Source organism: Argopecten irradians, chromosome 5, assembly GCF_041381155.1.
Source record: "Argopecten irradians isolate NY chromosome 5, Ai_NY, whole genome shotgun sequence".
NCBI lineage: Eukaryota > Metazoa > Mollusca > Bivalvia > Pectinida > Pectinidae > Argopecten > Argopecten irradians.
Window position 1 is genome coordinate 22,164,472 of NC_091138.1, and position 54,582 is coordinate 22,219,053.

Here is a 54,582-nt window from a genome sequence, read left to right on the forward strand (position 1 = left end):
TCATCAAACAATACATCAGTTTTACATTAATCACATAATCATGAAATATTGATATGGTTATCTTCCATACACATCTTTCACTCTGCCAATCTTTCTTTCATCATTATAATTACATTGTTTGATTTCTTTTATAGAGAGAGAGGAGGGAGAGAAAAAAAATTAAAAAAGAACAAAGAATTGGGAAGGAAAGAAGGGATAATGGGATGAACTAGAAAGGAGAGATCGTGAAGAATAAGAGTTAATTAAATGTAGATATATTCTTATATGAAGAATAATGAATCAACTAATGAAAACATGAGTAAAAAAAAAGTAAAGAAAGAAAGAAGGGGAAAAAAGAGGCAAGAAGTTAGATAGTCATTCTATATTTGATAGTTACAATTGAATTAAAAATTACTGCTCAACAATCTGATCAAAAGCAAGCATGACACATGTATGTATGACAACAAATAAATATATATTCTATTTTAATAAAAGATATGTGCAACTGTCAGGGGTTTGTGAGTTCTATTAGCTTTATCCATTTTTTCCAATCTTTGGTAAATTTTTTAAAAGTTTTTTCTCCTTTTCTATAAGCTATATATCTTAGAACATGATAATAATCTTTAATACAGTTTAAAAAAGCCATCACATTTAAAGAACCATGTAAACATCTTGTTTGCCCACCATCAACAGATGGTGGGCTATTCAAATCGCTTTTTGTCCGTCGTCCGTCGTCCGTCCGTCCTTCCGTCAATCCGTCCGTTAACAATTCTTGTTACCGCTATTTTTCAGAAGGTACTGAAGGGATGTTTCTCAAATTTCATATGTAGGTTCCCCTAGGGCCCTAGTTGTGCATATTGTATTTTGGGACCAATCGGTCAACAAAATGGCCGACAGGCAGCCATCTTGGATTTTGACAATTGAAGTTTGTTACCGCTATTTCTCAGAAAGTACTGAAGGGATCTGTCTCAAATTGCATGTGCAGGTTCCCCTAGGGGCCTAGATGTGCATATTGCATTTTGGGACCAATCGATGAACAAGATGGCCGACAGGCCGCCATCTTGGATTTTGACAATTGAACTTTGTTACAGCTATTTCTCAGAAAGTACCGAAGGGATCTGTCTCAAATTTCATGTGCAGATTCCCCTAGGGGTCTAGTTGTGCATATTGCATTTTGGGACCGATTGATTAACAAGATGGCCGACAGGCCGCCATCTTAGATTTTGATAGTTAAAGCTTGTTACCACTATTTGTCAGAAAGCACTCAAGGGATCTGTATCAAATTGCATGTGCAGATTCCCCTAGGGGTCTAGTTGTGCATATTGCATTTTCAGACCCATCGGTGAACAAGATGGCCGACAGGACGCCATCTTGGATTTTGATAATTGAAGCTTGTTACCACTATTTCTTAGAAAGTACTGAAGGGATCTGTCTCAAATTTCATGTGCAGGTTCCCCTAGGTCCCTGGTTATGCATATTGCATTTTGGTACCGATCAGTGAACAAGATGGCCGACAGAACGCCATTTTGGATTTTGACAATTGAAGTTTTTTTCCGCTATGTCTAAGAGTGTACTGAAGGGATCCGTCTCAAATTGTATGTGCAGGTTCTTCTAGGGGTCTAGTTGTGCATATTGCATTTTAGGACCGATCGGTGAACAAGATGGCCGACAGGTAGCCATCAAGGATTTTGATAATTAAAGTTTGTTACCGTTATATATCTCAGAAAGCAGTCAAAGGATCTTTCTGAAATTTCATGTGTAGTAATATGTAGTAAAAGTTTGAAAAGCAGAGAAAAGATCCCTCTTTCCTTTGTCAGACAAAGATCGTTCTTAGGTGGGCGCCAAGATCCCTCTGGGATCTCTTGTGATAATTGAAGTTTGTTAGTGTTATCTTTCTCAAATTTCATATGTAGTAATATGTAGTAAAAATTTGAAAAGCAGCGAAAAGATCCCTCTTTCTATTGTCAGACTTAGATCATTCTTTGGTGGGCGCCAAGATCCCTCTGGGATCTCTTGTTTTATAAATATAGTGTTTGATAAAAAGAACAATTTCATTATCTATTCTTTGACATATGCCGTTATAATTAAGTTTTCCGAAAAGCATAGTTTCTTTATATATTGCAAATGTTATAAACAGAATATCTAAGACTTTCAAAATTAGCTAAAAAGTTCTGAACTTCAGAGCATTCCCAAAATAAATGAGTGATTGTCTCCCTTTCTAAAGCACATAACAAACAGTGAGGATTATTAGAGAGACCAATTTTACAAAGATAAGTGTTAGTTGTTAGTATATAATGGGAAATTCGGAACTGAAGCCACTGAAGTTTAGTATTATTGGTAGAGATGAAGGGTATATTGTATATATCTTTCCATGTTTCTTGATCGTAGTCAAAAGAGGTTCCCCATTTAGCTTGACCAGTTATTAAAGTATTGTTTTTGACAAGTGCTCTATAAAAATCTTGGACTCCACAAATGTTTTTCAGTATAATTTCAAGACTAAAAGGAATAATTGGATAAAGTAGTATTTCATTTGGTAAATTTATATTCTTCAGATACTTTTTAATGCTGGATATCAGTCCATTATATTGAAGATAATTACTTATTGCACCATAACTATTACAAAATTCATCATATGTAAGGAATGAACATGGAGAAACACTTTTTAACAGGTCTTGTATAATTGAAATTCCCTTTCTAAACCATGATTGGTAGAAAATCGTTTTATTTCCAACAATAATGCTTTTATTGTACCAAATTGGTGTCTTAAAGGCCCACTACCTTTCCGGAGCAAAAATTTAAGGTTTCTTAAAAACATTAATAACAAAAGAAAAAAATATATCGATGGCTTAAGATGAGGTTACAACACGAAACATATGCAAGATTTCCTGTCTAACGAACGATAACAGTGGAGATTTATTTCGCTGTTTTGCCGTCTAGCGCAGTGATAGTCAACTATCGCGCGGCATTTAGGACGACGGCGGGAAACATAAAACGACCCGCGTTATGAAAATTAACATTTTATTTATTCTAATTAAACAGTTCTGAAGGTGATGATACGTGTGCTAGTAAACGTATAGTTAATAACTTCTGCGACTCTACAAAATTATTGATCTCGTTTTACATTCCTTTTTCAAAAATTAAAAGCCGTTTCGGAAAGGTAGTGGCCCTTTAAAGGCCCATTACCTTTCCGGAGCAAAATATAAAAGTTTCTTAAAAACATTAATAACATCAGAAAAATGCGTACCGATGACCTAAAATAAGGTTACGACACCAAACATATGCAAGATTTCCTGCGTAATATATGAAAACAGTGGATAGTCAATTCGCTGTTTTGCCGTCTGGCGCAGTGATAGTCAACTACCGCCCGGTATTTAGGACGACGGCGGGAAACATAATACGACCCGCGTTATGAAAATAAACATTTTATTTATTTTAATAAAATCGTTCAGAAGGTGATGATAAATGTAGTATTAACGGAAAGTTAATAATTTTTGTGACTCTACAACATTATCGATCTTGTTTTACATTCCCATTTTAAAAATTTAAAGCCGTTTCGGAAAGGTAGTGGGCATTTAAGAACGAGTGTTTTTCCGCTTCTAATTGATTATCCTTTAATCTTAGTTTGAACCATGCTGTAAATACATCCTTCCAAAAATCTGGATTTGGAAGTGAAATAAAAAGATAATTTAACTGAGAAATTAAGAGAGATTTTATGATACACACTCTACCAATAGGAGATATTTTCCTTTTGTTCCATGTTTGTATCAAATTTTTTAGTTTACATAATTTTTTATCAAAGTTCAATTTTAGTATTTTATGATGATCAACATGAAAGTCAATACCAAGAAGTGTAAATTTAGTAACTCCTCATTGCTAGTTCAAGCTCGGAATAAGTGTATCACTACTGTACTTTTTACTGCCTATCCAAATAACCTGGGATTTTCCTGTATTTATTTTAAGTCCTGAAATTTTTGCATAAATATTTAATTCTGTAACAGCTGCCTTCAAAGAGTGTTCAGATCCATCAAGTATAAGAGAAGTATCATCAGCATATTGAGAATTTAAAATACTACAATTTTCTATATTGAAATCTTTGGCAATGACCGGATCATTAAGGACGGCTTCCTATGTGTGCAAACTCTCTCTGGTTTTGGAGGCTGTGGTGTACTGGTGTGGTGTCACCTTGTAGTAGTTGAACTCTTGCCCCTTTTATTGGGCAAACCAGTTGTCCTACTCCCGTTATGCGGAGCGGTAGTAGGAATTACACAGTAGTGTGTCCCGATCAGGGAATTACTCAGAGCCTTCCTAACACGGGCGAGCAGTCAACTGAAGACCAAAAGTGAAGTGGTGTCAAGGGAGATGCTAGGAATAAGAGTAAATAAAGATCCTAAATAATTACCTTTTACGATCATGCAATATGGGCAGCAGGTATAATTCCAAAGCTATACCTGATTCAAATTATCGAGGAAAAACCCCCACTTAAGGCTATGTTGCTGTCCGTCTGTTTGTCGTAAAATTTTATTTGAAGAACTTGCTTTCAATGTATTGTAACATCTTGCCGCAAGAAGTGGTCTTTCATTTAAGTTATTTATATGTATTAGTGGAGCGGCTAAGTATGAAAATCGTTCAAAGTTTGAAGGAAGCATGAAACTTTGCAAAATGACCGCCATTTTGAAATCCAGATGGCCGTCAATATTAAAGTTGTTTCAGTATTTCTATCTGTAAGTGATCGATCAAAAATTTAACACCTTCATCCATATTATTGATGCCTACTATTAATTATTGGTCATTCTGGTTGTGTTAAACCTCATGTAGAAAGACCGCCATTTTGTATTTCAAGATGGCCACCAAATTTACTATATGTATATACCTAATATCAAAGAAACACAATTTAACAAAGCATGACAATTTATTGACTCGTGCCCTATCAGGGCCTCGAACTCACGATCTATGGCACCCAATCGCCTAGCCAAACATAGCTGCCTTCTACCACTGTAGAGACTTAGAAATATCATCAGGAAGAAAGATAGGATATCTGATAAACTGTTGAGAACAGAGGAGGTGTTTTCGAAAGATACCAATTGTAGACAACAAAAACTAATTGAGGATCATCTCCTTTTTAAATGTGAAATGTAAGATATTATTTGCCAGCAGAATGGAAATATTCATGACGGCTAACGGATATATTTTGGCTGAAGCAAGAAGGCATTCAAGGCTTCAAATGGTTTATTATCTAATGCATATGGATGATATCTACTATTCCTATTCCTAACCACTGCAATGGAATTATCAGGAAATATCTAAACGAAATCACTTCGGCAGTCCTCGCATATCATTTGGAATTCCTCTTCCAAAGGAGGCTTCGTGGATTAGATGGCCGCACTTTTATTGAATACCACGTTCATGCCCGGCCGTCAACTGTTTATCAATAAGTTTGATGTGGATTCAGGGTAAGATATTCTCTCTATTGTTAATAATCAGATAAATAATCAGGGAAATTGGTTCGATGAAATCCTGAACGACACCAATAACATCGGGAGACACCACTTAAGGAAGGACTTCGAGTAAGTGAATAGCAAGGTTTTTGCCACCAAAGCTTGAATGTCTCGTTTGACAGTAGTGACACTAGAATTAACCGCAAACAAGTCCTTGCGAAAATAGCCATGAGCATCTCTATATCAAAACTTTACAAATGTTAGCTGAGCCTCCGTAGCAATTCCAATGTCATTACTGGCTTAGGAGATGAAGATGGCGACGGCAAGACAGACGATGTGTTGAATTAAGAACAGATATGAAGCACTATGCTAGTAGTGCTGTATATGTAAACTAAATCCACTTAGAACACATAGCCACCATCAGTAAAACATGCATACAGTACAAAGGACAGGGTGACTTAACTAACATAGTCAGATATTGGTGATCTGAAACCTTGCCGAATTTATTTCTGGTTGACGTCGATATACATTTTTTTATGACGAAAAGTGAGACCGATAGTGCAGGCTGCTGATTTTGCCACCAGAAATTCTTGCGCGTTCTACAGCCCCAACTCCTTTAAAAAAGTATAGCAGTTGCCCTTAGAAGATGCTAAATAAATTGGCAGACATCTTGAAAAGATTGTCATTGTACTCTGCGGGTGTCACAGCCTGGACAATATCTGGGGCAGCTTCCTCATAGTAGGACTCGCAGGTTCCCAACCGCATATTTGGATACAAGGTCACAGGTACACTCCCAAAGTTAACAATAGTTACAGACTTCTCTTCCATACGAGTATTGACAATGCCTGGAAGCAAGAGTACATCTTGATCGGCAAAAGTATCCGTCGTCATCTCAATAAGTCCAGCATCAGCTAAATGAGTTGAACCCGATATAGAAATAGGTACACCAACACGTGAAAAAGGTGGAACTACGATAGTCTCAGTTGCAGAAACTTTACATACCATCTGTGTTTCTCCGCCAAGCCAACAAGGAATGTCGCCGGTGTTTGTACAAAGTGCCAATTTCCTATAATCTATCCTGGTTATGTGTTTCAGAAGAAAATCTTGTCCCAGTATTGCATCCCCAATGATGTCACAAACAGTAACGGGTGTGTGATATATGGTATCACCAATTAGGAACCCAAGTTCCGTACGGCCTTGAACTTTTACTTCATTACCATTTACATCTAACAACATGCGTGAATTTGAGGTAAGATGGTAGTCACTGCTTAAAGAATGGAAAACAGATGTCGGGATTAAAGTAGCTGTTGAGCCGGTGTCAATCAAAAAGTTTACAGGTATAAGCCATTGTCCCACTTCTTGTATGGTTCTCCAACATTTCCTAGCCACATCACACTTTCGTTTCCGCTGGGCCTTTCCTACGTCATTCTTAGGCCCTCTGAGCTGACGGATTGGAGTTTCCCTGAATCTGTTGATTATTACTTGGATTCGTCTTATCAGGACAATCCCTCATGAAATGATTTGGAGATTGACAGATATAACAAGTCCTCTAGTAGGAGATAGCTCTAAATCATTGTAATTGACATACGACGAATATACGGGCGCGCTGACTGGTCAGATACCACTATAGTTTTAAATATAGAAACGTGGAATGACCGGATGTACCACCTCGGTATATAGTATTAGTAAATGGGAGATAACTCCACGAATTATGAGGAAATATTCATCTTAATTAGAATTTAGTTACTTTCTCATTGACTCATTTATGTATAGGTATATAAAAACCTATTGAAGTACCTTGCCTTATCAGTATATGCTGCTGTTGCTGGCTGAGCAAATCTGACAAGACAGTTGAAATCGCGCGCTTATATAAACTTTCCAGCGATCACGTGACCGAATCTGACCAATCACCGCTTGTCCGGCTCCGTACAATAATCTCTTCGCCGGACAATAAAATCAATGACATGACGATATATCTAAATAATTAACTATCGCATGTCCGTTTGATCTACGATTAATTTACACATAATAAAGTACTAGAATATGACGTGTCAGTCAGAATTTACACAAAAACAATGTTTCTACTAACTTGTCAGGCACTTTGGTATAGATACTATTATAGTACCGGAAGTACACTGATGCTCTCTGACACGAAATATAGTCCGCAGACTTTACTCTAAATGTATGCGTTACACAACGCATCGTTCTCACACTTTGATACAACATTCTTTCAAATCACTCTTACGATATTACTATATAATATAATAAGTTATTTAGCAAGGCTTTCCTTATCCCTATTCTGCTACTTAGTCACTACGTAAATAAAGATGGCGCCCGCGAATCGGACAACTCTGGTAATCGCGCATAGACTGACGATAATGCATCAGTTACACTTCACAGGTTGTAGTATCAGGATGAGAATCCTTCCAACTGACGAAAGTCTATTTTGATATGAAATAAGAAGATTAACAGACTTTGTTACTCCGACTCCCATCAGTTCACAAATCCATGTCGTCCACGAAAATCCACTTAGATGCATCACAGCTGTGATTATCGGTAAACTTTTACTACTATGTGAATATATATAGGTAAAATCTATGTCCTGACTTCCCAACATTTCCCATGTACATTAATTTGGTATCCTAAGCTCTAAATAACGATCAGAATCTCTCATGACACACACGCACATTGCAAATGGCCAGAGTATAAACATTACTGGTAAATACAAGTCTTATGTTTATTACAAAACACATGAGAAATAAGGTGGATTGTGTTCTCAGACACCATAAGGTGAAATGTGTGTCTAGATGTTCTCAAATGGTTATGGATGACTTGAAAGTTCCATAGGAGGTACACTGTAATGAAGGATTTGAAAGGACGAAGACGAAGTATTAAGGTTTAATAGAAGATATAAATATCCTAGAATGTAGAAATAGTGTTCCTGTTTCACGAACGTTCATCTTAAAAGCTATTTCCAACATTGGAGTAACTTAAACGGGAAGTGATAAAAAATCAACGGTGGATTTACTCTTAAAATTAGGAAAGAAGGCACCCGATCGATCGCAGAAGTGACAAGTTATGAGTTGGGTGTTACATCGCTGTTGACTTGTGACATTGAAGAAGTTCCAGTTGAGGAGTCGATAAAAATAATGATGATCCTCTAATGACGCTTGTAGAGTTGCAATTCAGGATTTTATTCCAATATAATTCAAGGCATGTCATATGTATCAACATTTTAAGAGTGTTAATTTGATTTTTAGCTCGATCACTGACAGGGTGAAATACGGAAACAACTTTAAATTAAACGGCCATCTTGGATTTCAAAATGGCGGTCATGTTGACATTAAAATAAGAATCAAATTATTTATGTATTAAACACCACACAAGTATAAGTACTCTCACTATATTTGCTTACAGTTAGTTTTGCTAATTCGATGCATTATATATCCAGATATTGCTCTCAAAGTTGGCGACCATCTTGAAATACAAGTGGCGGTCCTTCTACATTAAGTTTAACACTGCCAGAATGCTCCTAAGTATCAATAATATGGGTGTAGACGTTTAAAGTTTGGGTCTAGCTGGTTGGAACGTGAGTTATGGGTCGCAGAAGGTGGGTTTTGGCGGCCATTTTGAAAACCAACTTTGCGGCTGCCAGAGGCCGTGATTTTTTGGGGTTCATATTTCCCTGTAACCTTTTGTCCCAAGGAAGCCATATGCAAAGTTTCATTCTTTCTTCAAATTTTGAACAATTTTGTCGACCGAAAAAATCGACCTTAGCCGCTCCACCATATCACTTCTTTCAGTAAGCACAGGAGTTTGACGTTCTGTCATTAATATATACTATAAAACTCCTGTGCAGTAAGTGTACTTGAACATAAACCAAGATGAATTTATGTATCATGTCTAACCTTAAGTAATAATGTTGAGTTATAAATCGCTGTGTATAGCTTGTAAATTTTGGCAAATTATGCGAAAAAAAGAATGTGCATTCGACTTATGATGGTTTACATTCCTACCATTTAGACGGTCATCCCTGTATGCAGTGTGTTGCGTTTGTGAATGTTAATGTTTTGGGAGGGTGCAGTATATTCGTGTAAACTCTTGTCCATTTTACAGTGATGGTAGAATGATAGCTTCTTTTAGTTACCAAGAGTCACTACCACGTTGGTATTTACTGTTCTTGACAGTTTTTATATCATCTGACCCGAAGCGTCAACTTGACCTATTGTCATCAAGCATCGTCCATCGCCGTCCGCCGTGCGTAAACTTTTCATTCTAACGAATTCGTCTCATTAACCGGAAGGCCCACGGTACTGATATTTGGCTTGTAGCATGCTGGGATGAAGGTATACCATGTTTATTCAAATGGATGACCTTGACCTTCATTCAAGATCACAGGGGCCAAATAGGCTAAAATCTTTAAACGGCTTCTTGTGAATAACTAAGAGGCCTAGATACCTTATATTGGACATGTAGTATGTTGGCGTCAAGGGACACCATGCTTATCAAAATGAATGACCTTGACCTTCATTCAAAGTCTAATTCATCAAATATATCAGACCCTGAAATTCTATTAAAAGAGTTCTTTTGTATAGTCTTAATTGTTTGCCACTACTATTTTCTTTGAGTTGTTGTATGATGCCAATAATCAGTTGACCGTTAAGGCCCATGGACCTCTTGTCTAAATAGAAGTAGTGTGTCGAAGGCAGTGATAGTGTATCCTTGGCTGATCTTCTTTCGATTCTTTCAATTTCGGGTTATAATAAATGTACATGACATTTATCTTGGCTGAATCCCTCCCCAGATTATACTAGATCTAGCAGTCTTTGTGGATGGCCCTGTTAATCATCTGTATCACTGGAATAGCGAGGAGACAGTTGACAGACTGTTTGTGCAGAGAGACAGAAATGGCTTCATTGTGGCTGTGGGAAAACTAGATGAGTTGTGGAAATTGCAACACAAGTAAGACCTATTGTGTATGAACACTTATTGGGAACATATCAAATGTGTTGCAACGATTCTGGATTGGCGGACAGCTGAGTGGTTCTTGATCACCTCAGTCGACAGACCTCTGGATATTGAAGTGGACAGCGCCGAAAGAACCGAGGAAGGATGATACACCTGATGACGGGAATACGACGCGTCAACAACATCAAGTTGTATTTTGGTAAAAGTTATATTTCATTAAGGATTAACTTGAATAGATTTTTTATGTTATGGAGATATAACACAAAAATCTGAGTGTACTCTAAATAAACCGCGAAGCGGTTTATGACGAGAGTACACTCAGATTTTTGTGTTATATCTCCATAACATAAAAAATCTATTCAAATTAATCCTTATAATTCAATTTACTAAAGATAATCTCTTCAACATTTAAAATTCATTTTTGGACTTTTTTGTCCATGAAATTAGTACGCCGTCATCTCAGCCAATCAGAAGCGACGTTACAAACGGCGACGCCATTTTTTCCTTTATGGACTGATAAAGTAAATTTTTAAGCCAATGAAAATGCTCGTAACAAGCAAAAATGAATTATTTCATTTTAACATGAAAAAATGCAAAACCTCAAGATAGGAAGCAAATGCTTCTGCATGACAAGAATGTGATTGCCCATGCGTTGTCAAATTGGGAACCAATGGTATTTAATCAAATCTATTTCAACCATAGCAAATCTAATCTAGACGATGGCAACATATAACCCTTGGCCGTATAACGATGATTTGGAGCCGAACTAGTGTACACAAAGTGGAGTATTACATAGCTACAGGAAACATTGGATCCGGAGTTAATACTGTAGATATGTGTTAAGCTAAAAAAGGAAGCAAAACCCTTTGACGTACTTTCAGAAAGTAATGGAAGATTAAATTATGTTCATATTCATTGTGGAGATTTTTCGTATTTTGGATAAAAAGAACGTAATTTTCACTCTGTCTAACAATGCAACATTTTTGCCATTTTTTTTAAAATTATATAATAAAAAAATCGATATACTTTCTTTTTATACAAAACAATTCTAAAATATTTGAATATATTTTAGTTATGAACAAATATTGGTCTTTTAGTTCATCTGACCTATAATATAGTCTTCATGTTTCGACCGTCGTCGTCCGCCGTCCGTAAACTTTTCACATTTTTAACTTCTACTCGAGTTCTACCAGTAACATTTGGCTGAAACTTGCTTGAAATGATCTTGACATGGTCATGACCACGTTTTGTTATATTCTGGGTCGAACCGAAATCCAAGATGGCCGATACAGCCACCACCTTGAAAACACATTTTGAACTTCTTCTCATGTTCTACTGGTACGATTTGGCTGAAACTTTCCTGAAATGATCCTGACATGGTCCCGACAAAGTACTGGTTTTTCTTCGGGTCGATCCGAAATCCAAGATGGCCGCCACAGCCGCCACGTTGAAAACACATTTTGAACTTCTTCTCAATTTCTGCTATTACGATTTGGCTGAAACCTGCCTGAAATGATCCTGACATGGTCCCGACCAAGTGTTGTTATTTTTCGGGTCGATCCGAAATCCAAGGTGGTCGTCACAGCCGCCATCTTGAAAACACATTTAAACTTCTTCTCAAGTTCAACCGTTGCGATTTGGCTGGAACGTCCCTTAAATGATCCTGATATTATTTCGACATAGTGTTGTTACATTTCTGGTTGATCCCAAATCGAAGATGGCTACCATGACACCATACCTAATTAAATACCTGTACGACTATTGCCTAGGTAGTAAGATGACCGTTAAGGCCCTTGGGCCTTTTGTTGACCGTGTACTTATTTTTCTAAATTAATATGTTATAATTTGAAAAAAATAGAATACAAAATAATATTTTTGAAGAAACAAAGCTTGATTAATGAAAACATATTTTCATATTTTTAAGAATAAATACTATATTTCATGAATTATGTAACGTTTTACTTACCATATTAGTATACGTGTACCTTAAATTCTTAAAAACAAGCACATTTTAGATGTCTTCATTCCTGTATACAAAATTACACTACATGTATTATACATTTTAGATGTCTTCATTCCTGTATACAAAATTATACTACATGTATTATACATTTTAGATGTCTTCATTCCTGTATACAAAATTATACTACATGTATTATACATTTTAGATGTCTTCATTCCTGTATACAAAATTATACTACATGTATTATACATTTTAGATGTCTTCATTCCTGTATACAAAATTATACTACATGTATTATACATTTTAGATATCTTTATTCCTGTAATTAAGGATAAGCTTGAATAGATTTTTTTATGTTATGGAGATATAACACAAAAATCTGAGAGTACACTCAGATTTTTGTGTTATATCTGCATAACATAAAAATCTATTCAAATTAATTCTTATAATTCAATGTACTAAAGATAATCTCTTCAATACTCAAAATTCATTTTGGGACTCTTTTGTCTATGAAATCATTACGTCGTCATCTCAACCAATCAGAAGCAACGTCACAAACGGCGACGCCATTTTTTCCTTTATGGGCAGATAAAGTAAATTTTTAAGCCAATGAAAATGCTCGTAACAAGCCAAATTGAATTATACAAAATTATACTACATGTATTATACATTCAACTTTTTGAAAATAAAAGAGTTTTGAAAAAGGGAAAAGAAAAACCAGAGAGTCCAGGAAAACTTCAACATTAGAACCAGTTGTATTTACTAGCAAGCGTTCTCTGATTCAAAGAGGACAATGACAAACATACCCGATTCGTAACAAATTATAAAATATATACAAATACTTATATTAAAAGTGTTTGGTAATTTATCTTGATATCTACACAGTAAGAGTCATCTAAACTTTCTCCCGGTGGACTATCTATCTTTCTATCTTGGACTCATTGACCTTGTCTATATAGGATGTCAACACACAATAAAATCAAAAGTAATACCTGACGTGAAGGTATTATCATATTATTCGCACAAACCTGAACTCTGAGTCGACCGGAGTGGCCCATGTACGTCGAGTTCGTTTATGATTCATATAATCTAATCATGGTTTAACTACATAATATCTAATAAAAAACTTACTTTCGTCAACATATTGGCAAACATTGTGGCTCCAGACCAATTATCTGTGGCGTATCTCTGACTTCACTCTTCTATACTTCACGAGAAGTTGATATATTAAACATATACATGTATTTTCTATTTATTTCAATTCCCGTAATGTAGTTACTCCTAATACATGTATTTAAATATGTAGACTATTAAGCATTTATTAGAATTTTTTATTTTATTTTATTGAAAAAAATGGATGTGCTCAAAAAACCTCGTAGCGCGTAGCGGTTTATTATGAGTGTACACTCAGATTTTTATATCTCCTTATTCAAGTTAATGTTTAAACCTATATACCACTTTTACTGCTGAACTTTTTTTTCGACCTTTGAAATCATTAAGCTGCCGTATCAACCAATCAGTTGCGACTTTATAAACTTCGACGTCAGTTTTTACGTTATGGGATAATAACATTTTTTAAGCTAATGAAAATGCTTGTTACAAGAAAGATTTAATTATATGTTGATACAATAGGGTAGGTGAACTCAATTAACATTTTTATGGTGAAATAATTGATTATAAAAGTGACCTTTTCAGATATGTTTTCATCTACACATACATGAACCATAAAAATAAGAACCTGTACAGTGCGTTTGAACGATTTTCACAACTTAATTCAATAAATCGTACGGGTTTCGAAAGATTACAGAGGAAAAAATAAGATGTTGAAATCTTCGCCCAGTTATGGCACATAGCTTTAAAGCGGGATAGGATAGTAATCGTTTCATCTAATGTAGAATCCGGTTTATTTTAAGTTTTCAATATTTTGAAATCTAAAACATATTTCGTAAGGAAAACTAGAACATTTTTCAAAGCCTATTGAATTCGATTTCAGTCCGAAAACACTATTTGATTATACAGTAAAAGACAAGAAATGTTTTACTTCATAAATTACCTGACTTTACCTGAGCTATTCTATTAAGTACGGTGGCTGATTTATGCCATTTCGTATTTTCGCCCCGAAAAGACGAAAAGACGAAAAGTGACAAACCTTAATTTTCGTCTTTTCGCCCCGAAAAGACGAAAATTAACAAAACATAAATTTCGTCTTTTCGCCCGGAAAAATTACAAATGACAGATATACTTTGTCATCTTTCATATACGACGGAGATTATAATGTAATTTCTGATGTACAATTATGATGAAGACCATGTCATGTATGTAGTCAAAATGTCTTTTCACATAATACACAGTACCTTGTACCTACTGATTGACTGTCATAATTAACTGTATTTGAGCAATTTCTTTGTACAAGTCCTTCCTTTAAACTCAAAGTCTTCACGAGTTGTATTTCATAAATTATCTTGTTAACAAGTTGATCCGTGGTTCAAACGCTTTCAAACATTACCCGCCGACAATTTTTTTTCCAAGTTGTGTAGGGGAGGCAACTCCTGTAAGTGCTATGTTTAGCATCTTAAGTTCATTATGTGCCTTACATATACACGGCAATTGCTAAATAGAGCGATTAGAACACAAAAAGTAAGATATTAATGAATTTTAAAAAATGTATCAATCAAGCTAAAATATTTGCGGAATGATGAATCTGTTAGTGGCACGTGGCACATGCCACGTGTGAGAAATTTACGTAACTGCTGTAAACATCCATGTTAACTTCTGTTTTAAAACTTCTAATCTTAGTTATTTAATAAGATTTAATAAGATATTTTATGGACGCAGGCAAGTAAATTGCCTCTATGTCTATATCTCATATAATGAAATACAATGAACTAATATCCATGATGTACAATTAGTAATTAAGTGATATCAATTATTAAATGAAGTTAGTTAATTGGCACGTCCGTGTTCCATTTTATAACTTCCCAAGTGTATTTAAGTTCCAAATTAGCTCAGTGCTTGTCTAGACTAATCTCGAAGTCTCTTATTGTTGTTGAGTTTATGATATTTTCTGGCAAACTGTTCCATATATCGACAGTCCTAAATCCAAAGGAATATTTCCGTATATCTAACTTGCAATATTTTTTCTTTAATTTTTGCGAATGACCTCTCGTCCGGGATGCGGTATCATGCTCAAATGTTCCAATGGTAACCATTTTGTCATGGAAATTGTTCATTATCTTGTATACATTTATGATGTCTCCCCTCAATCTCCGGTAGGATAGTGAAGGTAAACCTAGTCGCTTTAATCTCTCACTGTAGGGTAGATCTCTAAGCCCTGGAATTAGTTTGGTTGCCCTCCGCTGTACTTTTTCTATGGATTCGATGTCCTTTGTTCTGTATGGATTCCAGACGCCTGCAGCGTATTCTAAATGTGGTCTTACTAATGCTTTGAAAAGTTGTTTAAATGATATTTCATCTATGTATACAAATGATCTTCTTATTAGTCCAGGAATACTATTGGCTTTATTGACTGCTTGTTGAATGTGTATAGAGAAATTTAGATCCTTGTAAACATGCACTCCTATGTCTTTTTCCGATGATATGTTCTCAAAATTAATTTTATTACCTCCTGCATCTGTCATGTTGTACTTCCGACTTTCATTGCTTTTTCCTTTTATAGTTAGAACCTTACATTTCAGCGGGTGGAATTTCAGTAGCCATGTGTTTGACCATTCTTGCAGTTTTTCCAAATCCGATTGTAAACCCTTTTTATCATCTTCAATTCTAATTTCCCTGTAGATTTTGGTGTCATCGGCGAATAGGAAAGTATTTGATTTGGTATGTTCCGGTAAATCATTTAAATAAATCACAAATAAGATCGGATCCAAGACACCGCCTTGGGGAATTCCGCTCAATACTGGATAGTCCTTTGATGATTTTCCATTTCCTATTACGCGTTGCTTTCGTTGACTAAGAAAGTTTTCCACCAATTAACTATTTTATTTTCGCGTTTATTCTATAACTTCGGAGTTAATCTCTTATGAGGCACTTTGTCAAAAGCTTTCATAAAGTCCATGTAGACAACGTCTATTTCTCCTCCATGGTCCAGAATATCGGTCCAATCTTTTAGTACCATCAGTAATTGTAGAACCGTTTACCTTTTTGCTATGAATCCAAACTGTTTATCACTGAATAGATTATTTAGGTCCATGTAGTTGACTATTGCATCTCTGATTATCTTTTCCATTGTCTTTCCAACTACACTTGTTATGCTCACCGGTCTGTAATTTCCTGCATCTGCTTTTGAACCCTTCTTGAATATAGCCGTTATGCTGGCTTCCTTCCACGCCTTAGGTACTATACCTCCATGTATTGATTTGTTGAAAATTATACGAAGTGGTTTACATAGAATTAATTTTAGTTCCTTTAGTAATCTTGGGTGTATCTAGTCTGGACCCTTCGATTAGTTGCTGTCCTAGATCCCCATCAATTTCATTATTAATTCCTCGGTACATAAAAGTTCATTAGAGTCATGTATGATTGGTTTATTATCCAAAGTTGGCATATCTCCTCTAGGTTCCTCTGTAAAAACACCACTAAAATTGTGCAAGTACTTTTGCTTTGTCCCCATCCAACACAGCAATTATTTAATCATCTCCGTCTAGACCCTTAAGTTCTGAAATCCCTGTTTTTCCCTTTCTTTTTAGTTGATGTATTTCCAGAAACGTTTCGGGTTTCTTTTGACATTTTCTGCAATGCCTTTCTCCATATCTCGTCTCGCCTTCCTCAATGCACCCTTTACCTGATTTCTGATTTTAGTATATTCTCTGTATTTCGACTCTGTTCTCACTTCTAAATATCGCTGCCATGCCCTATGTTTTTTGTTGATTTTCTTTCTAATGTTCTCGTTCAGTGGAAGGTATGGCTTATTATTTGTATTGTGCTTTCTGCCTTTTATCATAGGGATATGTTTATCTATACATCTATTCAATATTTCGATGAATTGTTCGTACATACTGTCCGCATCTCCTTTTAATATTTCTTCCCATGATATGTCTAGATCCGTGCTCATGCCAGCATAATTCCCCTTATTATAGTTTCGGCGGCTAAGAGTTACATTGGACTGTTGACGGTAGCATGTAAAGGACCTCTTTCACGAACAATGGAAATTTGCCCACGAACCAATTTTATTAAAACTAAATGTTACGGACAGACAGACAGACAGACAGACAATCTTTATTTCCTCTTAAAGAGATTTACATGGTCATTTCATGTCAGAAGTTATTTACAAATCAATTAAACAGTTCATATCTTGAATCATTCTATGTATAAAATCTGAGACAGTTATCATTACAACTGGCCATCGTTCATCGTCAAGTAAAATGTCTTGTTTACTGCCGAGTAGAAAGAAACATTTCTCATGATCTTCTAAATTGTCAAATTTGACGTATTCATAAACATCCAAGTAGTTTACCAGAAATTCTAGCATTTTATCTCGTGTTTCGAATAGACAGTAGCACTGTATAAGGAAGTGAACAGTTATATTATCGGTTAATTTGTTACATAATTTACAGAGCACTGGTTCTTTTTCATGACGATAGCTGAGCTTGATCATTTCACCTAGTTGCCATGTGTAGTTCGGATACTTTAATGCTAGAGTCCAAAGAGGATTTGGGCCATAGTTTTGGTGAACCAAGGCGTAGATTTGAAATGATTCCAAATGGACAATTTCACCAAGCCATTTGGTTTGATAAAAGCTTTGCACAACATTTTTGCAGAATGATTTCCAGGAAAAGCGAGATGGTTGGAAGCCTTCAAAAATGTAGTCAAATAGGCTGTCTGTAATGTCAAACTTGGAAGCAATAGCGAATACATCAAATACAAAGCTTTTTTCGTTTAATGACTTCTTGCCGAAAGCAAACGCGCATAAGCGTACTATAAATAGTAGTTTCCAGACAAATAAACTACTTGCGGAGCACAATTTGTTCCATAAAATCAGTTTTTTCTGCTCAACTTCTCCACATATGTCGAGCGTTCCAAGCGCTCGGGTTGTAGCTAGAGTCGGCGATGTTTTTTCGAATCCTTGACACCGTCGTGCAGCATATCGTTGTGTCTTGCGTAGATCCTCTTGTGATTTCAGAGTAGGTGCTCCCCAGAGTTCTGAGCCGTATAAAATCACCGGCTGAACGATGGTTTCAACCAATTTTGAGCTGGTGATTGGATTCATACCACCATCATGTATTCCTACGCTGATTAAAGAGTTCAGGGATCGCCGTCCTTTTGCACACGACCGCTTAATATCTTCATCACATTGAAGGGTTGGAGTAAGGATGATCCCGGCATACTCTTTTTGTGTTACCCAGGCTATTTTTTTGATCACCCAATTTACACTGTATTTCTGGGGTGAACTTTTTACGACTGTTACAAAATCGAAGAAGCGAACTTTTAGTAGAGTTGTAGTTTAATCTCCATTTACATGAGAATTCAAACACAATGTCAAGTAGACGTTGAATATTGCCGACTGAACAGGATAGCAGTAGCGTATCATCAGCTTAAAAAAACTGACGGTATGTGGATATCATGGATGTGTAGACCTAGCAATGAGGAATCAAGATTTGAGATTAGTTCATCAATCATTATCAGAAACATCCAAGATGACAGAGTCCTACCTTGACCGACGCCTTGCATGACCTTGTACGGCTCTCCTCTTTTACCCTCGTATAGGACACAGGCCGAAACGTCTTCGAACGAATTCTGAAGCAACCGCCAGATTTTTCCGTTGAAACCTAGATGGTAAAGTTTATAGAGCAGACCGTTGACCCATACGCTGTTGAACGCTTTAGCGTTGTCTAGGAATGCCGCAAAAACAGTTGTGCTGATTTCAAAGTGATGGAAAACGGCTTCTCTCACGGTAAACGCTGCAGTGATACTACCACAGTTCGAACGGAATCCTTGTTGCAGTCTATGCGGGAAATTTATTCTGTCACAAACCACAGAAATTCTTTTGAAGAGAACTTTTTCGAGAAGCTTCTGAAGAACAGGAGTCAGGGTAATATCCCTATAATTATTCATATCAACCCTGGATTTTTTTCCACCCTTGAATAGAGTGATAACAATTCCATGCTTGAAAGACGGCGGATAACTTTCAAACTGCACTATTAAGTTGAATAACTCCGTTATGCGTTGTAATAGTAACGTTCCACCATAGCGTAAATGTTCTACTATCAGGTGATCATGGCCGCCGGCTTTACCATTTTTCATTTTCTTTAAGGGCTGACGAAACCTCCTTTGTAACGATGTACTCCCGACATACTGTATTTGCATTCGTATAGGAATCTGTACGCATGCGGGTTACTTCCGACTCTATGTAAAGTTTGTGAGTTTCATCGAAAATAGGTTTAGTCGAGAATTGCGCGAGCTCACTGTAATGTGCTGTCCATGCAGCTCGATTAATGTCCGGATCACGAGAAATGAAAAGAATAAAAGAAAATGCTCAAAAAATTAATATTTCAACTCTGAGTGGAAAAAAAAAAAAAAAAAAAAAAAAAAAATGTCCGGATCACGAGAAATTTCACCATTTACTTTAATTTCTGAAGTCTCTCGTCTCGTTATTTTTCGCGCACGAACAGCACGGTAAAATGTACCCGAGTCAATTTCTGCAGCTTGTTGTAAGCTCTGAAATTCGGACTGTTCATATTCATGGCGTGCTTGATCAAGTTCCCGCCTAAAGTCTCGTTTACAACGCTTGTAGTCACGATAAGACTGAAATTGGGATCCACGTGGACGACCATCTTGTATCCACACTACTCGTCTTTCCCGCATTGTTTTGTGAAATGCTTTTACTTGGCCAGCGTTCCAGTAAGGTTTTAAGTAGGGCCGATATTTCTTAGAAGGTAGTGTGTCCTTTGAAGCAGTGCGTGTGGCTTCTACGATATTATTAACTAAGCATTGAAGATGATCAACATTAGCAGTGTCTGTATTTCGCGGAAAGGGTTCACGTAATAAGGCAGAGACTTGTGACGAATATCTTGTTAGTTGAGCAGCTGAACATTTTTTCCAGTTTACGGCGTATGGGTTACCTGCGTGTTCACGCACGAGAAGAGGTGTACGATAGCGAATGCGTATAGGCAAATGGTCGGATACATTAAGGTAATTATCGTCAAGAGTTGAGCATTCTTCAACACAGTCCACTCTTCGTGATTCAATGAATATGTGATCTATGAGTGACCCATTACCAGTTTTTGACACAAATGTTGACGTTCCACCGTTGGCCCAAGCTTGAGAGTTTATCGATACAAGGTCCTTGTCAACGATGAAAGGTTCTAAAATCTCACCTCTATCGTTTGGTCTCAGATGATTTTTACTTCCAAACTGTTTACTTATCTGTGCGTTGAAATCTCCAGCAATTATTACGTGTCCGTATTGTGAGTATTTATCGAATAAGTCCGAGATGTGTTCAAGTGTTTCTTTATATACACCAATTGACACATTGGTGGACGGCATTAGGGTTCCGATAACAAAGACATGTGATCTGTTTTCCAATTGCAATGAACAGCAAATGACTCTATCATTACACTCGCTCTCGATAGGGCATACGTTTATCTCTTTACGCCATAGTATAGCCAGTCCGCCGAATCCTCTGTTACAGACTCTGCGTTCTGGCTCTAATGAGATCCTAGTATCACTTAAACCGTAAGATTTAAAATTTGAGTCAATACTTTGCAAAAAGTTCATTTGTTCCGGCAAGAGCCAATGCTCCGTCACAACAGCAATGTCAGTCTCTTTGAGAAGTTCAGAGAGCAGCGGGGTGCCGTACATGATTCCACGGATGTTCCAGCATACCAACGTGAATATGCAATAAAGGAGCGTCGGGTATTTACACACATATGGAGGCTTCATTGTCATGACGATCGGTGGGAACGCGACGTACCATCAAAACGGTTTCGATATTCCCATTCCCGAACGAGAACATCTTCAGGCCAGAATGTGGGGTCAGTAGCCGTTACAAAGTCACATTCGCGGACGTTTAATCTGGCTGTGTAGGTTGGTTCATCTCCACCCCAGTACTTGATTATTTGCATGAATGTCACCTTCACATCCCCTCTAGCAGCGAAGTCAACGATTGAGCTTATGACGTCCTCCTCGGGAGCGTTAGCGGTAATTCTTGACATCACAAGTTTCCTTGTACGTTGTTTGCGTCTTACACCACGAAACTCATATGTAGACACTCGCTGTTCAGTATTACGATTCTCTGTGCCAAGCTGTTGTTGCGTGTTGTAGCCGTGAAATGTCACGTTACGTGCAAGTTGATTTCCAGTGCTCGCGGTGACACCATTCAATGTCACAGATAAAACATTCGAACTGTTTGTGCGACGAGCAACGTTTGCATATGTATCACGGACAGTTTCAGTATGATTCAAGCTGCTTTTGTTAGTGATGGGAGGTGTGCTGTCACTTGCGTTTACCACTGTATCACTACATATGTCAATAATGCCACTCGAATTGCACACACCGATTCCTTCATCTCTCAGTACTTCCGGCACTTTGATATGAATTTTGGAGTTGGGGTTAAACGACTCATTACCTACTAACGAGTTCACTTGTTTTGGTATGGTCTCGGATTCTTTACGCTCTATTTCCATGCGAGTGTTTTTCAAGGCATTTCTGAGTGTATTTATTTCATCATCCTTTTGTTTATTCACAGAATGCATTTTACGTAATTCTGCTTTGAGTTCATTGATGTCTGAGCGCAAGTCATTACTTATGTGATTTATTCCGTCAATCATCTCGTTTCGCATGTTTACAATCAATATAAACAAATCAGCCACGGTTTGTTTAGCGATGGGTGTGTCTGGATCATAGGAACTGCACGACTGCTCACCTGTACCGTTATCGTCTCGGTTGGGAGATTCGGCACTGAACACTAGTTTTGGTATTGTCCCACTGTGTGGTATCGACGTGTTGGGATCATCTTTTTGTCTGATCATGTGTTTAATTTCAGAAAAATCCGTTCCTCCATCAATGTAATGGAACAACGCGTATATATCATCTAGATATTTCTCGATTGCGGACGAATGACGAATCACGAACCAATTTTATTAAAACTAAATGTTACATGTAGCAACATTAAAGCAAACCCTTGAAATACGCTTAAAAAATTCAAAAGGTCCCAGGGGCCTGTGCTGTGGCCAAATTAATGTTGTCCAGTATAGGTGTATGACAGGGTTCCCTTTTTGATCCAAAAAGTTATCAAAATAATGTTTTATGTCATAAAACTGTATTATTTTCTGAAGAGTATAAATACTTACATATTATGATCACAAATATGTAGGCAAAATGGGACAAATAAAATTTTGGCTAAATTTTAAAGATCGAAAATATCGAAATTTTGGGTATTATTTTCGGCCATGTCAATTATTAACAATGGTGATTCACCAACTTCCAGTTTGAGTGCACCAAAAATATTTTCTAAAAAGTTGGCTCATTACCTGAAGTAAATATTGTGCAAATTTCAGAAAAATTGTGGACCGGTAAATTTGTCGTATAAAGGTCTTAATGAGGCAAGGTCTATTTTTAGCAGTATTACACCGTGGTTGCACCACGGCCCTTTTCAATCATAAAATTGAGAAAACAAAGAAACTAATTTCTTAATCTTATTTAATACTCATTAGTTACATTAAATTTAAATTAATATATGATTTTATAACCTATATATTGTAGAATAATCAAAATATTGAATCACAATAACAAAGTATTTCGGAATATTTAGGGCATTATCATTCACTTTTCAAGCTAGATGATGATTGCAACTGCATTCTCAGAAATATTATTTTTATTTACAGCTGAAAGGCATATAAAGTAAAATAATAACAAAATCTAGAAAAAAAATGGGTGGGAGTAGATTATTATGTAAGAGAATCAAGTTTTTACCAATTTTCACACATCCCGTATATTAGTGCATATATGTATAATGTTGTTGTTTTTCAAAATATTGTGCTTTCAAAGTGTTGGCAATGGCATCAAATCACACCATTACAAGTTTTTGTTTAAAAAAACATAGACAAATTGATATATGATTTTTTTTTCGTTCAAAAATGTATTAATTTTACTATATAAGTATTTCTTAGCAGTTTAATATTTAGATTGTTCAGAACATTTTGTGATCAATCAACTGAAGTTTGATTTCGAGTTTTTTTTTTAATTTTCTTTAGAATTTTCATGAATTCCATAAAAGTTAACTAAGAATTTTTTTTTTCAGTTAAAAAAATAACAGCATCTTTTATGGTTAATGAAACAGTCAAAAGTTTTTGAGGTCCACAGTTTAATTTTTCATAATTAGCTTTGTGTATCGTAAACACATCATACTATCAATCAAAATGGCATAAGGTTTATCATTTCAGGTAAAAAAATGATTTTATAAGAAATTTGGTTATCACAACATGAATTATACATGTCATGGGGATCCAAATAAATAAATTTATACGTGACACAAAGCTAAGTAACATAAAGTATATGCAATACACTGCATTTAAATGATTTCCAGTTTGATCAGACACTCTCAATTCCTGTTTGACGGTTTCTCCATTATCTCTGTACGATTAATACCATATCCGCCAATTAAGATTTTTAGAGATGTTTTTGTCCATACGGATTACTTTACAATTACTTATAAAACTCATATAATTCTAAACTCAAAGTCAGTTTATATAGTATTGAATAAAACGGTTTCATCGCCACACACTCTTTACCACGGGGATATACACCATGTTCATGTACTGTGATCGAAGCCTTTCTTTTGTGTCTATTACTCAGTAAAGCTGTTTAATTTTCTAATTATATAATAATACTAACATGGAATTCAAATATGATTATTGACAATAAAGATAAATCAAGTTTTGATGATCTACTTACAGGTAATGTCTATTTTCATTATTAAAACTGCTACATTCAGTTAGTTATTTTGCAAGATTAAAGAAGTTTTTGCCATTAATGATCTAAATCTGAAATGATACATCAATGAGTTTCCCAAAAAAAAACAAACTTAAAATCTAAAACGGTACGTTAAAGTGATGAGATTTACATTTTTAGCATGAATCAACATAAATGTTAATCAGAAGTGTTAGCCCTGCAAATAATTGAACTACAGTAGGTTTGTAACATGACCCGTGTAACCTGGTAACTCTTCCCTCTCAAACCACACAGTTACAGAATCCCATTTTAATCACTCTCTTCTCTGTAAATATGCTCTATAATTACAAAATAAATCATTAGAAAAGGACATATTAGTGAAGCTACTTCAAATGCAAAACAGCTTATTGTAACATAAAACACCCAAATGTTTTGTAATTTTGATTATGCAAAACTTAATTTTTCTACAAAGTATCACTAAATAAATCAATTTGAAATCATATCAAGCGTTACAGATGAGTATTGGATTATACATTAATGTTGACACCGTTAGATTCGTGATAAATGATCCAAAATAAGCATATTCTTAACATTATGTAACGTTACTAAAAATAGACCCTACTATATTATAACCTTTAAACGACAAATTTACCGGTCCACAATTTTTCTGAAATTTTCATAATATTTACTTCAGGTAATGAGCCAACTTTTTAGAAAATATTTTTGGTGCACTCAAACTGGAAGTGGGTGAATCACCATTGTTAATAATTGACATGGCCGAAAATAACACCCAAAATTTCGATATTTTCTGTTTTTAAAATGTAGCCAAAATTTCATTTGTCCCATTTTGCGTACATATTTGTGATCATTATATGTAATTATTTATACTCTTCAGAAAACAATACAGTTTTATGACATAAAACATTATTTTTATACCATTTTGGATCAAAAAGGGAACCCTGTCATACACCTGTACTGGGCAACATTAATTTGGCCATAGCACAGGCCCCTGGGACCTTTTGAATTTTTTTAACGTATTTCAAGGGTTTGCATTTATATTGCTACATATTACATTTAATTTCAATAAAATTGGTTCGTGGGCAAATTTCCATTGTTCGTGAAAGAGGTCCTTTGAACTTTAGTACCAAGTGGTCGCTGTGCCCATTGGGACTTTCATGAATGATTTCCCTGATCATTTCTTTTTCGTTGGTCATCACCAGATCCAGTGTACTTGGTTCGCTCCCAATTCTTCCTCTTGTATACTGCCTGACGTGTTGAGTTAGGTAATTATCTCTCAAACATTCTATGAACTGCTCTCCATCTTGGTCATTTACGGAGGTTGAACGGTCCCAATTAATCTTTGGGAAATTGAAGTCTCCTTTTATAAGTATGTGAGAATATTCGTTCGTTGCTGTGACTGAATTTAGTAAATCATATAGTTCCTCCATATTTCTTGTGTCCGTATTTGGACTCTTATATATACAACCAATTAATAATGAATCCTTTTCTGTGAGTTTAATTTTGATCCAAATACTCTCTTTAAATGAAGATCCAGTAATCACCTCCACAGCTTTAAGATTGTCTTTAACATAAATTGCTACTCCTCTGTGATGATTATATTCATAAATAAAGATATCATACCCTTCAATACCAAGCTCTGCCTTGTTCGACAGAAATCGTTTATTTTTTGGATATACTTCAGTTACCCCGATGATGTCGATTTCCGTGCTGGATTGAAATATTCGTGCCTTCAGTTCATCATGTTTATTCGGAAGACTGTCTGCATTAGTATATATACAATGAATATAATTTTTCCTCGTTTGTGTGTTTGAATTTGCTGAATTGTTTTTTATATTCCCAGTTATTGAACTATATTTTTGGCTGATTAGTTTCCTGCTTTCGTTGTCCGAATCTTCATAACTTTTCTGGCCCACGGCGGTCCTCTGACTTTGTAGGTGTATTCCCCGATGAATTTTCCTGCTTTTTCTTAGCTGCTTCTTTCCTTAGAAGCTTTTCTTGGTTTCTCTCGGCCTTTGTTAGGTCATTACATATTGATATCTTTTGATAATCCTCACTCTGTCCCATATTCTTTATGTTCCTAAATAAGGCTTTCTTTACATCTAGATCCGTCAGTGGTACCAAAAGTGGCCTGTTTTCTGGAATTTACCCAACCTTAAAGGTTTAGTAAAACCCTGACCTGCTTCAGAAATTGCCTTGCATAATAGTAACAACTCACTGACTTTTGAACAATCATGTGCTATTCTGTCATCCCTTATTTCGGAGTTGGATTCTCCGATCCCGTATATCACTATATTGCATTCCCTGGCCTTCCTGTCGTTAATTTCCGACATAATGTTTGCTGTAACACATGGAGGAGTTTTTGTTTGTTTAGCCTCTTCTCCGGAATCACCCGCAGTGACCGTGGCACTTAAGGTTTGGTTCCGTTCTTCTTCAATTATTCTTCGCACCATGGTCTCATCACATTTAGTTTTCATTGTGTCCTCAAGATCCTTCAAATGTTGTTCACACTTCTCCATTATCGCTCGGCATTTCTCTTCAATCTTCAGATCTGTAACGATGTGCTTCTTCACTATCAGTCTGCAGTTAGAGCAGAACCACATAGAGTCCGACTCTTGCAGCCATTTATACTCCTTATCTGATTTCCCGAGGCATTTTAGTGTGACTGACATCGTTCACACTCCAGGACTTTATCGTTATCGCCAGCGAAAACGACATTGCATTCAATGTAATATCGAAATTTAACACGAAGCTGGAATCCGTTTTCGAGACGCTCTTCTGTTGGGATTTTGACCTCGATTTCCTCGGCTTCTTTGACGAGTCGTCAAGGACGCCGCCGCCATCTTTGTTTTCCCGGCCATGTCCTGATCTTCTTCGCCGTTGATACCAACGGTTGATAATGTTTGAAAAAACTTTTTTCTTTGTGTCCAAATGTGTCTTACCGATATCTACATACAATGGTTGCCGAAACTTTTGCTTCAGACATCAATAAATTATCAATTTACTGTGCACATCGCGGGAGCGTAAGACAATATTACGTCCGTTTCCCTTGACACCGAAAGTATTAATAATTGATGAAGAACCTTGTAATACTATCAATTTAATAAATCAATTGTTATCATAAATTACTTTGATGCTTCCATATTGAACAATTAAATCAATATTAAGATAAAAAGATTTCAAAATGACTTCCACACCGGACCGGAAAACGGTTTGTTAATTTTAGTCTGTTCAGGGCGAAAAGACGAAAACATGAAATTTAAGGTTTGTTAATTTTCGTCTTTTCGGGGCAAAAAGACGAAAATTAAGGTTTGTTAATTTTCGTCTTTTCGGGGCGAAAAGACGAAAACACGAAATTTTATGTTTGTTAATTTTCGTCTTTTCGAGGCGAAAAGACGAAAATTAGGGTTTGTAGGCAAAAAGACGAGAATCAAAGTCGCTAATTAGCGTGTATCACTTTCGTCTTTTCGTGTTTGACTTTTCGTCTTTTCGCCGCGAAAAGGCGAAATTTAAATTTGTCGAATTTCGTCTTATCGGGGCGAAAAGACGAAATGGCACAAATCAGCCACCGTAATTAAGAGACCACTATTCGATTTCCCTTGAGTGTTCGCTTAAAGATGCTCCACCGCTGACAAACGGTATTTTTTTCACTTTCAAAAACAAGAGCAGACGATTTAGTATTTTTATTCAGTTACAAAAGTTACTTACTTTCTACCATTGTCACCATTGAAAAGTTTGAGCTTCTAATTTTACTTGAAGTTAAAGATATAAAAAATAATTAATTGCATCCCGAAAAAATTCCATGGCACTATATCCTATATGGAATGAAGTTCTGATTGCGCATGCACCGATGGCAAAATAAATTATTTCATATTATTTTTTTCGTTATTTAGACATATATATATACACGATTAAACACCAATTATTGTTCAAATGATGAATATCATGTATGCTCTGTCGGCGGTGGAGCATCAATGTCGGTCGCAACATAGAGAATGGAAATTTGGCCAGATGTTGAGTTTCAGTTACTATTCATACAAATTGTTTGTATTGATGTTAGTAAATTCCCCACTTGCATATTGTGAAATAATTTGCTTTACAGGAACAGTTTCGACATACATCAGTTGTGGAGTGTCACCGATAACGAAACCGCGAGTATTCTTGGTATCATTAACTACACACCTGTGGCCATACGTACGTATAAATACGTGAGGAAGGTCGATAAGAGTCCTTATCATCTAGGACACATCTCCTTGTCCATCGGACACTAACCTTGAAGTATGAAGACAAGAATTGGTGCTATTTTAACATTATTCTACATATATAGTGTTAACGCAGGTATGTTTAGTGTTTTAATGCACAGACATTTTACCGATATATGTCTATCAATAGCAATCAAACTTATTATTTTTGAATACAGGTGTTTCTCGTAGGCTAGGAATTGCTATTTGATTGTCCTCTTTGTGAATACCTCTGAATAAACACCAACGGAAATTATTAAACTTCAAAAACCTTCTTCATGGAAATAAACATTGAACGAAAAAAGAAAAAAAAGTTTTGAAAAGGCTATTTCGAAAGAAATGCGAGTGAAAATGGAAACGTTGAGATACAGTTGTTCCATATGATCACCAAGAAAACTGAACGCCAGGCAGACCATATTGGGAGTGTGTGACGATTTCCCACGTTGTCAGATAAGTTAGAGTGTTATGCAGGTCAACTGTACGCTGAAAATGGGGTTCCTTACTGTTCCTCTCGTTGTTAGTACATGTATCTTGCCATTGGGTGGAAGGTTCAAAGTCATACAAAGCTGAACAGAACTGTTGGTTTGCCTTTTGAAAGTATATTTTAACAGTACCGATGTCATTTTAATGTGGAATTTCATGTTGTCAACACAATTCAGTCTAGGTGGTCAACTGTTTCGACCGTTATTTCAATATGGCCATTTGGGATACTATGCTATTTCTTATGTTGTTAGTATGATGTGACCAGGTGGGATATATTGCTATTTCTTTTGTTGTAACTATGATGTGACAAGGTGGGATAGTATGCTATTTCCTGTGTTGTTACTATGATGTGACCAGGTGGGATAGTATGCTGTTTCTTGTGTTGTCAGTATGACGTGACAAGGTGGGATATTATGTTGTTTCTTGTGTTGTAACTATGATATGACAAGATGGGATATTATGCTATTTCCTGTGTTGTTACTATGATGTGACCAGGTGGGATATTATGCTGTTTCTTGTGTTGTAACTATGATGTGACAAGGTGGGATATTATGCTATTTCCTGTGTTGTTACTATGATGTGACCAGATGGAATATTATGCTATTTCTCATGTTGTTCGTATGATGTGACCAGGTGGGATATTATGCTATTTCTCATGTTGTTCGTATGATGTGACCAGGTGGGATATTATGATATGTCTTATGTTGTTAGTATGATGATAACAGGTGGGATATTATGCTGTTTCTTGTGTTGTTTGTATGCAATGACAAAAGTTTTAGTTGTTTTGGTAGTGTATCACATCACTAAAAGAGTGCAGGCGAAAGTTACACACTTACCCGGTAAAAATAATACAGGCAGAAAAAAACCATATCATTCAACATGTATCTAAGGAGGTCTCGTCTTTAAAAAGTAGTTTCGAAAAGAAAAAAAAAAGATTCCAAATATAACAATATAGAGCAAGTGTAACTTAACTGTGTCGATATTATCGGTATCTAGGACATTGCTATCGTCGTATGGTCATGTAAGAAATTATTACGTAATTCTGTATCTTATCTATGTATTGTAATGTAGACTATTGTTTCATGAGCTGCACACATGAAAGTGTCACACACTTTATAATTCGTTTATTATCTATTCAAATAAAACATTATACTTTATAGCATGGAATGTATGTTGTGTGGAAACATCGGTGGTTGCTATGACACCACGAATATAAAACATCGGTGGTTGCTATGACACCTCGAATATAAAACAACGGTGGTTGCTATGACACCACGAATATAAAACAACGATGGTTGCTATGAAACCACGAATATAAAACATCGGTGGTTGCTATGACACCACGAATATAAAACAACGGTGGTTGCTATGACACCACGAATATAAAACAACTGTGGTTGCTATGACACCGCGAATATGAAACAGCGGTGTTTTGTATTATCCATAGACATATTGATATACACAACATTACCAGAAAACTTCAACCACGAAAGAAAGTACACACTAATATTTTGTATTATACAGTATATCAATATTGTTTCTCCAACATGAACCTTTAATGACATTAATATGCGATTCTGCTTACCTGGTGAAACCCAATATTTACTGTTAGCGAAGTATGGAATTGTTGTTTTTAAATTAGAGTGGTTTGATACTACACTAACCAACTCAAAGTATTTAGGTTACATATCAAACCGAATTTTGACTGTTAATAGGTGGTATGGACGGAAATTAAACTAAGCGAGTTGATCTAAAATTAAAACACAAAGTATTTCTATTCACAATGTCTGTGTTCCGAAACATGAATGAATAAGTTAATGTTGGAATCTTTGGCAATTCTACAACCTTACCTGATGTAAAGTAATGTGTTCCAGACTATGGTCACTCCGGTTGTAACAGTCCATCCTATCTGACCAGTAACTACGGACGCATTGTCTCCCAGAGTGGATATGGATCACAAAATTCGAAATACGGCAATAATAAAGACTGCTCGTGGAGGATAAATGCCCCTACTGGCAAGGTCATACGGGTGACCTCTTCTAATTTTCATCTGGAGAACGATAACCAGTAAGTAAACATTTCCAGAGCTTACACCAGTTACCAAAGTGGTTAAACATTTATTACACACTATGTAACATTATCGTATAGTGTAGTGTATATCGAGCAGATTGCGAAACAAGTGACCGTTAACTATTTCCAGTAACCAGTGCTTTCATTATTTACAAAGTCAATGTTAAAAAATCGTAATCGTTTCCACTGCATGATTCGACGACACCATGATTTTCCATAAAACGTCAACAGGACATCAGTTGTTATCAGACATTAGATTGTTAGGTCACAGATTGTACATGATGTCAAGAGCGAAGCAACTAGATATTTGGAAGTTTTTAATGTGTTTCAAAACGTAGATTCAGTCTTTTAATCTTTGTTCAGCTGCGTTGTACAGTATATTTGCCAGTTGCTGACATCGCTTAAGTCATTCACATCATTCTTATTGTCATCAGACATTACAAAGATCAAGAACATGCTTAAAGTGTAGCTGTCACAAAAGCACTTTTCTCTTAGACTACTGCCTGTAGTCATGATGTAACCTGTAGGTCCTCAATGCTACATATAGCTCTGATGTTGATATTTCAGATGTGGTTTTGACTTACTCGTGGTAACTTTTGTAATGTTGATTTTTCAAATGTAGTTTTGACTTACTAGTGGTAAATTTCTGTCATGTTTTTTTCAGATGTAGTTTTGACGTCCTCGTTGTATATTTCTGTAATGTTGATATTTCAGATGTAGTTACGATTTCCTTGCTATATATGATGGCCCCACGTCCAGCGCAAAGCTCATAGGGAAATTTTGTGGGACCCAGTCAGTGAGCGTTGTGTCATCCGGAACTCATCTTTTCCTGGAATTTATCACAGATGACAGTGTTCACTTCTCGGGGTTCCAATTAAATTACAGATTTATCCAGTCTTCTAGTAAGTGTTTATTTCAATCGCAATTATCTTTCACATTTGTGTAACAGTTCATTGTTTGGAGGTGATAATAGGCTGATATATATACAAATCATCAAAAATCATATTCATTTAATTAATATAGACTTCAAAAGATTGGAAAAAATACTTATAATTACTGATAGTTAGTAAATGAGAAATGAATGTTTCACCTATTGTTAGGCATAACATAATTATGAAGAATGTGTTCTAACTAAAATTAGCCTTAAGTTTGTAATTCCGCTCCACTACGATGCTCTGAGATACGCGAATTATAAGTCTAATTTTAATTGGATTTAATGCCTCGCACTAAGTTCTGATAGCGGACGCGAATGTCTATCAAAAGTCCTTTTCACCGACTGTCGACCTGTCTCGCGTTTCTTTGATATCATCGATTTGGGTGCCGATGAATGTAGACTCAGAATGAATGTACCCGTTGTTCTGCCACACATTGCTTGAGCAGGACTAATACCAGTGTCCTGTCCAGGAGTATTTCGTTGTTCCAACAGGGCTTCATATGGATCCTCAGTACCTGTTTTATGCAATAGCGTCTTGATGATTTTGACGGCAGACTCAGCTTTCCCGTTAGCTTGTTGGTGCATCGGGGATGATACAACACTCAATAAAATGCGACACATAGTCAACAGACACGAGATAGTCCTTTCCATGTAGCTGACACAAGTCAAGTCCAATCTTTTCCCAAGGTCTATTTCCTTCACAATGTTGTGTAAGCGGCTCGGGCTGAATGCGCGGTTTGTTCTCCTGGCAAACTTCACATGTGTCCGCGAGTTGTTTAATGTCGGCTGACATTCCAGGCCAGAAAACGGTTGCACACGCTCGTCTAAGCATACTTTGGTAACCAAGATGTGCACTGTGTAAACACTTAACACAATCCGGGATGTCACCAAAAGCATTGACAGTTAGGATGCGGACACGTTCGTCGTGGTTTCCATCTGTGGTATCTGCGTACGTCATACTTAGTGTCGGTTATAACAAGGTTTACATCCTTCACGAACTCAAAATCCACATCATATCTACAGAATCTCTTTATGATGTCTTGAAGTCGTTTGGGTGCCATGCTGAGAGTTTTTTAAGTATGGCTGCTAACGGCTTGTGGTCGTTCTGGACTTTCATATTGCTACATATATCTGTAGGTGTACTGGTCAAATCGCTCAAGACGAAAGAGAACAGAGAGGTTTTTTTCTCTCAGAGGTAGTTAATGCTCGTGAAGCATATTCCACAGGCCGCCCTTCCTGCTGTAGAACAACTCCAATTCAACTCTTGCTACTGTCTACTTGTAAAACAACTTCTTTGTTTTGGGCGAAATAGGCTAGACATGGCGTTATCGTAAGTTTCTGTTCGAGTATTTTGAACGCCTCTTTGCACTCAGTGGACCAATCACATGGTGTACCCTTGCGTGTAAGTGTTCTGATCGGATCCAATGTCTCAGCAAGGTCTGGCACAAATCTAGACATGTACTGGGCCATGCCACATACACGCTTTACACCCGAGACATCAGTGGGTGACGGCATTTCACGAATGGCTTTTATCTTCCCGTCATCGACTTTGACACCATTCCTTGTGATTCGGTAACCATGGAAATTTACCTCGTCAAGGCCAGTTACCTGCTTGTCCTCATTTAATGTAATGTGTCTATCTTCATAACGTCTCAGGACGTTCGCGAGCTTACGTTCATTGTCGCGTTGGGCAGATGCGTCGTTTGGACCACACCCTGCTATGATGATATCGTCTACAACACTGAAAAAATCATCAAGGTTGTCCAGAGCCTCGTCCAATTTCCTCTGAAATATTTCGCTGGACACTTTCAGGCCAAAGGAAGTCTAGTCCATCTGTACCTCCCGAATGGAGTGATCATAGTTTTTAGTAAGCTTGATTGTTCGTCTAATCGCACATGCCAGTAGGCCTTCTTAATGTCAAGCTTGCTGAATACCTTCGCGTCTTTTAGTTTTGGTAAGGTGTCATCCAGTACAGGCAATCGGTAATGCTCTCGCATCAGCGCAGTGTTTAGGGGTTGGGGTCAATACATAACCGTAGCTTCCCATTGGCTTTATGAACAGCAGCCATTTGGCTGACCCACTGTGTTGGCTCTGTCACAGGGTCAAGTACTCCCATTTCCTCCAGACGGTTTAATTCCTGCTTATCAGCTGACTGAATGGCTAGCGGTACCTTCCTACAGGGTAAGACCTTTGGTTGTACACTATCGTCCGTATGGAGGGTAGCCTCCCTAGGTCACTAAGTATCGTAGAAGTTTAGGCGTTTTGTGATATGAAACGATCTTCATTAATAGTTACAAATTTCAGTTCCTGAATAGTTGTAAAACCTAATAAGTTAGTGAGTCCGTTAGGCACAACAATAAAAGTAACTTCAGAGTCAGTACCTGTACGAGGATTAGTGACCCTGAGGGTGCACTCACCAAGAGGCTTTAAATTAGTCTTATTCCACATATTTAATTTCAGGTTACAGGGTGTGACTTGTGACTTCCTCACATGATTTTGGCAAATTGTGTTCACGTCAACAGCACTTTCAAGTTGGAATTTCACCAAATTGTCATTAACACATAATGATGCATGTATGCACCGTTTGCCTGTGTCAACTGCCATGAGCCACGCCTCCTCATCATTTCCACTAATGTCATTTCCTACAGACACTGCATGAACTTTTTTACATTTTGCCTTGAAGCCCTTTACAGAAATTGCAAGTCTTTCCCCATGCTGGACACTTCTCCTTTTTCATAGCATGATGATGATAACCACAGTAATGACACTCATGTCCCTCTTGAGAGTTGTGAGAGGGCTTCTGGGGCTTCTGTTGAGTGTAAGACTTTGTGACTGCTAGTTTTCTAACTTTCCGGTTAGATTTCAGTGAGCTTGCGACTTTGTTCACCCTCGCTGGAGGGTTTGTGTCCCTTATTTCCTTTACCTGTTTGTTGGTCTGCTCAAACGCTCTACAAACCTTGACAGCCTTATCTAGAGTGAGCTTGTCCTCTCTCAATAATAGTTCCTGTAATTTGCCTGTCACGCTAAACACAATTTTATCTCGCATCATCCTATCTTTTTCTTGAAAGTTACAATAGACGCCTTTGTCTTCATTTCCATTAAAAATTTATCGAACGGCTCTTGGTAGAGTATGTTCCAAAACCTATGGGATTCTAACACTTCATTGTCCCTGGGGTTACAATATTTTTCAAGTTCATCGAGTACTTTTTCGGGATCGTCCTTATCCCCTTCATTCTCCCATGTAAATTGATCATAAATTTCTAACACGTGAGAGCCCGCGCAATTAAGTGTTTTTGCGTTCTGTGTGTTTTTATTATGTTCACCTGCGCCTGATGCGGCGAGATAAATCTGAACTTCTCTCCTTCATCTTTCGAAGTTTTCTGATATATTGCCCGATGTTATATCAAGTTGTGAGGGTAGTCGTAACGAGGCACTATACATGCTTTGAGCAGGGGCAGGGGAAAGTTCCTGTTGTGGAGCTTGATCCGGCGGCTGAGCCATTATTTGAATTCAAAATAACTTGAACCACAGGCGTGTTTACTTGCTAATTTCACGCTCCTTACCTCAGTCGTGTACTTCACGCTTTCCACGTCGCTGCCACCATGTTGATGGGTTCGTTGCATAACGTCAAAAGGCGTAGAGACTATAGTTGACGATATCCTAATTTGGGGCGAAACGCGTGAACAGCACGACGCGAGACTACGCCAAGTCCTTGAGCAAGCTCGAAAGCACAATCTGCGTCTTAATAAGCACAAGTGTAAAATTGCCGTCAGAGACATACAATATATTGGAAACACATTTAGTGTCGAAGGTCTGAAACCTGACCCCGATAAGGTCAAAGCAATATCCGAAATGCCGGAACCGACCGACAAGCAAGGTCTACAACGATTCATGGGAATGGTGCAGTACGTGGCAAAGTTTCTGCCAAATCTTTTCCAAGAAAACTATTCGAAAAAAAATGTCGTCTGGCATTGGTCTGAACAGCATAGGAACTGTTATCAGCGGTTAAAAGAGATGGTGTCGTCAGCACCAGTCATTAAGTATTATGACGTCAATAAGCCAGTCACACTTTCAGTCGATGCGTCGTCGACAGGAATCGGAGCAGGGTTGCTGCAAGACAATCAACCCGTAGCTTATGCGTCAAAATCTCTCACTCCAGCCCAACAGCGTTACGCACAAATAGAAAAAGAGACCCTCGCTATTGTCTTCGGTGCCAAGAAATATCACCATTATATTTTCGGCAAGACCGTTTACAGTACAATCAGATCATAAGCCTCTGGAAATAATTGTGAAGAAACCACAGCATCTTGCATCTACGAGGCTGCAACGCATATTATTGAAACTTCAGCAGTATGATCTTGATGTGAAGTACGTACCAGGAAAGTTATTGCATGTGGCCGACGCACTAAGTCGTGCTCATCTCAAAGAGGAAGCCTCGGATTTGGAGGAGGAATTTGAAGTACATCTCGTCCTAGCAGTATCGGACAGTAAAATGCAGGAAATCAGTCGCAAAACAGAAAATGACAATGTATTTAGGTTTGTAAAATCGACAATCCTAAAAGGATGGCCGAACAATCGTTCCGAAGTGTCAAGTGAAATACCGTCAGAATTATGAAACGTACGGGATGAATTCACCATCAAAAATGGTGTTATCTTCAAGGGTGAGCGACCTTTGATTCCCGCGTCAATGAGAGGTGAAATGTTGAATAAAATCCACGAGTCGCACCTAGGTATAGAGAAGTGCCGTCAGAGAGCCAGAAATGTCATATTTTGGCCAGGCATGTCATCAGATATAGAGAACGTTGTCAAAGTGTGAGGCTTGTCAAGAAAATCGTATGTCAAACGCCATAGAGCCGTTAATGTCACATGAAGTACCCGAGCGCCCATAGTCGAAAGTTGAAACTGATCTATTTCACGTACATGGGGAGTCGTACTTACTCCTAGTTGACTATTATTCAGAATTCATCGAAGTCGCAAAGTTGTCGGATACGCGGAGTGAAACAGTAATCACTCACTGCAAATCTCAGTTTGCTAGACATGGCATACCGGACATATTAATATCGGATAATGGACCGTAGTATGCGTGTGCGGAGTTTCGTCAGTTTGCAAAAATGTATGGGTTTGAACACCAAACCTCGAGCCCAACGTTTCCACAGTCAAATGGAATGGCCGAGAAGTCCGTACAGACAGTGAAACGTCTGCTGAAAAAAAACAGTACAAAGTGGGCAAGATCCCTATCTCTCACTTTTAGATCTGAGAAATACACCAAGGTCATCGTTAACAGGATCTCCCGCCCAAGGGTTATACGGAAGGAGAACGCGAACCTTACTTCCAACATCTACAAGTCTGTTACAACCGAAAAAGGAAACAAAAGTGAAGGAGAACCTTAAAATGAAACGTCAAGAACAAAAGCTCTATCATGACCGCGGTTGTTGGAGATACAATATATCCTGAAAGCGGGGGATTGGAGATAACGTCAGGATTCGTCAAGGAAGTAACTGGCAGCCAGGTCGCGTTGTAGGATTCGACACAAATCATAGATCTGTGATGGTTCATGCGAACGGGAGAACATACCGAAGGAATCGGAAACATTTACTGGAGTAGTGCGAAATATTCACCGATAATGACTTGTCACATCCAGTAGAGCAATTGGATTTTGACTATATGGATTCCATGAACAGTGACACTGGTAAAGGTGGAAACGATCATATTCCAATGAATCCACCAATACCTTGCGCGAATGAACAGAGTCAGATTCCAACGCGGAACCCAACTGTAGCGTCACCAGTAATGCAAACATCGAGAGGACGCGAAATCAAAGAACCAGTAAGGTTTAAAGACTATCGTAAGACTTAAAACTGTCGCAGTCATGCTCGTGTATGCTACCAGGAACCCTTACCATGCCATACCATGGTGTTTGGTCTGAGTTTGTTTTGTTTTAAGACTGTTAAAAAAATCATTTGTAGAATTATTGACTTTTAGCAAGTGATATGGTCAATATTCAAATATTCAGTTGCAGCTTTCTAGTCAATTCTAGTCAGATTTAAATGATATTATTATTATCAGTGAAATAATAACAAACAGGTTAATTTACTAAAGTTTATCTTTAATCTTGATAAAAAGAGATGTAATAATAATTTACCTTACTATCATAACTACGGTACCTGAAATACTTGTGTGTGTACTACGCATACTCTCAACTACTCTTATCTGTGTATTACGTCATGAATCTATGTGTCTGAGCCTTGTTCTGAATAAAACACATGTTGACCGCACACCATAGCGTTGAGTGATTTACAACACTCACCATCTTTTACACTGAAAGCTTTCTTAGATGGTAACCATGACTTTGTGTCTTATCAAAGGTGCCTGCGGCGGAACTGATCACATGTGTCCCAACCACAAATGTATTGCTCATAGCTTTCTGTGTGACGGGGACGACGACTGCGGAGATGGCAGCGACGAGGCTTCATGTTCCAGTTCCGGTTCCGGTATGCTCATTGTTTTAATTGATACGAAGTGTCTGCTATATAAAGTGAGTTAGTTGTACGATCTTTTATCGACGTTTAAGGGTTAATAAGATTAGTGGACTCCTGTAATCTACTTTAAGTGGTCAATCGGGAATTATTTGAACAAAACAGATCCTCTACCCAGATTTTTTTTCAAATACCGGTCTGGTCGCTACCTTTTCTCATCTATTGTTAAAATACTGGCTAGTAGGGTCTTCGAGTACGACGACTTCAAAGTAAGGAGGAATGTGGCGGAATTAGACTGATTCGATGATCGGTGACCAGATATGTAGTTCATCATGCTTGGCGGACACCTTTTATATACCGGCTACTTTTTAACCCCCGCTTTCTTCGAAACGGGGGACATTAATTTGGGTTTGTCCGTCTGTCCGTCTGTCTGTAACACTTCGTTTCCTTGCAATAACTGTAACAAATGTAAACCGATTTTCTTCAACTTTGGTGACAAGGTTAAATGCCTTAAGGGCTCAGCCAAGTTCGATCGCGACTATCGATGGACCTTATTTAGCTTAGTTATGGCCCTTTGAATTACTAAAAACGTCATTTTCTGCCATTTTCATGCAATAAGCGTAACAAATGTAAACCGATTTTCTTCAAACTTAGTAACAAGGTTAAATGCCATAAGGACTCGGCGAAGTTCGATCATGACTTTCAACGAACCTTATTTAGCGGAATTATAGCCCATTGCTTAAATAAAAAAGTTAGTTTCTGCCACTTCCGTACAATAACTGTAATAAATATTAACCGATTTTCTTCAAACTTGGTAACACGGTTGAATGCCTAAAGTGCCTGGCCATGTTCGATCAACTCTTTCAGCGGAGGTTATTTACATAGTTGTGGCACTTTAATTTAATAAAAAAGTCATTTTCTGCCTCTTTCGTACAATAACTGTAATGAATATAAACCGATTTTCTTCAAACTTGGTAACAAAGTTAAATGTCTTAAGAACTCGGCCAAGTTCGATCGCCACTTGCGACGGACCTTATTTAGCAGAGTTATGGCCCTTGGATTTAGTAAAAAAAATAGTCATTTTCTGCCATTTCCCTGCAATGACAATAAATATTAACATATTTTCTTAAAACTTAGTAACAAGGTCATGGCTTGGTCATATTCTATTGCCACGGCATGTTTCAACCAAGGTTAAACCTAACCTTAATAATGCTTACCTACAATATGTTCTGAAAGCGGGGGATGGAAATTCCACGAATTTGCTTGTTTTTCTTAGAAGTGTTATTGATCCCATAAAACGACTTGAATGAATTGGATATATTGACTCCTTGTAGTTATTGGCAAGCAATTAAGTTTAGATATGTTTTTGTTTGTAAATATCAACATGTCGATGTCCAACTTGTAGCTAACTGCGCATCAAACGAGTTCGCCTGTCCGGACCACTCCTGTATACCATCCTCCTGGCGGTGTGATGGCGACAATGACTGTGGCGATAATTCCGATGAACGTAATTGTGGAGTTTCTTCCACATCCTCCTCTGGTACATTCACGCATGTCGGTGACTCCGGATGTGGAAGCAAGGCCGACAACAATGGCACATCCGGGAGTTTCAGCAGCAAGAACTACCCTAACAATTACTCGCCCAGTTTGTCTTGTCGTTGGGTAATCAACGTCCCTACCGGAAAGGTATATCAGCGATAAATTTACTTGATTCTGTTCAGATGGTTTGTCGATATATAGAAATCAAGAAAGAATGAGAACTATAATCAAAATAATGTATACGGTTGGTGAGTATACTGGCTAACAGGACCAAAATACTGTACTAATTATTCCTTTGACCCTTACAGAATATCAGATTGACATTTAACTCCAATTTCAATGTGGAGTCGTCAAGGAATTGTGATTATGATAAAGTGACTGTCTACGATGGAGGATCACTCCAAGTTGTCGGTGAGTATTCACTCCTTCGAGACCTCTGTGTGTGTTTTTTTAACCCTAAATCGGTGTAAATCTTCTAACTAATATGATTGTCAAAGTTTATGAAGACATTTCTATTGAGGATATTTTTTAATTTGGAAGGACGATATTGTGGCAGTTCCGCTCCTCCACCTGTCGTTGTCAATAGCGACCATGCTGTAGTTGTGTTCACCACAGACAGCAGTGATCAATACACAGGATTCCAAATCAACTGGTCCGCCATTGATGGTGGTAAGTGTTCACCTATGGAATTTTCATCTTTTTTTAATGTCAATGAACCATAAGATATGCCTAACATTTTCATCATGCCTTCGACGATAGTCGAGGCAGGCGAGACTAAGGTAATGTTTTTGGCGGCGGTGACATTTGCATTAAATTTACTTCTGACACATTTAATCACATCTAACTGAACTGAAACTTTGTCAAGTTACTCTTTGTATAATCAGATTACATGGACTAAGATAAAAAAAATCGAATAGATTGCCAGATTTGAATATTTTGAGGTGAATAACTCAAATTTAAGATTGGTGGATTTTGATAATTTGCGTTACTCTACTTTTTGACAACGTTATCTAATCCTATCTAATAGAGAGATTAATCTACATGGAACAATGTTATGAAGAATGTACCCAGTTTATGCTTTAAATGCAATAAGTTACGTGTAATTCCTTTCTTTCATCAGCAAGCAATAACTACGTGATCCTTAGGATAGGGCAATGTAGATCTAGATAGAATCTTAAATAAGTATTCAGAAGTTTTTATTTTTGTGAGACTTACACATCCTCGATACTCCAGGGGTTACTTATGATCTCTACACCTTCGGCTCGGGCACTTTTCCAATCCTCGACAATACTACGAGGCAATAGTGCCCTCTCAACCAGGCCATAATAGATAAATATTGGCTGCTGTAGTGTAGTTAGTGATTCATAACATGGACCCAAGTATATCTTTGTAACAACCCCGCCCGGTACGTTACAGTTTGATGTACATTAAAAACGCCGTATAAAGGTAGATTGTGGTTGACTGTGTGGCTTTGAAGTAGGGCGTCGCTCTATATGTAGTCTTCAAAGGAAATTTTTGCAGGTTTGTGATTTGTTCAGATATCTTCCGCTGAGCTGCCTTCAGTTTTGCTATGAGATAGTCAGGGATGTAGGGATCATAAATGATCGGAACCCCTGGAGTATCGAGGATGTGGTTCACATAAAATAATTTCATACAAATTTAATATATTTTGTATCATATAACTAGAAAAGACTACATTTCGAAGAATCCCAACGTCAAAATATCTTGCAAAAATCTAGCAGAGGCCGTTTTTTTTGTGCCGACATCTTTGAATCCTAAATGTATTGCTAACTGATGTTAAGTCATGACGTCACAATGCATTTTCAGCCAATGAAATGCGCTCCAGTAAAGAAACCATCGGCGAATTTATTGGATTTCAGATGGATTATGAGATAAAATTAAACACAAGCGTTGCATTCACTGTGTTTGCAACTTAGTAACTAGGGCAATGAGATCTAGACGGCTATAAACGCAAAGAAAATGGTTTTAACAAAAGTAGATCGCTTGTTACGATTTACTGAAATATCTAAATCTATTTTTAAAAAAACCAACCAAATAATGATAGTACTACATATTATTAACACCAGGGTCAAATGTCATTGGGGGCACAGAGTAGCTGGTCACACACAAGATTCAAATTACATTTTATTATATATATTATATATGAAAACATACGGAAGCCTGTTAGGGTCACATTGAGAAAAATTTATGTCGTAATAACGACTAAGTTATATCGTAATAACGACTTAGTTATGTCGTAATGACGACATAGTATCTCGTAATAACGACTTAGTGTTTTGTTATAACGACTTAGCTATGTCGTTTAAACTACTTACCTATGTCGTAATAACGACTTAGCTATTAGTATTTCGTAATAACAACTTAGTACATTTGTATGTCGTGGTTACGACTTAGCTTTGTAGTTATTACGAGATACTATGTCCTAATTACGTTATAATGACATAGGTAAGTCGTTGATATCGCAGTTGATGAATACTTTTGAGAAGCGTATCGGCCAATCAAAAGACAGCAAAAGCAGCAGTCATATAATAATACGACATAGCTAAGTCGATATAACGAGATTCTATGTCGTTATTACGACATAACTAATGTCGTTATTACGAGATACTATGTCGTTATTACGACATAACTAAGTCGTTATTACGACATACTTAGTCGATTATAACAACATAATATTTTTTTCTATGTGACCCTAACAGGCTTCCAAAACAGTTACTCGAAATGTTATTCTGAGTGAAAAGTTCATGTTCAGTTCAAAGAAGAACAGTGAAAATCAATGAATTCTTCCGGTTGATAAGGTATATTTCTAGATGTTTTGCGTGTCTATATATATATAAAATTCTAATTCTATTGACCTCTATTTAGCTACACCTCAAACTGTCAAGGGCGTACATGGTTCGTTATCGTGTCAGTTAATACCGTATAGTCGGTCATTTTCGTGGGGATGGCATTTTTGCGGGGGTGGTATTTTCGTGGGGTTGGCATTTTTACGGGGGAGGGGGGGGGGCGGTATTTTCGCGGAGATGATATTTTCCTGGGGATAATATTTTCTAGGGTTGATATTTTCACGGGGATGATATTTTCTTTGGGGTGATATTTTCGTGGGGATGATATTTTCGCGATTTCGCGGACTATTGTTGTGATCACGAAAATACTAAGAAATGGCTGAACCATATAAACTCTTATAGCCATATCGCCAATTCTCATTCTAAGACCAAAACACAAACATTTTGACCGGCTATACGGTATGTATGTATCATATTGTTTACCTGACCCTCCACTCCGTATTTCCAGCCGGTTCTTCTGCCACATGCACGAAGGATATTCATTTTACCTCTCGGGGAGTTATAACTAGCCCTGGATTCGGTCTCCATAGTAATTACCCAGCCGACAGCCACTGTATCTGGAGACTTTTCGCTCCGGCCGGAAACATAATCCGCCTCCATTTTACCAGTTTTGGTGTTGAAGGAGGGCGTTCCTGTCCGTTCGATGCCGTCCATATTTTTGAGGGATCTTCATCTGCTGGGACCGAGCTGGCCAATGTCTGTGGGAATCACATCCCAGCTGATGCCTTGTCAAAATCAAACACTATGTTCGTTAGCTTCAATTCAGACGGAGATACTCAGGATATTGGCTTTAACGCTACGTACACAATTGAAAAAGTGCAAGGTATATGCTGTTATTACTCTATTAGTTTCTGTTACATAAAGGCTCTACCTTGCTGAAATATGTTTTGCCAATTGAAAGTCCATTTTGAAAAAATACGTTTCTTTTGCTTCATGCAAACCAAAGTTTCATGTACATTTGGCACCGAAAATATTGGTCTTTTCAAAAATTTCATTTTTATTTACCAAATTTAATTGCTACACAAACGGTTAATCTTGATAAGGTAACAATTCGTTTTTCTATTATGCTTGGTTTTTTTAAACTTTTCATTCCAGTTTCTCCTGTGTCACAGTTGACTGATGCTGCATGTCATGCGTCAACTGCACCGACTCTCAACAGCACTTCCGGTGTTATTCTGTCAGAGGGACGCGCAGACGGCCATCGTTACCCTGACAACCTTAACTGCCGATGGGCAATCAACGCCCCACCTGGCAAAGTCATTACGCTCACTTTCAATGTATGTCATTGATCATATTTTCTTCTTTTTTCTTTTCATTTTTTATATCAAAACTGTCAAGTCGACATTTTAAAATATATCGATATTTGTTGAGGTGACAGAATAAATGAGATGAAATTGTTCTTTATTCAGGACTTCGACGTGGAGAAGGACAGTAATTGTGATTATGATTACCTAAAAGTATACGATGGTTCATCATCACACGCACATCTCATTGGAACTTATTGCGGCATCACGTATCCAAGTCAACTTACATCTACCGGAAACAATATGTACATCCGGTTCCACACAGACGACAGCGAAGGTGGCGCCGGTTTTAACATCACATATACAGAACATGTTCCCATCCGTGAGTATTTTCTATGGAATATTGACAAAGTATCAAATATATTCATCTAAGTTAAATGCTTTAAAGTAACATGACAATCCTTTTCATTCAAAGGAGATATGTCGTGAAGAAAAATCAACCCCGTTTACGTTGGTTGATCAGAAATCTAGTCTTTTGTTTTTCATAGAGATACTATCTAAGTATTGAATACTTAAACTACAGACCACTTGCGATATATTTAAAGATGTGACATTTACACACAAAATTAATCAGTAAATGTGCACATGTAAATCCTGGCGAAGGGGAGTGTAGCTTTGCTGTAGCTTCTCGTATTAATGTTGACCTACCGCCATAACAAAATATATTTCATCCGTTTTAATGATTCCTTTGTCTTGTTCTTTTAGGCAAGCACACTGCTTTAATTAAGCATTGATGCTACTATTTTTTAAACTTCATAGGGATATGAAAGAAATTTTGTTTGCAAACTAGGTATATCCGCGTAGCAGATTCTCACAAAAGTTGCAAACAAAATTTATTTCATAACCCTATGAAGTAAAAAAAAAGTTACATCAATGCTTATAATTAGTTTTTCAGTCTAATTGATAACATAAAATTCTACGATTCTTTTGATTTTCCAATGGATTATTTTTCTAAATGAATACGCAACGTCGACGTCTCTATTGTGACGTCATAATTACATAGGATTTTCGCGCCATTCTCGGATTTTTTCATCATAGTATATGAAGAAAAAGAATCTGCCAATCAGAGAGTTGGATTTTAGTATGACAATAAATTAAAATTAATTACATAAAGTATATAAATTATCTATATTTAGAATTTCATTCTAAGAATCATATGTCCTCAAGGAAGATAGATAAAGATCTTATAACTAATAGAACTCTAACATTTATTGCTCATATGTAAAGCTCATTTTAAACTGCATCACACATAATGTTTTAGGTACATGTTTCAACTGCACAGTATATATATCCTATTTACTTTTGCAGCTACTTGTTCTCCGACCCAGTTCACATGCTCTGATGGTAAATGTATCAGCAACAGCGCTGTCTGTGACCAGCATAGAGACTGTAGTGATGGTGGAGACGAAATAGTCTGTGGTAAGTAACAGGGAGATGAAAAAGTCTGTAATGAGTTACAGGGAAATTTAATAGTCTGTGGTAAGTGACAGGGAGGTGAAATAGTCTATGGTAAGTGACAGGTAGATGCAATAGTCTGTGGTAAGTGACAGGGAGGTGAAATAGTCTATGGTAAGTGACAGGTAGATGAATAGTCTGTGGTAAGTGACAGGGAGATGAAATAGTGTGTGGTAAGTGACAGCATGATATAGTCTGTGGTAAGTGACAAAGTGACAGGAAGGTGAAATAGTCTGTGGTAAGTGACAGGGTGATGAAATAGTCGGTTGTAAGTGACAATTAGAAGAAATAGTCTGCTGTAACTGACAAGGAGATGAAATAGTCTGTGGTAAGTTACAGGGAGATGAAATAGTGTGTGGTAAGTGACAGCATGATATAGTCTGTGGTAAGTGACAAAGTGACAGGAAGGTGAAATAGTCTGTGGAAAGTGACAGGGTGATGAAATAGTCGGTTGTAAGTGACAATTAGAAGAAATAGTCTGTGGTTAGTAACAGGGAGATGAAATAGTCTGTGGTAAGTGACAGGAAGAAGAAATAGCCTGTTGTAACTAACAGGGAGATGAAATGTCTGTGGTAAATGACAGGAAGAAGAAATAGTCTGCTGTAACTGACAAGGAGATGAAATAGTCTGTGGTAAGTTACAGGGAGATGAAATAGTGTGTGGTAAGTGACAGTATGAATAGTCTGTGGTAAGTGACAAAGTGACAGGCAGGTGAAATAGTCTGTGGTAAGTGACAGGGTGATGAAATAGTCGGTTGTAAGAGATAATTAGAAGAAATAGTCTGTGGTTAGTAACAGGGAGATGAAATAGTCTGTGGTAAGTGACAGGAAGAAGTAATAGTCTGTGGTTATTGACAGAAAGATGAAATAGTCTGTGGTAAGTAATAAGGAGATGAAATAGTCTGTTGTAACTGACAGGGAGATGAAATAGTCTGCGGTAAGTGACAGAGAGATGAAATAGTCTGTGGTAAGTGACAGGGATACGAAATAGTTTGTGGTAAGTAACAGGGAGATGAAATAGTCTGTTGTAGGTAACAGGGAGATGAAATAGTCTGTGGTAAGTGACAGGAAGAAGAAACAGTCTGTTGTAACTGACAAGGAGATAAAATAGTCTGTGGTAAGTGACAGGGTGATGAAATAGTTTGTGGTTAGTGACAGGTAGATGAAATAGTCTGTGGTAAATGACAGGTAGACGAAATAGTCTGTAGCAAGTGGCTGAAAGAGGAAATAGCCTCTGGTAAGTGACAGGGGGTGAAATAGTCTGTGGTAAGTGACAGGGATACGAAATAGTTTGTGGTAAGTGACAGGTAGATGAAATAGTCTGTTATATGGGACTGGAAGATAAAACTTTTTGGTAAGTGACACATTCTGTTTTAATTGATGACACGTTGTGCCTTTTATTTAGGCATGTCTTGTATTTCCATATATCATTCTGTTATTGCGCTACCGATTATGTATTGATTGTTAAGCAATATATGTATGCGAGAGTTGCATCATATTTTTTCGAAAAAAATCCACCAACTTTTGATTCATATTCGTCCTTCATACGACAATATTTAATCTACATCTGACGTCATATGACTTAAAAATTATTAATAATTTAGAAATTAGACGATATTTTACATTTATGCATTCTTATTAGAATTTGTTGTTTATGTTTAAGCATACAGTCAATCATGTGGAAGACCTGCAATAACACCATCACTTGGCAACACCAAAATTGTCGGCGGAAAAGAGGCTGTTCCGAACAGCTGGCCTTGGCAAGGATCATTGACGTTCGGATCATTCCATGAACATCTTTGTGGAGCGACCTTAATCAGTCCTAGATTCGCCATTACAGCAGCACATTGCTTTGAGGAGTAAGTTTTGTAAGGCATTAATAAGAGCAAAACTTTCATAATGATGAAATTTACACAGCGAATGAAAGAATTATTGCATACATGTCATATTTGTAATTCTTTGATTTTTAATGTTTTCATTTTCTCCTCAAAACAAATGAAAATGAAAAAAATAAATAATTTAGATAATCTAGGTAAGGAAACGGTTAATAGAAATATAAATTATCATAGTTGTAGTGCTACATACCATTAATAAAGCTTACGGATACTTGTGTTTACTAAGTGTTTTATAACCCTATCAGTATCTGTTTCCTTGTGTTAGTGACCGCAGACCAAGCCACTGGCAGCTGGTACTTGGTAAACATCATTTGAAGCAGCACGACGCCCATGAAGTTAAGGTCGACATAGAAAAGATCATGGTCCACGAACATTACGACCCAGACGCCACTAGCAATGACATCACTCTTTTAAAACTGGCTACACCTGTTAGTCTCAACAATTACGTCAATGTAGCTTGTCTGCCATCACAGCCGGTCAGGGATAACCAGGAATGTTACACCACAGGATTCGGTGACGTTCTAGGTAAGATGTTACACCACAACCTTTGATGACGTTCTAGGTAAGATGTTACACCACAACCTTTTATGACGTTTTAGGTAAGATGTTACACCACAACCTTTGATGACGTTTTTGATAAGATGTTTCACCTCAATTTTCGATGACGTTTTAGGTAAGATGTTACACCCCAACCTTCGATGACGTTCTAGGTAAGATGTTACACCCCAACCTTCGATGACGTTCTAGGTAAGATGTTACACCCCAACCTTCGATGACGTTTTAGGTACATGCAAGACGCTACATGGCATCATTTGAGGACGTTCAAGGAAGCATTTTAAGCAACATGTGTTTATAACATTCTAGATTAGACACACATCACACTGATACAGGAGTAGTGACGTTCTGGGTTAGATATCACAAGGAATCTACACACACTTCAGGTACTAATGATCCCAAGAGGTTTCCGTGACGTTCTATGTATCACTGAAGGAGTCAGTGACATTCTATTTATTATTTGATAGATTCGACAACGCTCTAGCTAACCGCCAATCAACCTGATGGTAAAGTTAGTATTTTCTATCGTTTTGATTTTATCTTTGTGTAGCATTTACTGGTTTTTATTTATTCAATATTTATGTGTTGCCTAGATGTATTATTATACAAATATCGACCTGTTTTCAGGTGGATACGGTGATTTATCAACTCGAGGAAGTGATATTACCCGAGGCCGTAGGCCGAGGGTTATATCACTTTCGAGGGTTGATAAATCACCGTATCCACCTGAAAACAGGTCGATATCTGTTTTATTATATGGCATTTACATAATGTAAACCATTTGACTACATGTATATGTACATGTATTTCCTCTTCATGATATTGAGTAGCCCCTCTCCCCGATACTCAATAATCCGGTTGAATAATTTCGAGGAGGAAAATAAAGGCTGATAATATCAATAAAATAGAGAAAACACCATTTTAATTATAATTTGAAAACTCTGACAAAAATGCACACACAAATATTTGCAGAGTCACATCGATTCCAGTAAACCTGCTGCTCTCCGTTACATCTCGCTGAATGATGACGTCACAATAGATTTTTGACGTCACGGAAATTCCCTTTGCGCTATATTTGGGTACGACCTGGAGCTATTGGAATCTTATATCAACCTGTGAAGTGATTGTGACGTCATTTTACAGAACGTCACAATTCAAGATTTCTATATTTGGGTACGACCTGGGGGTTCTGGAATCTTATATCAACCTGGGATGACGTCACAATGCATAGTTCGGAATTTTCTGGTTGATATCGTGTTGTATCGTGGCGGGAAAGTGTAGTTTCAGCCAATCAGGAGCGAGCAAAACACATAGCCATATAATAATATTTTTTTCAGACAGGGACTTTTTCTAATGCTGGTTTATATGTTCCAGTGATGTGTTGACTATGTTTCAGTGGACATACTGTACTGTTTTTATTCCCAATTACATGTTGCACTGATGTCATATTTCTATATTTTCTGGAACAAGCTGTGCTGAGGTCAAATTGTTATATTTTCATGGACATGTTGTGTAGATGTCATATTGTTATATTTTCAGGAACATGTTGTGCTGATGTCGTATTGTTAAATATTCATGGACATGTTGTGCTGATGTCATATTGTTATATTTCCAGGAACATGTTGTGCTGATGTCGTATTGTTATATTTTCATGGACATGTTGTGTAGATGTCATATTGTTATATTTTCAGGAACATGTTGTGCTGATGTCGTATTGTTAAATTTTCATGGACATGTTGTGTAGATGTCATATTGTTATATTTTCAGGAACATGTTGTGCTGATGTCGTATTGTTATATTTTCATGGACATGTTGTGTAGATGTCATATTGTTATATTTTCAGGAACATGTTGTGCTGATGTCGTATTGTTATATTTTCATGGACATGTTGTGTAGATGTCATATTGTTATATTTTCAGGAACATGTTGTGCTGATGTCGTATTGTTATATTTTCATGGACATGTTGTGTAGATGTCATATTGTTATATTTTCAGGAACATGTTGTGCTGATGTCGTATTGTTATATTTTCATGGACATGTTGTGTAGATGTCATATTGTTATATTTTCAGGAACATGTTGTGCTGATGTCGTATTGTTATATTTTCATGGACATGTTGTGTAGATGTCATATTGTTATATTTTCAGGAACATGTTGTGCTGATGTCGTATTGTTATATTTTCATGGACATGTTGTGTAGATGTCATATTGTTATATTTTCAGGAACATGTTGTGCTGATGTCGTATTGTTATATTTTCATGGACATGTTGTGCTGATGTCATGTTGTTATATTTTCAGGAACATGTTGTGCTGATGTCCTAAAACAAGCTGCCCTACCTATCATCAATATAAACACATGTAATAGTTCTGCCTACCTGGATGGACAGGTGTTAGACACTATGATCTGTGCAGGCTATTCCAAAGGCGGACATGACTCGTGTCAGGTAGGAACGACTCGAATGTTTTTTTAACTGTTTCCTTTTTAAAAAATCATTGCTAGAGAAGCCGTTCATGTAATTCGCAAAGACTTATGTAGATTCTTTGCTAGCAGGTAATCATATTTTAATATTTTTTCGAACAGTCATTAGGGATTAAAAAAAGATTAAAACGATTTTGTGGAATAAGATTTTTAAATAAACTGAAATATTTTTTGGGTAACTGGGCCTGCTGGTCAAGAAAACAACTTTATAACATTGGATGGCCATGTTAGACTAATGAGTAAAAAGGGCAATAGAAGAATATATTTAACATTGCTTTTGCACGCGCTGTGTCAACATTTAGATATCAACTTTTATTCATTTTGCAGTAGATCTTCCATACATATGTCTGTGATATTTTAGTATACTCATAGTTCGCATTGACATTGTTTGAGCAAATATTATTTTTTATTTTGATTTTGCCTGATGAAATGCTTTGTTTACGTCGTTGCCAGGGTGACAGTGGTGGTCCATTGGTATGTAATAATGGCGGCAGATGGCAGCTGGAGGGAATCGTTTCTTGGGGAATCGGCTGTGGAGGTTAGTCACGTCGCGTCAAACACTATTCGTCTTCAGATAAAGATTGATTCGTTTGAAAAATCAAAGTGCTTTTTGCGTATACCGCAAAATGCATTTTAGATACTGCATTAGCAGAAATTTAATTTCGTTGGTCAGTTCAACTAATACACCTTGACTATTTATGCTGCGTTTGCCAACGCATCAAATAAACGAACAATACCTCTGGTTTAACCTGGATTCTAGTTCGAAGTTCAATAGTTAAATGTAAACCAGTGAATTATGTGTTTTTTATACTTCTATGTCACACCAGCGTATGGTAGGCTACCATACGCTGGTGTGACATAGAAGTAAAACGAAAGTAAACAATTATTATTCACTTACTAAAGTATTAGACCTACTTCAAGATATATTTGTGAAGGAATGCAATTTTGGCGTCATTTATTTTCCTACACTCAGAGTACGAAGTAAAATGACGAGGTAAAGATACGTAAGACAATGAGTTGTATTTTTCAGACCCGAACCAGCCCGGTGTCTACACAAGGTTATTTAAGTATGTGAGGTGGATCCAGGAACACATATCAGCTAATTCTTAGTCACTGTGCAATTATAGACTAACAAATTACTCAATAAATAATATTATAACATGTTTCGCTGAGTTCATTCCATTTATTCAACTTTTAAACTGATGTGTACCACTTTGTTTTGTTGTGTTTAATCTTATTTAATCCAGAATAATTCACGTCAGCATTGTGTTCAATTTTGTTTGTTTTATTCCAGTTTTAGCTTTCCATTAGTAGAAATATGCAATGATTAATATCATTAAAAGGATTTCTCAATGTGCAATATTCATAACTCGTTATAAGAATTCTAAAATAATTGTTGTCCTTTTACTTTACAACTATACTTATTTTTGTTCTAGTCCTCTACAGCTTCATTAAGGTCACTGAAAACGTCGATGTAATGGGTGATTAATATGACCAAACCTTCAAAATAAAAACTGCACTGGTAGGGTTGGACATTGACTTAAAAGCATACTACTTTTTAGAGACGGTTCGGTACGATAATCTTATAAACCAAATCAAATCAAACGGTTCGGAAATCTCCTTTCAGCACTAGAATCAGATAATCTACTTGACAACATCACGTGATGTTATTACAGTTTTTAACTCTAACATCTAAGATGCATAATTAATCAACCTGACTTCAATCCCTGTTCAGTCCTAGTGCTAATCGATGCAAAGACAGTATGTGAAATAATGATTATCTCCCTTCGGCCATTTTAGAAATACCTCGACCGCAAGTGTCTATTGCTCATCTCAGTTTTTGATGTTTGCTCTGTTTCGTCTGATTGTAGTGACATTTGTGCTGTTCGAATTTCTGATGTGTTGGGTTATCATTAAAGGCCCACTGCTTACCGAAAGGAATTTTGATTTTTAAAATGGGAATGAAAAACGAGATTGATAATTTTGTAGAATCACAAAAGTGACATTTATTAGCTTAATGTCAATACTACATTTATCATCACCTTCTAAATAATTTAATGAAAATACATTTAATGTTAATTCAGAACACATGTCTTCTTATGTTTCCTGCCGTCGTCCTAATTACAGCGCATTGTCTGACTTTCATTGCGTCAAAACACTAAAAATGACTCTCAACTGTTAACATAAATTACACAGGAAATCTTGCATTTGTTTGGTGTTGTAACCTCATATTTGGCGATCGAAATAAATTTTCTTATGTTATTATTGTTTGGAAGACACTTTATTTTCTATTTCGGAAATTTAGTGGGCCTTTAACATTTCATTTGATTGCAGAGGAAATCAATAATGTATCAAAAGTGTTTTAATGAATAATGCAATGATCTACGTAATGGTTTTGGTGTCAATCAGATGCTAGTCTTACAAGACATTCAGTCATTTGTGATGGGAGTATCTAAAACCGGGTGCTAGTCTTATAAGACATTCAGTCATTTGTGATGGGAGTATCTAATACCGGGTGCTAGTCTTTTAAGACATTCAGTCATTTGTGATGGGAGTATCTAATACCGGTTGCTAGTCTTTTACGACATTCAGTCATTTGTGACGGGAGTAACTAATACCGGGTGCTAGTCTTTTAAGACATTCATTCATTTGTGATGGGAGTATCTAATACCGGGTGCTAGTCTTTTAAGACATTCAGCCATTTGTGATGGGAGTATCTAATACCGGGTGCTAGTCTTTTACGACATTCAGCCATTTGTGATGGGAGTATCTAATACCGGATGCTAGTCTTTTAAGATATTCAATCATTTGTGACGGGAGTATCTAATACCGGGTGCTAGTCTTTTAAGACATTCAGTCATTTGTGACGGGAGTATCTAATACCGAGTGCTAGTCTTTTAAGACATTCATTCATTTGTGATGGGAGTATCTAATACCGGGTCCTAATCTTTTAAGACATTCAGTCATTTGTGATGGAAGTATCTAATACCGGGTCCTAGTATTTTAAGACATTCAGTCATTTGTGACGGGAGTATCTAATACCGAGTGCTAGTCTTTTAAGACATTCAGTCATTTGTGACGGGAGTATCTAATACCGGGTGCTAGTCTTTTACGACATTCAGTCATTTGTAATGGGAGTATGTAATTCAGTCACTCGAGATGGTAGTATCTAATACCGGGTGCTAGTCTTTTAAGACATTCATTCATTTGTGATGGGAGTATCTAATACCGGGTGCTAGTGTTTTAAGACATTCAGTCATTTGTGACGGGAGTATCTAATACCGGGTGCTAGTCTTTTAAGACATTCAGTCATTTGTGACGGGAGTATCTAATACCGGGTGCTAGTCATTAAGACATTCAATCATTTGTGATGGGAGTATCTAATACCGGGTGCTAGTCTTTTAAGACATTCAGTCATTTGTGATGGAAGTATCTAATACCGGGTCCTAATCTTTTAAGACATTCAGTCATTTGTGATGGGAGTATCTAATACCGGGTCCTAATCTTTTAAGACATTCAGTCATTTGTGATGGAAGTATCTAATACCGGGTCCTAGTATTTTAAGACATTCAGTCATTTGTGACGGGAGTATCTAATACCGAGTGCTAGTCTTTTAAGACATTCAGTCATTTGTGATGGAAGTATCTAATACCGGGTCCTAGTATTTTAAGACATTCAGTCATTTGTGACGGGAGTATCTAATACCGAGTGCTAGTCTTTTAAGACATTCAGTCATTTGTGACGGGAGTATCTAATACCGGTTGCTAGTCTTTTCAGACATTCAGTCTTTTGTGATGGGAGTATCTAATACCGGTTGCTAGTCTTACAAGACATTCAGTCATTTGTGATGGGAGTATCTAATACCGGTTGCTAGTCTTTTAAGACATTTAGTCATTTGTGATGGGAGTATCTAATACCGGGTGCTAGTCTATTATGAAATTCCGTTATTTGTGAAGGGAGTATCTAATACCGGGTGCTAGTCTTTTAAGACATTCAGTCATTTTTGATGGGAGTATC

At 37.0% G+C, this 54,582-nt stretch overlaps 1 protein-coding gene across 2 annotated transcripts; it reads left to right on the top strand.

The window, feature by feature from the left end:
• The first annotated feature begins 28,497 nt into the window (after positions 1-28,497).
• Positions 28,498-51,728, top strand: LOC138323230 (dorsal-ventral patterning tolloid-like protein 1). 2 transcript variants are annotated; one of them, XM_069267660.1, is made up of 16 exons: positions 28,498-28,605; positions 30,866-31,058; positions 31,776-31,963; positions 38,361-38,486; positions 39,877-40,157; positions 40,319-40,421; positions 40,551-40,679; positions 43,326-43,700; positions 43,973-44,154; positions 44,287-44,503; positions 45,490-45,600; positions 47,299-47,494; positions 47,796-48,055; positions 50,385-50,530; positions 51,019-51,103; positions 51,596-51,728. In XM_069267660.1, the coding sequence occupies exons 1-16, from the start codon at positions 28,548-28,550 to the stop codon at positions 51,673-51,675; spliced, it is 2,730 nt and encodes a 909-aa protein (XP_069123761.1). In that variant the 5' UTR covers positions 28,498-28,547; the 3' UTR covers positions 51,676-51,728. The 2 variants fall into 2 exon arrangements, with proteins under 2 accessions (XP_069123761.1, XP_069123762.1); XM_069267661.1 differs by lacking the exons at positions 50,385-50,530; positions 51,019-51,103; positions 51,596-51,728 and adding an exon at positions 49,625-49,731.
• The last annotated feature ends 2,854 nt before the right edge of the window (positions 51,729-54,582 follow it).

What these genes read in the sequence shown, in the direction of transcription:
- LOC138323230 (XM_069267660.1), top strand. Translation starts at nt 28,548, where the DNA reads ATGAAGACAAGAATTGGTGCTATTTTAACATTATTCTACATATATAGT. An exon ending in CACAATTGAAAAAGTGCAAG is followed by an intron (nt 43,701 to 43,972) that starts GTATATGCTGTT and finishes TTTTCATTCCAG; the next exon opens with TTTCTCCTGTGTCACAGTTG. An exon ending in TCATTACGCTCACTTTCAAT is followed by an intron (nt 44,155 to 44,286) that starts GTATGTCATTGA and finishes TTCTTTATTCAG; the next exon opens with GACTTCGACGTGGAGAAGGA.